Source organism: Amborella trichopoda, chromosome 9 (genome assembly GCF_054954075.1).
Source record: "Amborella trichopoda isolate Santa Cruz 75 chromosome 9, AtrichopodaSantaCruz75HAP2 v2.0, whole genome shotgun sequence".
NCBI lineage: Eukaryota > Viridiplantae > Streptophyta > Magnoliopsida > Amborellales > Amborellaceae > Amborella > Amborella trichopoda.
This window is the reverse complement of record NC_142344.1, coordinates 30,347,654-30,419,742: the sequence shown is the minus strand read 5'-3', so window position 1 is coordinate 30,419,742 and position 72,089 is coordinate 30,347,654. Positions and strand designations below refer to the sequence as shown.

The window sequence follows — 72,089 nt, the reverse complement described above, 5'->3', positions numbered from 1 at the left end:
AGTGGATTTCTTCTGACACCTTATTTGCCTGTTGGATGTCAACACATCTCAAAAGAATACCGTCAAATGACCATTTAAAGAGAATATCACCTTCGAGGATGGTATACTTGGTGTACATTAGACGTATATTGTTGCATTCGGCACAATCTTTAGGGAGCCTGCCATGTTTTAGGAAACTAGTAATGGGGTCTCTCCAATCTTCGACCTACTCAATTTCTGCGCATATTGGGTCAAAGAATTGTGGTTCTTGATTTCGACCCTTAGCACCTCAACTTTGTGTTATTTCTTGTTCGGTCTTGATTACTTCTTTGGCCGATAGAAGTGCTCCGAATGGATAAGGAGGACACTCGGGGAAGATATTTCTCTCGTCATCTGCATCGACTTCAGTTCTCAGCTCAATGTGTCTCCATTCCGCCACCTAAACAAGCGTGGGTCTTGATGAGGACAACTAAATTGTAGCGCCGAGTTTCACAAGTGCATCAACCTACGAATTTAGCCTCCTGGGGATGTGACTCAGGGATACATCTTCAAATTGGGCCATATACAATTTTGCAGTATCGTGATAAGGCTTGAGGGTGTCTTTTCTTACGTCATAAATCCTTTTGAGTTGTTGGATAACCAACTCAGAGTCATCATAGATCTTGAGCTGCTCCAAGTCGAGATCGAAAGCTATCTCGATTCTGATTATAAGGGCCTGATATTCTGCTTCATTATGAGAACCGGCTTGAGCGAGAGAGAAAGAAAGTGGCAGTATTCCTCCTGTAGGAGTCAAGAATACTACTCTGGTGCCTCCTCGTTCTGATTGGAAGGCTTCGTCGAAGTATAATTCCCACATAAGAGCAAGGTCGGCACAGAATACTTCTTCATCAGGGAGGTTGCTTGATAAAGGAGATTCAATTGGCACAGGGTTTGTTGTTAGAAAGTCAGCCAAGGCCTGGCCCTTGATGGCCTTTTGCGGGACATATGTGACGTCAAACTCCATCAGCAATAATGCCCACTTGGCAAGGTGTCCTGACAAACATGGGGGTGTCATGAGAAATTTTACAGGATCAGTTGTTGATATAAGTTTCACTTCATCACCAAGCAAGTAATGGCCGAGTTTTTGTACTACAAAGAGCCAGACACATTTTCTCAATAGGGGGATAGTTCCTCTCGGCTTCTTGCATCCTACGGATGAGGTAATATAACATAGTCTCCTTTCCCTCTTCATTGTTTTGTACTAACAATGCTCAGAGTGACTCATCTAGAGCAATCACATACAGAATGAGGGGTTTCCCTAATACTGGTGTAGAGAGCACTGGAGGCTTGAGCAAATAATGCTTGATGTTGTCAAGGGCTGCCTGACATGCTTCATCCCAAATGAATGGGGTATCTTTCTTTAGCAGATGTGCAAAGGGCTTACAACATCCTGAGAGGTTTGAGATGAACCTACGAATGTATGCTAGTTGCCCTTGAAGAGAGCGCAGTTCTCGAAGTATAGTGGGTGACGACATTTCTTGGATTGCCTTGATCTTAACCGGCTCAACTTCAAGCACTCGATGTCTGACGATGAACCCCAAGAATTTTCTGGAGCGCACGTCAAAAGCGCATTTCAGCGGGTTCATTTTAAGTTGATGAAGACGTAGTCGTTCAAATACTTTTTCAAGGTCCTTCATGTGAGCATCCTTCTCTTTAGATTTTACCACCAAGTCATCTACATAACACTCCACCTCTTTGTGTATCATGTCTTTGAAAATGGTCATCATTGCTCTCTGATATGTGGCCCCAGCATTCTTTAATCCAAAAGGCATCATTGTGTAACAGAAGGCCCCTTTTGGAGTTAAGAATGCGGTGGCCTCTTCATCTTCGGGTGCCATCCTTATTTGATTATACCCGGAGTATGCGTCTATGAAGGAAAAGATCTGACAGTGAGTTGTAGAGTCGATGAGCATCTCGATGAATGGCAAAGGGAAGTCATCTTTTGGACAGGCAGTGTTCAAATCGTGAAAGTCAATACGCACTCTGATTTGACCATTCTTTTTCTTGATTGGAACCATATTAGGTAGCCATTTCAGGTATTTGACTTCACATATGAAACCTGCTTGTCTGAGCCTGGTTATCTCGGCATCTATCTACATCTCGAGATCATGCATGAACCTTCTCGACTTCTATTAGATTGGTTTGATAATTGGATCGATGCCGAGATGGTGAACTACTACTTGAGAGCATAACCCAGGCATCTCATGATAGTGTCAAGCAAAGACATCTTCGTTTGCTTTTAAGAAGGTGGTGAAATCTTCTTTTTCTCCTCGAGGCATATTCGCTGAAATGAAAGTTGGTCTGGGATCCACTTCGTCTCCAAGATTTGTTTCCTCAAGTTCGTCAGTTGTGGCTTGACCACCTTCTTCCCATTCTTCTGAAGCCTCTTATAGTTCTTCATCATCATTCTCAGAGATTTTTTGATCAACCTCAAGTGTAGAGACCCATGATCCTGACATTTCTACCTCTGATAGAGGTCCAGAGTAGGTCATAATTTCTGCACCTTCCTTGAATCGAGTGACGGAAAGGTCAACCTCAAACGTGGTGAACACATCAGGTTGGAGAGGCTTAATTTGAATGTTAGAGGGGAATTGAGTTTCAGTGATGATTATGTGAAGAGTGTCTTCGTACGAACCATACGGTATTTGTACGAATGCCTGAAGTGTTTGCTAAAAGCCAGCCGGTTCTTCACAGACTTGTATCATGTGGCAAACCTTCTGAGAATAGAAGCGTTATCCTCTTGATTCTCTCAATCTCTGCTCAAAGTCAAGCTCAAGGGGCCACTAGGGCTTCTTTGGCTTCGACTTCTTGCGCTTCTTTAATGAAGGTGGCTCTGCCTTGGCTTTTGCTGCCAGGGCATCAGCAACTATTAAGAAACCTATTGCCTGTACCAGGGTCTTTCTCAATCGCTTCCGCTGCGTCCTGCTTATATTGATTCCTTCGAATTCCCGGTCGAGAGCCTCAAAGTCTAGGCACATCAAGGTCATATCTACAAAAGACCTAAGAGAATGAGAAGCAGGAGAAGAAGGTGGAGAAGGGTTGGAAAGTGGGGGACTTTTAAAGTCGTTCCCCTCATCAGACCGATCTGAGCAGCTTTTTATGCGATCACCAGGATCGGACGTGTGCAGGGGATCTTTTAGGTCTTTTCCTTGTTTAGATCATTGGGGAGTGCTTTTAGCGTCATCACCCTCATCGGACGTTTGCTGAGTGGAAGATTTCACAAGAACGTCTTCTTGACAGGATGAGGAAAGAAAAAGGATCGTGTCGTGGATGAAGTCCTGCAAAGTTGGCAACAGAGGAAGGGGCCTGAGAAATTCCTGCTTGATTATTGGTTGAGAGATCTTGTTTCTTTGGCGAGTAGCCCTTGGTGCCAGTCTTTATCTGATTTTTTAAGGTAATGTGTGATTCGTCTTGCTGGGCTGACAAACTGCTTCTTGCTTCAAAGACTGAGTCTGCTTCGACCATGATAGATCATCCATGGCTGGGAAGTTGAGGGTTCCGTAGGGTCTGAGTCATTGATGGGAAGGTCTTACCTTGTGAGATCTTCTTGCCCCAATGAGGAAGTAATTTGAGGATCACTTACGGGAAGATTGTAGAATTCTTGATACTCCCGCATCTTCTTTACGAATATGTCAAGGAAAGTTGTGCATTCTGGGAAGTAATGACCTCTTATCTGATGATATGGACATCAATGATCTTCAATCCCCTTAACAAGGTGAAGGGGTCGCCTTGCCTCTTTTGGCATGATTATGCCTTCTTGAAGCATTATAATGAAGAAGGTGTAGAGAATTCTAGGCACTTCATCCTCCTCCTGGATGGTTACAACATGGGAGACCTCAGCTGCCCTGAAGGCCTTCTTTAGGTCTTCAAGCTTTATCTGACCTCAATGATGTCCTTCAGCATGTAGCAGTCATCCGTAGGATGATTAATCCATTGATGGTAAGCACAAAAATTCGCCTGATCGTCAAGGCCAGATTGCTCGGGGAACTTGATTTCTAGAAGCTGGATAATATTATGCTCCAATAATAACTGGAACAACGCAGGATAAACCTTATTCCTATGCCTGGAGAGATAATCCTTCTGATTACAGTTGGTTGGTGGAGGTACCATATTGTACGACGGTTGTTGCTTGCCAGCCTGGGGTGTTACTGTTGCTGCGGTTACCCCTTTAAAGAGGTCCAAGGTTTGAGGGGAAGCCTTCTTTGAATCAGTGACCATGACGGCTGCACTGATTACCCCTTTCCGTCGGTTGCCCCGTGTGTTATTTCGAGAGCTACCATTGCCTCGGTTACTCGTTAAACTTATAGATGGTTGTCGTGTCACACCATGATGGCATGACAAACTTTCTATGCGAACTGATTTAGATATCAACTCTAACATGGAGGTCAAATTGGAGGCCTTGACATGTAGAGCGATTTCAGGTTGCATATTCCGCACGCAAGTTTGAACTGCTTCCTTCTTAGGCATAGGATTAGGATGGCAGGAACCAAAGTTTCTCCATCTTGATATGAACTGATCTACAAGCTCATCGGGGTCTTGAGTCAAGGTGAGAAGGTCAATGGTTTAACCCTCTCTCTCGAACTCATAGAAGCATTGATAGAATAGTTTTTCCATCTCCTTCCATGTATGCACCGAGTTTGGAGGAAGTCGAGCATACCATTGAAATGTCAAGCCATCAAGGGTCTCGACGAACTGGTGGAGAAGAAGTCTCCCATCAGCTGCCGTTTCTCGATATGCCACCTAAGTGGGCGATATGCTAGTTTGGGGAAGTGGTTCCACTAAATAGAGGACACTTCCCTTTCTTATAATCTGAGGGGAACGTGACTTGATCAAATAGGAGGGGTATGGACTTTGATAAGGCGTCACCCCCTGTATGCCTGGAATTTGTCTGTTCTTTAGGCTATGGGTGACCATAGCGTCAATATCAAACTGAGAGACCGGATGAAGGGCAGAATTGTCCTGCGAGGTACATGAAGAAGGCTGACAGTGGAGGTATACCATCAGAGTGATGGGAATTGACCTCATGGCTAGCCAGCTGGCGTGCAGCGTCAATACAATCAATCTTTTCCATCATCGTGCGCCCTATATCGTCAAACTTGTTCATGTGATCCTCCTGCACATCACTGGGCTCGCTTACGACCATTATGCTAACTGTTTCTCTAAGGAGGTCAATGTTAGTGGCGATAGAAGGTTTGCGAGCTTGACGGGTCGGACATGGTAAGTTAGTCATTAAGGGGTCAGCATGCCCCGACTAAACTCAACTTTTGTACGTAGATCACGTTTGGACTGGTTCTCGACCGTCTTGACACCGTGGCTGTGGGGCCGGTTCACGACGATCTTGGGACCGTGGTTGTTGAGTGGCTGGGTCTTCTTCTGCGATAGTAACCACAGCACAGGGCTCATAGAGCTCTTCTTCAGGCTCCATTGTCTGAAGGGGGTAGAAGGGATTCTGTTGAAGAGGGTCGTCAAAATTGGTTGTTTTGACTGCCTTGGTCACCTCCCTAGTCAAAATTTGCAGACCTCTATCGTGTTTAGCCTTGAGGTTTTGATGGACCTCTTGCCAAAACTGTGATCTAGGTCGTGGTTGGTCATCTCTTCTTGCACAAGAGAGAGCCGTCTCCATCAGGTGTGGCAAAGGATGAGGGCCAAGAACTGGAGTCATCTTGGGCCAGGGAGGATGAAGGACTCGATCTTCTGTGAAATCCATGCCCCAAGCTCGCTTATGAGCTCCAGATACATGACCAAAGTGTTAGGGCTGGTTCAGGATGGTACTCTTGGGGAAACCTTCTAGTATCAAAGGTGAAGGTGCTTGCTCGATGAAGAAGGAGTGAGAGAGAGTAGGCTAGACTCATGAGGAGGCTTGAGTCAAGGACAAGGGAAGGCCTGGGATGGCGACATATGTGCGCCCCTTGAAGAAGGATCTTGAGGGACCTGGGGCTCCATCCAAGCTCGTGCAGGTGAGCTGGCCTTAAGAGGCTGAGAACTACAAGTAGGTGTCTGTAAGAGAATAGGTGCAGGCCTGCCCCTTACAGGGTCCACTTGTGTGTGCATAGGAGGAGAATCAGGAGGTCGTCTCTTGTGTACTCTGGTTGACACAATAATGGCTTTGCCCCGAGTAGTGAGATGCACATGAGTGGCATGTGGAGGATCTAGCTTGAGAAGGTTTGATCCTGGACATGGACTTGAGGTAACAAAAGGGTTGCCCCGAAGTGTGCCTCGAGTGGGTGACCCACGAGTCTTATGGTGTGGGGTGGAGACCATGGGGTTTCCGCCTCCCTATGTTAAGCCTCTAAGGATAGAGACCCTTGGTGTAGGAATATGGGGGGTAGCCTTATGGCAACCCACAAAAGCAATGGCAACTCGCTTGCCTTTTGTAGAAAGGGAATGGGCAACCTTCCGACGTACCTCAGAAGCATGATCTGTAAGTGACTTGCCGGTGGCTGGGTGCATGTTGTGTGGGGCAACATAAGTGCCACCCATGCAAGGCGCCATGGTGGAATTTCCACCAAAGCGAAGAGATGAGGAGTGAGGGACCTTCAAGCCCCTCCTCACACCGATCCAGGTTAAGACCTGGGAGCTAGACAAGGGGTCTTTGCTTAAGAGGATGGTCGGGAACGACGTTTCCCTAGGGACACCCTCAAATAAGGGATAATAAAATCCCCGATCTAGATGAATGGGTTATAGAACCCAGCAGCCACAAGTGAATGTGAAAAGATGATGAAAGCAGATAAAGAAGAAACTAACCAAACAAGAACGATCCGACTAAGGGGTAGTAAGTCCCCAGAGGAGTCACCAAGCTAGTTATGTACCTCGATCTCGCCCTCCGGATCCCTGGGGGATTGGGCGGCTCTCTTCTCGGGTTTCGGGGAAGACCTGGGATGTTTGTGAGATCGCTCTCTCGGGAACCTCGTTCGAAAATGGAGGCAGGTGTTACCAACCGATGAGAGAGGAATTTAAAAGGTGGGTTCAGGACTTGCTCGGGCTAACTCGCGTGAGCGCCCTCTTAGATCCGAAGAAAGCCCCTCAGTAATGAAACTGGTTCGGAAATGCCTCCCTTGGCTAGTATTCTTCTTATTTTCTACTTTTCGCAATCACACACATATATGGCAAGGTTATGGGACAAGTGGGTCAGGCCTCACCCTTTTCCTCTTTTATGATCATATGCAAGCATACGTATTCGAAAAGAAGGAAGAAAAACAGGGGGAGGGAAAGATTCTACCAAGCGAGAAGGTCAGGGCAGGGACTAGGCTGGTGGATAATTGACATGACGTGGTGGCGAAACGGGCTCGATAACTGAGATCGGCTCATGGGATCACTACTAGACGTTATTGCTGATATCGACTAGCTAGGCACGATTGTCGGTCTGTCGTGACAGTAAAGCGGGCCAAGCAAACCTGATGAAATAACATTACGGCTAGACAATAGGACTGTCATGAGATGCAAACCTCAATCCCTCTTGGTCGAATGAGAGAGTGGCAAAGAAATGGTTAAAGAGGATAAGGGGATAGACGGAAGGAGAGAGAAGAAGGAAGAGGAGACGTAATCAGTGCTAGACATCACCGACTGTTTAGGAGATGAGAAAGAGAGGAAGCAATAGGCGCTAGGCTTCACCGACTGTGTTAGATGAGAAGAGAGGAAGGGAGCCAATAGGCACTTAGTCTCGCCAACTGACAAAAGAAGAGAAGGAAAACCAATTGGCATTAGGTCTCGCCAACTATAAAAGAAGAAGGGGAAGACCAACCGGTGCTAGGCCTTGACGATTGGTAGAGAGAGAGAAAAGACAATCGGCATTAGGCCTCACCGACTAATAGAAGAATAGAGAAGACCAACCGGCGGCCTCATCAACTGATAGAGAGAGAAAAGACAATCGGCACAAGGCCTCACCGACTGGTAGAAGAAGAGAGAAAAAATCAACCGGAGCTAGGTCTCACTAATTGATAGACGAAGAGAGAGAAGACAAATTGGCATTAGGTCTTGCTAATTGATAGACGAAGAGAGAGGAGACCAACCGGCGTTAGGTCTCGCCAACTAATAGAGGAAGAGAAAAGGGGCCAACCAGCACTAGGTCTCGCCGACTGATAGAGAAAGAGAGAGAAAACCAATCGACACTTGGTCTCGCCGACTGGTAGACGAAGAGGGAGAAGACCAACCAGCGCTAGGTCTCGCCGACTGATAGACGAAGAGGGAGAAGACCAACCTGCGCTAGGTCTTGCCGACTGATAGATGAAGAGGGAGAAAACCAACCGGCGCTAGTCTTGCCGACTGATAGACGAACAGGGAGAAGTCCAACCGGTGCTAGGTCTCACCAACTAGTAGACGAAGAGGAAGAAGAAGAGAGAGAAAGAGAGGGGAGGAGAGAGACAGTTGTCTGCCCAAAGGGTACCAGTCCTTTTCTTATCTCTCCTCTCTCTCTCCAAGATGTACTCACATGCTCAAGCAAGGAATCGAAATTTCTATTCAATCTTCTCAAAAATCAACTGAAGGTCGGCGTTCTTTGTGGGGTTCGACGTGTCTCTTTACAATAAGGCAGTGCCTGTTTATATAGTGCCCAAACAAGGGCGGATTGATCAAAATATGACCTAATTGTTGAAAATTAAGATATAATTGAATTAAAAGAAATTCTAAAAATGGGTGCAAAAAGACATTTTGCCCCTACCTAACAATGTATTGAATTTCAAAATAGTCCCTGTGACCGCTTGAGAACTTGTGTGATCTTTCGTGGCTTACTCGGGGTTGTTTTGATGCCGTTTGATCGAAAGATTATTATTTTCTTGTAGGGCTCAAAATGGCGATTGTTTTGATACCAACTTCGAGTCATGAATCATGTTTTTGAGTCATGATCACGAGACTTGAAATTTGTTTGAATCTTGGAAACTTCGGATCGGTCTTTCCTTAATGTTTGTCTATGATTTCTTCATCGTAACACACTAAGCATGTCATCACGGTCGCGTGGCAACAATCAGAACATGATTTGGAGCCCGAACAAAGATTTCGCAACTTTTGCGTTTTGGCCGGAATCGAGAATTCGATGGCCGAAATTTCAATAACTTCATCAGCTTTGTGCATGAAATCTGTCATCCATCATGTACGTGGTTTGGTCCATTGATAGCCCTAAACCTTATGCACACAATGGAATTTGTTTTACGTCGATCCGTTGTGCAAGCGTCGTGATTTGGTTCATCGAGCGAGGCGTGTTGCTGTTGAATTTTCTGCAACTTCTTCACGGATCGGTAACTTCTCTTTAGCTTTTCTCCCTGCTCGGATATCATCTCGAGGCATGCCACATATCGAATTGTTCATCATGATGAGACGAATACGGTCACCAAATTTGGGAGCGATCTGACTTGGAACGAGTGAGTTATGGGCTTTGAAAGTGACTCCTCGTGACTGTAAAAACAACCACCTTTAATGGTGTTTTGGTGCAATGAGGTCATACGGGAATAGTGTGCGGCCTCTCCTATTTCAATGTTTTGCTCATATCTTAGTTTTGAAACTTCTGATCAAGCCTAAACTTGGCTCATAGTTTCAACCGTGTTGGATCCAATGGCGGTGGTCCCATAGTGATTTGAGACATTGAAATGTAGCTCCAGTTGTAGGGTACATTTCAAGGTGTTATTGGCCAATTTTTTGAAAACTGTTTCTTTGTGTTTACTGCCTTAGACATGTTTGATCATGATGAAACTTGGCAGGTGGTCTTTTGAAGTGCTGATGACAATCTTGAGCAATTCTAGGGCCATTCTGAGACTGTCGAGAATTTTCCACTGCTTTGTAGGCTTTATTGACCTGCTTCCTACTGGGGACCAAGGTGATGAAAAATACATTCAAACAGCCGGTTCTGATACAGGCGAGTCCTTGAAGGCTCGGGAGTCCCGGGCCATCCCACTTGGTTCGTTATTGTTTCCTTCCCTTTTCTTTCTTCTCCTTTTATTGTTTTATTTTATTTTGATCTATACATTGCTTTAAAATCGTGTTTTGATGTTTTGGATCATGCTGGCTTTGCCACATATTTGAGAGCAAATCTGCTCATTTCTGAGCAGATTTGAACTCATATCTGAATTCGATTTGTCTCATTTTCTCTACCACTTTATTTTATTAGTTTAAGGTGTTAAGATCCGAGAGAACTTTGTCGAAGATCTGTCAGATTTGCATCGTAAATAGGAGTTGACCAGAAAAGTCGGGGCACCCAACCCCCAAGTCTTCTTGAGAATCCTTTCTACCCTCTTCAAGTCACAGAGCCCAAAGTGGAGGTGCGAGAGTCCTGCATAGTGGTTAATGTCATAGAAGATGACCCGACCACCCAGCAGCCACTGTCCCAAGACCGTCGAGAACTGGTCCTCATGGGGTCGGCGTACAAGACTCGAGTCCAGTCAGGGCATGCTAAGCCCTTGCTGACCGATTTACCGCGCACGACCTGCCAAGCTCAAAAGTCCTCAACTACGCCCAAGCCTAACCTCCCTGGAGAAACGGTCAGTGTTATGGTTGTGAACTAACCTAGGAACTCTCACGAAGAATGCATGAATAGATTTGAAGACATGGTGCGCACAATGATGAAGAAGATTGATCGTATGGAAACCGCGCAACACTCTGCTAACCATGAGGCAAACTCCCATTACTCCGATGATGCAACTCCAAGGCAGCCTTCTCCTCTTGCTGTACGGGACAATTTTATCCCTCGCGCCATCTCACAGGCAGACATCGATGCTTTGGTGACTCACAGACTGAAAACCAGACAAATCCCTGGTATATAGGGTACAACACTTTACCAGAAACCGTACCCCTCTTACATTGATCAGGTCTTGTTTCCCTCAGACTACAAGAAAGGGAAATTTACCCTGTCCAATGGTACAACATCCCCACACCAGCATATCACACATTTCTAGGTGGCATATCGAGAGACAGCGGTTGATGGGAGACTTCTTCTCCATCAATTCGTTGAAACCCTGGATGGCCCAGCCTTTCAGTGGTATGCTCGGCTTCCCCCAAATTCAATACATACTTGGGAGGAAATGCAGAAACTATTCTACCGACGCTTCTATGAGGTCGAGAGAAGTCCAACCCATCGAGCTTCTCACCTTGACTCAAGAGCCTGACGAACCCGTGGACCAATTCATAGCAAGGTGGAGAGATTTAGTTGCTCGCCACCCTAATCTCATGCCTGAGAAGGAAGTTGTCCAGACCTGCGTGTGAAACATGCAACCTGAGATCGCTCTACATGTTGAGGCCTCCAATCCGACCTCCATGTTAGAGCTGATCTCTAAATAAGTTCGCATAGAGAGTTTGTCACGCCACCATAACGGGTCACAACCGGGGCAATGGCAATTCTCGAATCAATCCCCCGCAACAATCAGTAGAAATGAGTAATCAGTGCGGCTATCATTGTAAGCGATCCGAAGATGGCGGCCTCTCAGACTTTGGACCTCTCCAAAGGGGTAGGCACAATAAAGACAAAACCTCAGGCAGGCAAGCAGCAGCATTCCTACAACCGGATACCCCCACCTACGAACCTTAATCGAGATGATTATTGCGTCAGGCATAAGAATAAGGTTTACCTTTTTGAAAAGGAATGGGTTCTCGCACTACTACGATTGTTACTAGAGCAGAACATGATTGAGTTGCCTGAGACCAAGTTTCCTAAGCAAGCTGGTCTCGAAACCCATGCAAATTATTATGCTTACCATCGGAGGATCAACTACCCCACAGAGGAATTCTACATGCTCAAAGACATCATCGAGGCTCTGTTTTAAAAGGGTCAGATAAAACTCGAAGAGCTTAAGCAAGCATTCGGGGCAGCAGAAGCTTCTCACGCAGTGATAGTCCAAGAAAAAGAAGAAGCGTCCAATCTCCTTCGCGCCTTGTTCGCCATGATGCTTCAAGAAGGTCTCATCACACCAAGGCAGCTCCGACGCCTTGCTTGGGGAACTGAGAACCATTGGTGCCCGTACCATCATATATGGGGCCACAACCTGAGCGAGTGCTCCAGTTTCCACGACATAATCACGAAGAAAATACAAGGATGCCAAGAAGATTGTAATGTTCTAGAAGGAGATCCCCAAACCACTGCTCCACCGGTGCGAGAGGGCCTCCCGATACAAGACCCTAATAATGATAATTCAGGTCCTGTTGAACCCTCAACTTCCCAACCATGGCGAGTCTATCACAAGTAGAGCATACTCAAATCCTTAAAGCGAGAGGCAGTCTGTCAAGCTAGGGTTGTTCACAAACCTAGCAAGATGGATCAAACACCTCTTAAGGAAACCAGGAGGAGATGGGCCCAAGGGCTGCTCGACGAAGGAACAAGCCTCCTTAACTACCAGTCGAGCAAGAATTCCTTGGGCCGCTTCCCCCATTGCCGACTTTATAGAACTTCATCCCCGGCATAATCATCCTTCCTTCCTCATCTCATCAAGCGGATATCCCTGAACCACCTTCTACTCGGGGCACGTCCAATGATGGTGACGACATTAAAAGTACCCCCCAAAGGTCTAAGCAAGGGAGAGACCTAAAAGACTCCTTGCACATGTCCAACTCTAGTGATGACGTTAAAAGCTGCTCAGATCAGTCTGAGGAGGGGAATGACCTTCAAGGTCCCTCACCTACTAACCCTTCTTCTTCTTCTTCTTCTTCTTATTCTTTTTCCCCTTCCTCTTCTATGTCTCCTACAGGTGCAATTTTGAAATGACCAGACTTCGAGGCCTTCGACAAAGAACTCGAAGGAAACAATATAAATAGGACACATCAGAGGAAGCTAAGAAAGATGCTAGCCCAGACGACTAGATTCTTGACAGTCGTTGATGCCTTGGCAGCTCGAGCCAAGTCAGAGCCATCGTTTTCTACTGAGAAACACAACCGAAGAAACCCCAGTGACCTCCTGGACCTGAGTTTGAGCAGAGGCTGAGAGAGTAAAGAGGGCAGAGCTTCTATTCTCGGGAAGTCTGTCACATGGTGCAAATCTTAGAAGCGTCACCCAGCACGAGACAAACACTACTGATACCCATGCAAAGACTGTGTGATTCCTGTGAGGGTGTCTCTGGCCCCACAATTCCTGAATCTCAACTTCCTTGTAACGTTCAAATGAAACTCCTGCAGCCTGATATGTTGTCCATGTTTGAGGTCGAACCTTCTGTTCCTCGATACGAGAAAAGTGCAGAAATCACGTCCTACACTGGAGCTCTATTGAAAGTAGAGATATCAGGATCTTGGGTCTCTGCATTTGATGTTAATGAAAAGACCGCTGAAGCCGATGATGAGGAGTTGTCAGAGGCCCCATAAGAATGGAAAGAAGGCTGTCAAGCTACAGCCGATGAACTTGAAGAGATAAGTCTAAGGGATGAAGGCGACCCCATACCTACTTTCATCTTGGCAAATATGTCGTCGAAAGAAAAAGGAGAATTGTATCACCTTCTTGTAAACAAATCGGGACATCTTTGCCTGGCATTACCATGCGATGCCTAGTTTGGATGCCCAAGTCGCAGTCCACCGCATCAGCCTAGATCCATCTACCAGACCTGTCAAGCAGAAATCAGAGAGCTTCAGGCATAACCTCGAAATGCAGATATATGCTGAGGTGACTAAGTTCCCGTAAGCAGGCTTCATTCATGAGGTCAAGTACCCAAAATGGCTAGCAAACATTGTACCAATCAAGAAGAAAACGACAAAATCAGGGTCTGCATTGATTTTGTGACATGAATGCTGCCTGCCCAAAAGATGACTTTCTGTTGCTGTTTACGAAGATGCTTATTGACTCCATAGCTCACTGTTAGATCTTTTCCTTCATGGATGGATACTCCGGCTACAATCAAATACGGATGGCACCAGAAGACGAAGAGGCCACCGCGTTCTTAACTCCAAAAGGTGTCTTTTGCTACACAATGATGCCTTTCGGGTTGCAGAATGCTTGTGCCACGTATCAAAGAGCGATGACAACCATCTTTAAAGATATGATGCACAAGGAGGTCGAATGTTATGTGGATGACTTGGTTGTGAAATCCGAGAAGAAAGAAACTCATATGTGCAATCTCGAAAAGTGTTTGAAAGATTACGCCTTCATCATCTCAAGATGAACCTACTGAAATGCGCATTGGGCGTGCACTCAGGAAAATTCTTGGGGTTCATTATCAGATATCGAGGGCCCAAAGTTGAGCCAGTCAATATCAAGGCAATTCAGGAAATGCCGCCACCAAATACATTGCGAGAGCTACTCTCCCTTCAAGGGCAGCTAACTTATATTCACAGGTTCATCTTGAACCTCTCAGGTCCAGTAAACCCTTTACGCACCTGTTAAAGAAAGATACTACATTCGTATGGGATGAAGCACAACAACCAGGGCTTGATGACATCAAACGATACTTACTCAACCCTATAGTACTCTCGACACCGGTGTTAGGAAAATCGCTCATCCTGTACGTCACCACTCTGGATGAGTCTCTCGGGGCACTATTGGCACAAAACAACGATGAAGGGAAAGAGACTACATTATATTATCTTACCAGCAGGATGCAAGGAGCTGAGAAGAATTATCCCCCAATCGAGAAAATGTGTCTGGCCCTAATCTTTGCGGTACAAAAGCTCCGCCACTAATTTCTCGATCATGAAGTAAAACTCATATCAAAAGCTGACCCTATAAAGTTTCTTATGACACGCCCATATTTGTCGGGACGCCTTACTAAATGGGCATTATTGCAAATGGAATTCAACATCACATATATACCACAAAAGGCCATCAAGGGTCAAGCCGTGGCTGATTTTCTCGCAGCACATCCTGACGAAGAGGAGGTGATGCCTCCTATCAATGGGTGATAGCTAAAGAAGTACTAGCTTTGATATGCTCAAAAGACCAAATACAAAGTGAAAAAGGAAGTACGAATAAAAAAAGAAAGCAAAAAGAAGCAAGACAGTACGAGTAAAAATTAAACTCCTTTATTACATTAGAAGGGGTTACAAGCCAAAAAGCCCATTATTAAGGAGGTTACATTGCTCTTGCATCTGAGGGAAAGAACATGGTTAACTTCAAGCATTGCTCTTGCATCTGAAGAAAAGAGAACTGTTGACCTCAGCGCTGCTCTTGCATCTGAGGAAGAGATGACGGTTACAGACCAAAAAGTTGCTCCCGCTTTAGAAGGGTAGAAGGGTTTTAGATCGAGTATATCAGATATACAAAGCAGACCCTTCTGGCAAGGAACTGGCCTATGATGGAGAGTACGCCCTCTTCATAATGAGCACCCTTCCGCAAAGCAACATGGAGTTCACAGTTGTGCTGGAGGACTTGGCTTCCAACAGGCTTCATAAGTCAGGCCTTATCATTGGCCAACACCTTTTGCCTACCCAAGTCATCGTCATGCGTGACCATTATTTGCCGCATGCAACTGGTTAGGTGTCTCGATCTCGCCCTTAGGGTCAGGTTGACCTGGTGGCTTGGTTCCAGTTCAAGATGGACCCGGGACCTGAGATCGCTCTCTCGGGAACACGTAAGAAGATGTGGCAGGAGTACCTACTGGTGAGAGAGGAATTTGTGGTCGTGAGTCGGAACTTACCTCACAAGGGTTCGTGACACACTCGGGCTGACTTGCGTGGGTGCCCTCGTAGATCACGTTGGAAAGCCCCCTTGGCCGATGGCCTGTTTTGAATGGCCTTCCTTGACCTGTTTCTCCTTTCCTGCAAACACACACGCACAATTAAAAGTATAGACAAGTGGGGCATCGGTCTCCACCTTGTTACAGGGTGAAGTGAAAGTGAGAGAAGAAGTTTGATCGGGCGGCTAGGCTTGCACAATGACTATAGCAGTACGGTGACTAACTTGACATGGTAGCAAGACGAGCAAGGTAACTCAGACCGGCACGATGGTAATACTACTCGACAAAAGAATCAACACCGACCAGCCTGGCATAGTGACTAGTCTGATGTGGCAGCAAGATGGGTACGGTAACTCAGATCAGCACGGTGGCAATATTGCTCGACGACAGAACTGGCACAACGGCTAGTTTGGCACAATGACTAGTCTAATGTGGTAGCAAGACGGGAACGGTAACTCAAATCGACATGGCGACAATACTGCTCGATGACAAGACTGGCACGACGGCTCAAGGTTCAGCTTGCCCTCTGGTCAAGCAAGTAAATACGAGAAAGAGGAGAGGTGAAGACTAGCTTGACTCACGCTAGATCTTCCAAAAGAGGCGAAGGTGAAATAAATTTTATTAAGCAAGTGAAGGGTCTTGTGTACAATGGTAGTACGTGAAACCAGTTCCATCTATGTTTCTTTCACTTTTCTCTCTCCTGTCATGGACAATGGAAGCTCATCATTGTTCATGTTTCTTCCTCTTCTCTCTCTTCTATAATGGATGACGGAAGCCCGTCGCCATCCATGTTTCTCATCTCCCTTCTTTCTCTTCTTTCTCTCTCTTATTTCTCTTCTTTCTTTCTGTGTCTTTCCCTCTCTTCCCTCATCTTTTTCTCGTCTTCTTCTCTCTTCTCCCTTCTTCCACTCCGTCCCTCCCTGCTTCTTCTTCTTTCCTTTTCACTCTCTCTTTCTTTTCTTCTCTCTCCATACTCATTCTTCTCTTTTCTTCTCCTTCTCTCTTCTTCTATTTTCCCTTTTCCCTCTCTTTATTTTCTCCCTTCTTTCTTCTTCCTCTCTCATTTGACCAAGGGAGGTTAAGATTAGCACTGTCATGGTAGTCTTGTCATCTAACAGTAATGTCGTCATGCCGGTTTGAGTTACCGTGCCCGTCTTACTGCCATGACAGGCTAGCCATCGTGTCAGGCTGGTTAGTGTTGGTTTTGTCGTCTAGTAGCATTACCGTGATGCCGGTCTGAGTTACCGTGCCTACCATGCTACCACGCCGAGTCAATCACCTACTATTCTATCCATTGTGTCAGTCTAGCTGCTTAGTCAAATTCTCCTCTCCTCTTTTGTTATTCTATCTCTTTCTTTTCCTTTTCCTCACCTCAATCTCTATTCTCTTATTCTTCCCTTCTTCTTTTAGATGTGCATGCATGTGTACATTCGCCCAAAGATAAGGTAGGGTCCCTTGACCCACTTATCTTGTAAAATTAACCATGTGTGTGTGATTGTAGAAACATGAGAGTACAGGTCAATGGAGGCTATTTCGAACTAGTTGTAGAACTGAGGGGCTTTTTTTGTGATCTAAGAGGGCGCTCACGCGAGCCAGCCCGAGTAAGTCCCGGACTCAGGTGAAGTGTGTTCCGCCTCACACTAAATTTCTCGCTCACCGGTTGGTGTACCTGCACTTGTTCTTTAACAAGGATCTCGAGAGAGCGATCTCAAGTCTCGGGTTTTCCTTGAAACCTGAGACACATGTCGTCAGGTCATCCCGACCCAGAGGGCGAGATCGAGGCATCTAACTAATGCTGGAGATTGCTGGGATGAAGGTTGTGGTCAGGGAGACAGATGCAGTTCGTGAGCTCGTGATTGATGATGCATCTTTCTTTGCTCGTGAGAGGCCTTTCCATAGTGGTCGTCCCTTCGACAATATTTTTATCGATTCTTTTGGCCTCGCTCTCAATAAGGCAGTTACCGAGACAAAGAGGCCATTTACCTCACGAGCGTTCGGGGTTGCATCCTTCCATTCAGGGGAGTCTGGTGCAGGAAGTTGGAGGGTTACTTCCCTCACTGTTTTGCGCGATAACATGGTCTGGATCGAGGTTGTTGCATCACCATTTCTTTCTCAAAGAAATATGGGAAGAAGGTGGCATTGCACGATCATGAGGCCCCTGGCGTAAGTCACAAGATCTGGACTGAACTCGACATGCGGATGGCTTGAGAGACTTGTCTTCTTCTCCCTAGGAGAAGCACGTTTGTGGTTCCCCATTATGGCTGTGTGAGTCCCGTGAACGCTGGTTAACGGCGGTGGTGGGATTTCTTTAATGCTGAATATTGAAGAGCAGCTCACCCATGGCAAGCCGTCAGTGGCCCTAGACGCAACGGCAGGGCCGGAAGGCGCTTCGTCCCTCCTCCTTTCTCCGTTATCTTTGATTTGGTTCATTACCTTACCAACTTGCAGGAACTAGCCAAGCCTCGTTCATCAAGAGGGGATGAGGACGGGATGAGGTTGCTTTCGTTGACGAGAAAGACACAGTCTTTCTTTGACAACCTAGAGGTGACTTTTAGTCGCAGAGAAAGCAGTGTGGACCATCCCTTGAAGAAGAGCTTGCCCTGGCTCGGCCTGTTCAGGTTGATGATGAACACCGTTCCGGCTCATCTAGACGAGCTAGTCGTGGTCTGAGGGCTCTTGCTTCCGTTAAGCCCAAGAGCGCTCCTCCCAAGGAGAGGGAAGATTGGGGGAGAGAGAGAGAGAGAGAGAGAGAGAGAGAGAGAAAGCAAGAAAAAGTGGGAGAGAGTCCTCGCCAGTCCCCTCTTCTCAAGAAATCGGGAGACATTTGAATAAGGAATACTTGCCTTCAGGAACAGTGTCTTTAATGCCATCCCATGTGAGGCGGGCTCGGTCAGGAGCTCGTAGGGATCCAGACTCTCCTGCTGTTGTATCGCCTTCAACTCCTACAGCAATATTGTGACCGGCTGATAGTTGGCCTGGGTGGTCGAGCGCATCCTTAAATGGTTCAGGGGGTGGTTCGAGAAATCCCACGTCAAGGGTTGAGGTCGGCGTGACTTCTGCCTCTAGCAGCCGTGTTACATCTCCCACACACCCCACGACGTCCGCTCTACCTGCTCCATAAGCTACATAGGAAGAAGTGGCCACCTTGAGGGCTTGTCCTTCTAGTTTGCTGACGGTGCAGTCCTCGGATTCACTTGCCTCGGGAGGGCCTCAGGGAAGTAATCCTCTTGGGCTTCGCCCTGCTTCGAAAGTTATGACACCCCTTGCCTTTAGAGGCCTTGTGCTTGACGTGCCTCCCCTTGACGTGATTGGCTTTTCTGCTGCTCTGTAGCCGTTTTCAAGCTCCAAAGCATTCATAGTGAGGAGAATGTTGTGTTTAGGTCTTCAAGGGTTAAAGAGGTGTTCTCTATCAGACCTTGGTGAAAGGATGGAGGCTTTCAAGGCTTGTGTAGCCAGCTTGAGGGGTGCGTGGCCTGACGGAGAAATCTTCGACCACCTCGATGGGCTACTGTAGGATCTCAGTGACTGAGGAACCGAAGCCCTTTCATGTGAGGATGTGGCACATGCGTCTTTCAAGAGGAGCTTGGATGCCTTGGAGAAGGATCTGGCTAACTAGCAAGGCCTTGTGCAGTAGCGCACACTTGAGCAGCCTCGGCTTGTTTCGGAACGGGACTCCTTGTCGGAGGAGGTTGCGAGCCTTTCTGGGGAGCTCGAGACCGTGAAGGTCAAGATGGAGGAGTTGCAAACTCTAGCGGCTTTGCTAAGCTCCCGTCAAGACTCCAGCTGAGAGGCGTTACAGCAGCGGTCACGCGAGCTCGAGCAGCTGGATTCTGATTCCGCGGCAGTTGCCAACTTGGCCAATTCGACTGCTCAGGAGATCTCTCACCTTCAGGAAGAGAAGCGAGTCATGCTTCGGCGCGTAGAGGAGCTAAAAGAAATGATCGAGGAATCTCTTGATCATTTTTTAAAGCAAGGCGCTTTCGTTACTTCTCCTCTTCTTATTTTATGGGCCTTTTGAGCTTTCACCCGATCCTTTTGTAATCTTTTGACTAAAATGAATGAAGAGCTATTTTGTTTGATGGTGATGATGATCCTTTTTTTTTTTTCTTTTGAAAGGCGATTTTAATGTCCTGCCTTCGGGACCAATTGAGCATTAGGTCTTCAGGCCTTCCGCTCGTAAAGAGAGGGTATTGAGTCGAGTGGGACTCTTCCTGGTTTTCTTGCGGTGGTGGAGGCAGTTCATCCATTAGGACTATTTGACCAATTTGGATGTAGTTTTTCAAGATAGAGTAGAATTTCCTACAATTGGCCGAGCCATGGCCTTTTCGCTGAGGGTATCGACACCAAGGGTTTTCGCCTTTTTGCACGCTCACTCCTAGTTTTTTAGGAGCATAAGGCATTATCATCTCGTGTTGGGCCATCATGTCGAATATGGTAGAAAATAGTTCGAGAGGCAATTTAGTTGCAGGAGAGTCGCTAGTCGACTCCTCTTAGATCGTGACCATGTGCGAGGCTTCTGGGGCCTTAAAAGCTTTCTTGAGGCTTACTAGGTCGATCTATCCCTTTCGGATCAGGGCTTCGATGTGCTCTTTCAACAGGATGCAATCTTGGACTGGGTGTCCTAACATCCGATGGTAAGCATAATACTTGGAGTTATCAACGAGTTCGGTTTGTTCTGGCTTCTTGACAATGGGGAGTACCACCACCTCCTGTCCGAGAAGCATTTTCAAAAGGGTCGGGACCCACTCTCTATTGAAGTTGTACTTTTGATTCAGTCTACGCAATAATTCCTCATTCTGGTGATATTTTTGAGGTGGCGGCACGTTATTATAGTTTTGCTTTTGAGGGGCTTGTTGTTGTGAGTCTGTCTGGGTTTGAGCCGGCATCCCTCGTGACATGTCTAGGGTTGGAAGAGGGGCAGCATTAGTTTCACATTTAGCATCAAGAGGCACGGTTGTGACGACCGCATTGATTACATTCTTCGGTTGGTTGGTGCGGGATTCGGCCTTTTACCCCCATTGTTGCGAGCTTCGCTGATGCCCGAGCTTTGGGCTCAGTCTCCTCCATGGTGCTTTAATAAAATTTCAATCGTATCAGCTTGGTGATCATGTCGGAGAAGGTGGTGGGGTTAGAAGCCTCGACATGTAAGGTGATTTCTCGTTTCATGTTCCTTACACATGTTTGCATCGCCTCCATTTCACTCATGGGGTTGCTCAAGCACATGGCGAGCTCACGCCATCTCTGGATATATTTTCCCACCAACTCATATGGTTCTTGCGTCATGGTGAGGAGTTCTATAGTTTGGATTTCCAACTCGGCTTCGAAGAAGTGTTTGTAGAAGAGTCGTTCCATCTCCTCCCAAGAGTGGACTGAATTTGGTGGTAGTTGTGCATACCATTTGAATGTGGGCCCCTCGAGTGTTTCGACAAGCTATCGTAAGAGTAGTCTGGTGTCCACGGCTGATTCTTGGCATGCGAACGTGAAGTGGGCTATGTGTTGTTGCGGTGATCCCGTGTCATTGAAGACTGGCAACTTCCCTTTCTGGTATCCAGTGTGGAAGGGGACCTGGTAAATTGAAAGCAGGTAAGGCTTCTTGTATTGGGGGCTCTCAAGTGTTTTTGAAACCTGGAGGCCTTGGATGCTCTTAATGATCATCATTTGAACATCTTCTTGAGTGAAGGTTGTAGATGCGACCTGGGAGGCTACGTTATGCTGATCTGTGCGTGGGCCACATTATGTTGATGCCTAGCTCATGAGAGGTGGTTGTGGCCTCTCTCTTTCATCATATTGGAGTCCGCGAGGAGAATTCACTTCCTAGTAGGGAGGCACCATAGTACGAGTGTCCTCCAGTCTTTTGATCCTGTCAAGGATATCTTTTAAGATACTTTCGATGCTTTTAGGTGCATTTTCCTGTTTCCCTTCTTCGTGGCTTATCACCATTACTTCGACCTATTTGTCGGGACTCAACGACTCAATTGGAGGGGTGATCCAGGGCATCTTAGTACCTCGGTTCGGGATACTAGTCAGAAGTGGCTGAGCCTGTTCTATCTAGGCCTGATATGTCTAGCAGCCCATGTGAGTACGGGCTCCGGGTGGTCTGGAGGACGAGACTTCATCAAGCACGGTGTTTGGAGCCCTTGGGGCCATTGCTCAACTTGGATGGGCGTTGGACAGCCTTGAGGCCATATCTCTTTAACTTGCTCAAGTCCACCCGGGTTTTGTGAATCAGGTGGGTTGAACTCGTCCTCACGTACCTCAACGATGCGACATTCAATGATGTCATCCATCGTGAACTCTCCCTCGTCTTGGAGTAGGTAGAATTGGTTTTCCTTTAGCAAACCTTCCATGGTCAAAGGTTCTGGTTGTTCTCCTCGTGAGGAGGTCTGCACTCGCCTCACTTGCTTGTGTTGAGGGACTGAGTTAGTTTTCAAGAGGGACGGCCATGTAATCGTCTTTGGCGGCCCGGGCTTCCTCGATTGAGGGGCTGACAGACCAGTCATCTTCGGGCATGGCCTGCCCCGAGACCTGCCCTAAGGGGGATCTTACATGTATAGCGTGGATGGAGTCGAAAGAATCATGCTCATAGGGAACTTCTTTGAGAGCCAAACGGTGGGCGGTCCGCCAGCTTGGATCTTCAGTGTGTCCTCCCTCCCGTTGGTGGGGCGCCTGATCCTGCACATGTGTGTGTGGTTTGGTGGGCCTTATGGCCTTCGACATGCATGTGTAGGGGTTTTCGTGACCTTTGGTTGATCTGAAGGTCGTGTGCTCGACTAGGTCTACCCTTTGGGTTGCCCCAAGCAATGAGTTCATTATGTGGCATGCAGGTGGTTGGCGGACCGCATGTGGTGAGTTTGGGTCCGAGGTGGGTGAAGGGATCGAGATGGGCCGCCATCCATCCCAATTTGTCACAGGGATGGTCAGGCTATCGACTGTGATGTAGGTGTGTGTGGAGGAGGACGGACATGCACTGATGGTGCGTGGTATAGGCCGACCTACTTTACGGGAGCTTGTGGAGGTGGCAGCCCTGTTGGGGTCCATCAAGCGATAGGAAAGGGTGGCGGGGAGCCCTCACCTAGGTTTACGGCTAACAAGGTGTCAGTCGTGAGGACGTGGGGGAGTGGTTGTGACGCAGCCCTTGGAGTTAACCTTAGTGGGCTCTCTCTGTATATGGGTGGAGGAAGGAACGGGGGCATGAATGCCCACATTCCGAGCCATCTTAAGTTGGACTAGGATAGCAGGACCAGCTAACCCACTCGTGGAAGAGTGAGTCGTTGATATGGGGATGAGAAAGTCCCCGATTTGGAGGAGAGAAGAAGAGTGGGAATTCATTGAAATTTTAGAAAGAGAGGAGAAGAGGGTTTTCGTCTAAAAACAGTCCGAGCCAACTACAGGGTGGTGTGTCCCCAGTGGAGTCGCCAATTGGTCAGGGCCTAATTTTCTCTTGGTCCCTTGCATGGGGCGCGAGGAGGAAATCCTCTCTCAAACAACCACAGAAGGCTCACACGCGTGACACATTGGGTGATGCAAGTGCATGTGCTTTCTCCAGCGCAAATAGGCTACCAACAAAGAGAGAGATATTATGACGAGAGAAGGTCAATTTACTCACCTCATCGCTACGGGTTTATGGGACAAGTCCGAGAGGCTCGCCCTCTTAGATTAGTCACAAAAGCCCTCCGGCTGTTCACTAGCAGACTCTCTTCAGATGCTATCGACCCTTTTCTTCTCTATTAAGACTAAAGTTCAATGGATGTCTCAGCTCTTCTCTTCTATGTTGGCTCTCTTCCAGCGATGTCTCTTCAGAGGGTCGGATAGGCAAGCGGGGGAGTTTCCTTGGTTCGATTAAGCTATCCAAAAAAAAAGGGGGACAGACACGATTGCACGGTTTTGCACGTATTTGGGATTACGTGTTTAGAGGGGAAGGGAGAAAGTTCTTGTGATGTTAGATGTCTTCAAGAGAAGAGAGGTGTGTACCCCGTGGTCGGGGGTATTTCCCTCTCTTGCAAAAATTTTCTCTCTCCTCTCTTTGGGATGCTAGGGTTAAGAGAAAAGACAAGCAAAAGCAAGTGTAATGCCTCTTCTTTATTGAGTTGTAATCCCCCTTTTTACAATTGACTTAACCTTGTTTATATAGAGTTTCTATCAAATAAGGGTAGATACTCAAAAACTTAGCCTAAATACATTTAAAAGTAATTAAAATAAAGTCCCGAAATTGGTTAATATGACAAAAATGCCCTTAAACTCTTTTGTGCAAATGATAGACTTGTCATTTCCTGATGAGGCTGCCGCCATTGTCAAACTTCGAGAGCTCTTTACGGGTACTTGCAGCATGAGTTCAGTTGATGTATTGTTATATTTTTTATATTCGTTTTCTTGTGATTGTTTTGATCTCTTTTGATCATGCTGCATCAATCTATTTCATGAGGGAAGGAGTCTGGTTAGTTTTATGAACTTTTTGATGGTTTCTTTCCTGATCTGCAATTTTTTTGTGTTGATCGCAAACCTGGAGAAGGTCTTCTCAGTGTTTTGCAACGAGTCTTAGTTTGCTTTTTGGTCTTTGCTCTATGATATTCTTCAGGTTTTCAAGAGATCACCAGAAAAGGGATTCTGGCGACTAGGGATTTTGTTTTCTTCTGTAACCTTGGGTTTCGTGCCATTTTCTATTTTGCTTTGAATGTCATTTGTCATGCTGACTTGGGTTGCTTTCTGGAAGTGTTCTTTTGGTCTTAGTTTTCATGTGATCGAGTTTTTTGTGAGGGCCAAGATGTCCTTTTGAAGATTCCGGTGTCAGTGAATTCAAGCCATCTGTCTCCCTTCGCAAGGCAGACTTGTTTTCACATTTGGGCATTAAGAGGATGGTGTCGTTGAGGCTTCGCTGGAGTCTGAGGCTTCGGCCACTCTTCTGTTGGAGTGGAGGAGACGCGAGCTCGTCAAGGAGTGGCCGGAAATCTCCACAGCCGTCGACTGGTTTGGTGAAGCCATATGACGAAAGCGTGCCTCTACCCTATTTCGTGATGGGTCGGGCTTAGCACTGCTGGTTGACCCGATTGAGCTTAGGCCCACTTCTTTTGGAAGACGACGATAGCAGCTGTTTGGTGTATCTATCTGGTTCCTATGTACATGTGGCAGCATAGGACTTTGTCTCTTGTACATGCAGGCATTTTTCCCTTGGTCATCCTTATTCGAGGCTTATTCTCGGATATTGTTCCCGTGGGGCTGTGTTTTGCGTGCCGTTGTGACTAGGTTGTAGCTGGCTCTCTCCTTGATTTACTTGAGGAACTAAGGTACGTCAAAAATGACATATAACATAGACAAGAAAATATATAATTCGAAATGAATTCTTTCAGAAAATTTAGGTGTAACACTAATACATGCTAAGATAGGAGAGAGTAGACTTAGGTGGGCTGACCATGTGTGGTGCAGACCCAGAACAATACTTGTTAGGAGATGAGAGTTAGTTCAAGTAGAAGGCTCGAAAAAGGTAAAAGGTAGTTTCAAAAAGACATGGTTGAAAGTAATCTAAAAAGATATGAGGACAAATGGCCTAATAGAGCAGAATGGTGAACCATGATTCGTGTAGCTGACCCTTATTAGTTTGAAAAAGGCTATGATGATGATTTATATATATATATATATATGATACAACGTCTTTTATTTTAAAATATTTTTTATTTATATAATAAGTGTTTATAATACAATATAATATAAAATTTTATATTAATACAAAAATATAATGGCACCAGAACTAATATTGTTTCCAATTATACAATATAACATATTTTATCTTATAGTACTTTTCTTATTTATGTAATAAATATTTACAATACAATATATGTGTCTAATATTTTATATCAGTATAAAAACAATATTAAAATAATATTGAATATATTGGTTTAAATATTTAATATATAATGTTTTAATAAAATATCATTTAAATAAGTGTAATCATATATTTTTAGTTATGATATTTAAATACTCCATGTATAGATTTAATGTATTTACAAAATATATTTAAATACTAAACAACCTAACATACAATGCTTTTTAAATGTATTAATAAATATGGTAAAAAAATTACAAAATTTTTATATATGTAAATATTTATTTTGAAAAATATTTACGCATCGACCAAAATGTGCCCTAAGGGAAGCCCGAAATAGAAAAAAGCAAGTTGCAAGAACAAAAAGGAGAAGGCATAAAGTGTGGTATGTAAAAAAGAGGGAATCTCAAGGGAGGCACACAACACTTGGGTGTCGGAAGTGAAGCACATTGTTGAAGAGAGAAAGGAGAGAGGGAGAGGCACACCGACCCTCCTCACTCTCAAGTAGGGCTGGCAATAGACCTAGGACTCGGTGGATATACCCGAACCAGGTCTGGGTATGGGTCCAAATTTGGACCCGCGGGTAAGGGTCCGAGTCCAACACTCCTTATCTAAAAATTTTCAGGTACGGGTACAAGTATGAGAGGACCCGTCCAGTACCTGACCTGGACCTATTTTAAAAAAATATAGATATATATATTTAGTATATTAAGTTATTAACTTATTAAGACATTGCTTTGGTATTGGGTATCTCATAATCCAAACATGGAATGCTTGTTTGTGGGGTTATGGCTTATGGAATGCTTGTTTTGTCTCTTCTATGCATACAATGCATGCTAAACAATGAATATGTTTATTATTATTATGGTGTTTATTCTAGGATAATCTTAGTTTATTCATTTGTACTTAAACAATTAGTTATGAATGTGTTGTGTATTTCGAGCTATGGATGTTTATCTAAACATAGGTCATAGGAATTTTGGAACTATTGTATTGTGACTGTTTTTTAATAATTTGCTATTGCTTTGTTAGTAAATCATGTATATTGAGGATGAAAATCAAGATATAGAAACCATAGAAATGCCATTGTCACCCCCCTCATCCCCTAAATGTAACACTTCATCTTCAGTTTGGGTAGACTTTGAAAAATTTATAGATGAAAAGTGGGAGCTAAAAGCTGTTTGTAAATATTGTAAGAGGAAGCTAACCGGGGCTAGTAAACATGGGACTAGCTACTTGAAAAACCACAAAAAATCATGTCCCCAGAGAGTGCGTGTAGGTGTAGATGCAGGTCAACAAATGCTAATGGCTTGTTTTGAGAAAATAGATGGTGGTTTAAGCAATTTCAAATTTGATCAAGACAGAAGTAGAAGCGATCTAGTAAAGATGTTTGTCTTATATGAGCGCTTTTTCAATTGTGGAGCGCCATGATTTTAGAACTTTTATAAGAAATCTACAACCATTATTTAAAATGGCCAGTCGCAACACCATAAAATTTGACATCTTGAAAATGTATAGGAATGAAAAAAGATAAATTGCATGAGGTTTTATAAAAGATCCCTAGTCGCATTTGCCTCACCATAGACATATGGTGATCATGTTGTAACCAAGGTTACTTATGCTTGTTTGGCCATTATATTAATGATGCATGGCTTTTGCAAAAAAATAATCATTAGTTTTGTGTATGTGCCATCTCCTCATGCTGGAGATGCCATTGCTGATGTTTGATGGATTTATTAATGGATTGGAAGATTGAAAACAACTTGTTTATTATTACTTGGGACAATGCATCTTACAATGATGTAGTTGCATCATCTCTAGTTATTCAATTATCTCGAAAGTTCGCACTCTTACTTGATGGTAAGATGTTCCGTGTACATTGTTGTGCTCATATTTTAAATCTTATTGTGCAACATGGGATAAGAGAAATAAAAGAGATAATTGCCAAGATCAGAGACATTATCAAGTTCATTAAACGATCCCGAGAAACGCAATAAAGATTTAATGGGGGAATCTAGGTTCTTAGAATTGAAAGCAAAAAAATATATATGCCTTTGATGGTCGCCTTCGAGCTAAAAGAGACAAGTTTTCGATTTGCTCAACGGGAATCAATGTCAAATTTGATTCCATCTAAGGCTGAATGGGAGAGAGCAAGTCAGATTTGAGAATGTTTGAAAAACATTTATGATGCTACAAATGTTTTTTCGGGATCCAAGTATCTCACTTCTAATATGTATTTCCCCGAAGTATGCAAGATTCATTTGTGTTTGAAAGAATGGTGTTCGAGCTCTATTGAGTATATTAGTTCTATGGCCACCAAATTGAAAAAGAAGTTTGATAAATGTTGGAGGATATGCAATTTAACATTAGCGATTGCATGTGCCGTGGATCGTCGGTACAAACTTAAATTGATTAATTTATACTATCCTCTAATACATGGTGATGAGGCGACACAAGCAATTACGATGGTTCGAGAAGGGGTTTATAACCTATTTAAATAATATGAATCAAAAGAATCATCTAATTTCAATATTAATATTGGAAGTAGTGTAGTTGGAGTACAGTCTTCTTCCTACAATGTCAATGAATCTCGCATAGAGAGAAAGATGCAATATAAAAAATACATTCAACAAGATTCTACTAGTATTTTAAGAAGGTCATAATTGGACTATATGGACAAAGCTGTCTATCCAGAGGATATAGAAAATTTCAGTATCTTAATTTGGTGGCGAGCCAATGCACCCAGGTTCCCCATTCTTTCAAAAATGGTTAGAGATATTTTGGTGATTCATGTATCCACAGTAGCATCTGAGTCCGCATTTAGTACTAATGGAAGAGTTTTAGACCAGTTTCACAGTTCCTTGTATCCATCAACCGTGCAAGCGTTGATGCGTACCCAAAATTGGCTACAGAATGATAAAGAAGGTAAAACAATTTCAATTTTTGAATTGTTGGTAGTTGATTAGTTTCTATAATTGTTGCTTTCTAAACCCTTAAAATTTCTCATTCTATTTGTGTTTCAGTCTTAGGGGATGCATGTGCACCATCAACTAGCACTCTCGCTTCTACTGTTGATGTGGAAGTTGACGAATGCGATTGGTGACTCAGGTATCAATTCTTAGATACTTACTAAAATAATCTACTTAGACATAGTTAATTTCTAAAACTGTATAGCTTTATGAATTGTGTTAACTATGTATTGTATATCTATGCTTAATCTTGTGATTGTGTAACTTTGGTTTGAGAATTATGACCGAGGGCATGATTTGATATAGTTGTGGTTTGATAATTGTAATTATTCTCCATTATATAAGAAGAAGCTCATTGCTAGTAATCAACTTTAGATCATTGCTAGTATTCATCTTTAGAGATCGAAATTCTCTTGATGGAGAGAAAGCCATTGCCCATGTCATACGAAAATATTTTTGGGAGATGATATGTTAACCATGTCCTTCATTTCCTGGTTCCCTTTATTTTTCTTGTTGAAAGTTAGCAGCTTTACTTATTCACACATGTACATAGAGAGAGAAAGAGAGAGGCTTTTATGATTGTGTATAGTTTTTTATTGATGACTTTAGCTATATTTAAATAAACAGAAGCCACTAGATTGTTTAGAAATGCTGATATAAGGATTATTTGCTTTTTGAATAGTTTTTAATTGTTAGGTATTTTCTTGTGATCTATTTATGTTTGGGCATTGGTGCATGTTAATTGTGATATTTGATTCTACTCTTGCGTGCTGCTTATCTTCTTTTTTTTGTTTTTTTTAAAAATATGTATAAATGCTTCAAATAAACTATGTGTAAGTGGCTTATTTTAGTAACATGCATTTCTTTTCTTGGTAAATGTTAAAAAGACTTGCATTTATAGTTTTGCCTCAAGATTTCGGTGTGGTAGAGAGTAGTTGGGCAAGAATATGTTTCAATTGAAGATTTTTCACGAACTGGTTTAGAGAGAGGGAGAGTGTCAGAGAGATGTATATTGATGAGAGATGATGAGCAAACAATTTATTTATTTATTGTTAGCTGTGTGACTGTGTGAGCTTTTTTTTGGTAGCCTTAAGAGTCAGAGAGATGTATATATTTTTTATTATTTTATTGATGTTGAATGAATAATGATGCATTTTTTTTTTTTCTGGTTTTATTTGAGAGTGCAAATGAAAGAACATTTTTCATTTTTTGTCATATGATGGAATGAAGATTTTTCATTTTTTTGGTTGACTGTTATATTGTTGATGTTGAATGATGTATGTTTGTGAATTTGTTATATTTTTTATATTATTTTGTTGATGAATAATGTATTATTTTATTTGAGAGTGAAAATGAATGAAGAATTTTTTAAAATTTTTTTTACCATAAAAAAAAAAATTTAAACATTGTTTGGGTATTTTTTATTCTCGGGCCAGGTTTCTGGTCGGGTCAACACTCGCAAAAGTAGTTTAATAGGTCAGGGTACGGGTACAAAACAATTGGACCCATCGGGTATGGGTCTAAGTCTAGGTACAAATAGGCTATCTCGCGTACGGGGGTACGGGTCTAGCTAGACCCGACCCAATCTATATATATATATATATATATATATATATATATATATATATATATATATATATATAGGAAAATGTTTATATAAGGATGCTACCTTAAAATGTAGAGCTACGTATGCCCCTCAAAAATCCATCGGAAAAGGTAGTTTTAATGTTGAAAAACCCTTTGATTGATCATCTTGACATCAAGATGTATGACTATGAAAAATAAAAATATTTTATGTCTCAGAAATAGTGCATTTTAGAACATATTATCTACACTGTCCATTTTCAAGATTTTAATATGTTTATAGATCTACTTAATTTTAGCCATTTTTTAAATTTAAAATTTTATAATTAGATATAAAAATAAATTTTAAGATAATCTTAATAACATTTTACATCAAAATTATATACCATGATAAAATTTGAAGGGCACCATACCTCTACACCTACAGAGGTGTCCGTATGGAAACTGCACCCATATATATATATATATATATATATATATATATATATATATATATATATATATATATATATATATATATATATATGGAAAATCTTCTCAATACCTATAGGCAAAAATGAACAGTGATTTCGCCTACCCTTATCACCGTCCAAAGTTCATCGTACGGTCACGATTGTTTGGTAGTGTTTTATTTTTCATTTTTTTTCTATAAATCATAATGATCTAAAATTTGGATTGTATGTACATCTTAGTGAGGCGCACCTAATAAAAATATAAAAAAAATAAATACATGGGGGCGATTGACATTGACTAACTGACGAAGCTATTCAACAAGGTGTTGAGAATAAATAAAATACAGATAAATGGAGGAAAAATATCGTGATACCTATTTACAAGAACAAATGAGATATACCAAATTGTACGAACTATCAATGGATCAAGCTTATGAGCCATACTACGAAGATCTAGAAGATAATGTTTGAGCAACGACTAAAGCATGAAAAGAGTGTATGGAAAACCAGTTTGTTTTTATGCTAGCTAGGTCAACAATCGAGGCTATTTGACATAGAAGTTTAGGGCGAAGAGAAAATACTTTGACATAGTCTTCTATTGATCTAGAGAAAACATATAATAGAGTACCTCAAGATTTGATGTGGTGGGTGTTAGACAATAAAAAAGTCTTCAGAAACTATGTCGACACGGTAAGAGACATGTATGATAGAGCACTAACTAGTGTACGAGCAACTAGTAGAAAGAGGAGTACGTTTTTAGTGAAAATAGATATACAACAACAGTATTGAGTCTGTACCTCTTTGTATTAATTATGGACGACTTAACTTGGATCCTACATAATGAGGTACTGTGGTGCATGTTATTCGTAGATGACATAGTTTTTATCTATGAGACCCGAAATGACGTCAACACAAAAGTAAAACTTTGGAGAGATGCATTAGAAATTAAAGGCTTTAAAATTAGCTCGACTAAGACAAAGTATATGGAATATAAGTTTAGTAATAATTAGAGTAAATATGAGGAAATATTTAAGGTTGATGGCCATGAAATACCAAAAAACCTGTACTTTCAATATCTTGGATCGATAATCCAAGAAAATGAAGAGGTTGAGGAAGATGTCGGACATAAAATTAGAAATGGGTGGGTGAGATGGAGATGTGCAATTAGAGTTTTATGTAATTGTCACATACCAATGAAGCTGAGGGGCAAGTTCTATACTACAACTTTGAGAATAGCTTTACTTTATGGGGGTAGAAAGTTGGGCAGACGAAAAGCAACATACCCATAAAATAAGTATAACTAAGATGAGAATGTTGAGATGGATGAGTGTCAAGAAATATATGGATATAATTTGAAATTAGAGAGAAAGAGCAGACTTGGGTGGGCTAGCCATGTGTGGTACAGACCCAGGACAATACTTGTTAGGAGATGTGAGTTAGTTTATGTAAAAGGCTCGAAAAGGATAAAAGGTAAACCCAAAAGGATGTGGTTGGAAGTAGTCCAAAAAAATACGAGGATTAATGAACTCACTAAGGGTATGATCTTTAATATATTAGAATGATGAACTAGGATTCGTATAGTCTTATTAGTCAAGAAAAGGCAATAATGATGGTGATGATGATTATGGTGATTTGTATTCTATATAATAAATAGTTATTATATATATATATATATATATATATATATAGAGAGAGAGAGAGAGAGAGAGAGAGAGAGGATATAACATATTTTATTGTAACAATTTTATATGAATACAACAATATTATGGCACCAGATTTGATATTGTTTTCATGATTTATTATATTATATAATATATAACATAAATTTTTTTATTTCTGTAATAAATATTTACAATACAATATATTTGTATAATATTTTATATCAATATAAAAATAATATTTAATATATAAGTTGAAATATTTAATACATAATGTTTTAATAAAATAGTATTTAAATAAGTATAATCGAATATTTATAGTTATGCTATTTAAACATGGAAAACGTTTATATAAGGTTGCAACCTTAAAATGTAGAATTACATATGCACCTAAAAATCCATCGGAGAATTTTTTTTTAATGTTAAAAAGTCCTCTAATGGATCATCTCGACATCAAGACGTATGAATATGAAAAAAAAAAGATTCAGAGTCCCAGAGATAGTACATCTTGCAACACAACATCAAGCTCGTCCAATTTCAAAATTTCCATATGTTTATAGATCTACTTGCTTTTAACTATTTTTGGAGTTTAAAATTTTATAATTAGGTATGAAAATAGATTTTCAGATAATTCTCATAATTTTTTACATCAAAATTGCTTGTTATAATAACATTTGGAGGTGTGCCTTAATTGGATTGTTTAAGGTGCAACCTTATAGAAACCACACCCTTTAAATATTATATGTATAGATTTAATGTATTTACAAAATATATTTTAAATACTAAACAACCAAATATACAATGCTTTTTAAATGTATTAATAAATATGGTAAAAATATTTACGCATTAACCAAAAACAAGTCGCAAGAACAAAAGATAAGGGAGCATAAAATATGGTATTAAAAATGGGAATCTGGAAGGAGGCACACAACACTTGGGCGTGGGCATTGTCGAATAGAGAGGCACAACCGACCCTCCTCACCCTCAAGTCAGAACAAATATATAAGCCCAACCAAACTGTTCACACACAAAACACCGGTGGACCGGGTAGCGTGCAACGGAAAGCGAGTCCATTTCCCCTTCATTGTTCTCCTCCTTTCCCATTTCTCCTCTGCAAAACCAACCCCCATCGATCCACAAAAGACCTACCAACGGACAAAGAAAACCCAAAGATTTGCAGTCTCAATAAACAAAACCAGGTGGAGCAATAGAGAGCTCCGATTTGTTTTTTTGCTTTTCGTTCCTCTTTGAGGCGGTTTAGGTCTAGGGTTACATTTTTCTAGAGAGAGAAAAAAAGAGGGGGAGGCATGGTAAAGGCAGGAGTCGGATCAGACGGAGCTGCATCGTGATTTCCACGGCCGCCGCCTCCTCAGGCGAGGGGCTCCGGTTTGAAGGTTGTGTATGGAAACGCGGAGCCGCAAGCGGGCGGAGGCCTCCTCATCAGCCCTTTCTCACTCCACTCGTTCCTCTAAGAAACCCCGCCTCTCATCCTCCTGCACAACCACCCCTTCTCCACGCACACGCCCTCTCAATTCACGCACCACCCCTCTCAATTCACGCACCACCCCTCCTACTACTGATAAAATGGACGACTCCTCCTCAGCCTCTACCTCGCGCAAGCTCCGCAATTCCCAAAAGCAAGAAAAAGACTCTTCAGACAAAGGAAAGGAGAAAGAGCCGGAAACAAACAGACACCACACTAGTAATCTGAGCACCGATGGAGTCGCAGGGGATGACGATCACGAGAGCAGCGAGGGTGTCAGCATTTTGCATCAGAACCTGACATCGGCAAGCAGCGCCCTACAGGGGCTCTTGCGTAAATTGGGGGCGGGGCTGGATGATCTGCTGCCATCGTCGACTGGGGGGGCGATCTCCTCGCAGCAGAGTGGGAGGTTGAAGAAGCTACTCTCAGGCCTGAGGGCGGATGGCGAGGAGGGAAGGCAGGTCGAGGCATTGACACAGCTCTGTGAGCTTCTGTCCATTGGGACTGAGGATTCATTGGGGGCATTCTCGGTGGATTCATTTGTCCCGGTGCTTGTCGGCTTACTCAATCATGAATGCAACCCTGATATTATGCTGCTGGCGGCACGAGCCCTTACCCATCTCTGTGATGTGTTGCCATCATCATGTGCTGCGGTGGTGCACTACGGGGCAGTGCCATGCTTCTGTGCACGGCTTCTCACCATTGAGTACATGGACTTGGCTGAGCAGGTCAGTTTGTTCATTGCTCTCTCTCACTCATCCTTGCATGCTTAGTTAGCTACCCAGTTGTCAATACATTGCTTGAATTCCTTCTCTTGCATTTGTTTCATGCTTTACTGAGAACTCATTTTTGTTAAAATTACCTCTTTAGTTGGTCCCTTGTGCTTTATTCAGAATTCGTGACCTCTTTCCTTTTTCATTTTCTATTGCTAATGGCATTTATTTTGGTTTCTGTTTCATGTCACAGTCTTTGCAAGCCCTAGAAAAGATTTCTCATGAACACCCGACGGCTTGTTTGCGTGCGGGAGCATTGATGGCTGTGCTGTCCTATCTCGACTTCTTCTCTACTGGAGTCCAAGTAAATTCTTCTCTCTTTCACTGTCTTCTTTTGCGTGTTCATGATGTTTTCAATTGGATGCTGGACTCCCCCCTCTCTCTCTCTCTTGTTGCCTTTTGTTTGTGCTTTCATGATGATGTTCTTGATATACTGGAGTTATTTTAGGGTTTGTGATGCTCCTTACTTTTGACATTGAATTTTGTATCTGATTGACTTGCATTTCTTCCAGAGGGTTGCATTATCCACTGCTGCGAACATTTGTAAGAAATTGCCATCCGATGCAGCTGACTTTGTGATGGAGGCTGTGCCCCTACTTACCAGTCGGCTGCATGATCATGATTCAAAGGTAAAGTGTAACTTGCTCTATATCCTTTTCTTTTTTTTTTTGCTTGGTTTGTTCTCATCTAATTTTCATGGTATGATTTCATCGAGTTAAAATCGAAATCAAAGCCAATGGCTTTAAAGTAGCTTGAGACTTCCATTTGTAATACTAAGTCTTGCTAGCATGAAAGCCCCATCAGGAAATTGGATGAGGTAGCTTAGGGACTGCAGTTCATTTTTCTTCTAAAGTCTTGTAGAAAGGAATCGTTATAGTATTGAAGGCTAAACAATAACAGAAAAATGAGAATTGCTAAATTCCATGATCCTATTGGACATGAATGGAGAAGCAAGCTGATTTTACTTCTTGGAAGTTCCACCAGCATTGTCTTGTTGAATTCCATGATCCTATTGGTCGTGAATGGAGAACTCAGTTGATGTACTCCATGGAAGTTCCACATTTACTGACTAGCTGTATGAAGATTGAATTAGCAATGCTAACTATGGTGTTGTATAAGATGGGTTCTGTTTGGGAAGTTTTATGGTGCCAACTACTCCCCATGTTCTCTTTCATTTGTTTGTGCATCTTATTACTTTTTACCTTCTTAGGTTTAAGCTGTCAACATTAGATCAATGTACTCTTACTCTTTTCGCCGTCACGCTCGCATCATATATTTGAAAGTTTTAATTTAACCTTTATGATGAATATCTCTTATGTTTGTTTACAGGTACTGGACCATGCTTCTGTTTGCTTGACCCGCATTGCAGAATCATTTGCATCATCTCCTGAGAAGTTGGATGAATTGTGTAATCATGGTTTGGTTGCGCAAGCTGCTGGACTTATTTCTCTCAGTGCTTCAGGTGGTGGCCAAGCGTCACTCAGCACATCTACATACACGGTAATGCTAGAAATGGACTCCCAACCTCCCAACTTAATCGACCTTTATGGTGTGCATGATTGTGACTTTCTCATTGTGCAGGGTCTGATAAGGCTACTCTCAACATGTGCAAGTGGCTCACCTTTAGCAGCTAAAACTCTCCTCCTCCTTGGCATTAGTGGCATTCTCAAGGATATTCTTTCTGGTTCTGGTCTAGTTGCCAGCATTTCTGTTTCACCTGCTCTAACGAGGCCCCCGGAGCAGGTGCTCAAACTTTCACCATCATTACTGCTTTGCTTCATTGCTAGCTTGCATGTCTAACTGGTGATTTGCATTATTCTGAAGCTAAGCATAACTAAAAGCAGTGTTCAGTCAAGGGTTGTCTGCTAAACAAAATTTATGGAAGTGTGATTAATTAGCGATTGAGGAATTTGAATTTTGATTTTCGAGCATTGATGAATATAATTTGATCGACTTGTCATTCATTAACTTAACAACACTAAAGACATGTAAGATGTATATATAATGAATGGTCTATGGACTGCTATGCAATGTGGAAAATGGGAAGTTTGTCATATGAGTGCAAAAGGAATGGGATTTTATTAATAGTATTTAAGCAGTATGATTAAGCACTTGTTTATTATCCATTATCTGAACTTTTGGTACTGGCTTCTCATTTTGAACTTCATATCTTTTTATGAAGAAGAAAAAAACTTGCACATCTTAACTTAAGATGTAGCTTGAGATAGTGCCGATTTCAGTATGTCGTAAGCATCCATGGTTCTCTTCTCAATCATCTTTTTTTTTTTTTGAACTGACTGTCTTGTCTTCCTGCTTTGGTGGATGCATATAATAGTCCTTATTTGGCGGTTAGTGTGCAATCATTGTAGATGTCGATAAGGATAGATCCTCTCTTGTTTTGTTACTATCTCTGTCAAAAGTTCTTTACCGTCTGCCAGTTATTGAAGGGATGGGATTCTTGAATCTCTATGTTTACTTCTGGACAAGCAAATAATGTCTAACATTTGAGACTCATTAGATTGTCAAATGAATGACCTTTATGGCACCACCCTCTATGGGAAAAACTACTATGGACACTTTAGTTTCAGTAATTTTTTCTAGCTATTTACCCCATGATGCTCGTGACATATCTTAGAAATTCTATTGTTCTTTGATGACTCAACAATATCTTTTAGAAAAGAATCTACAAGTTACTTCTACTCAATACCCCAAGTTCATGCACTTCGTATAGTGTGAGAGTAGGTTGTATAATAGTTGTTGAAAATGCTTGTGATTTCGATTCCCTTTAGGAATTGGAATTGCAGAATTGTGTAAGTTAGATGATTCCTCATCTCGGAATCATCGTCCGTACAATGAAAATCATTGGAGTTGTGATTCCCAATAATTGGAATCGCGATCCAATAAAATAGGAACCATGATTCCTTTTTGTAGGAATTAGTATCCCATCATGTTGGTATCTATATTCCTACCGTTCAGGAATTGCACATGACCCCATACCATTCAATGGCTTCCGCAATCACAATCCAACGAAATCGGAATCGTGATTCCTATATTAGTGGAATCATTGTCCCCATCGGTTTGGATTCAAAATTCCCACAATTCAAGAATCTCGAACCAATCCCGTCCAATATATGAGAGAAGTATTTTACGAGAAAAGTTCAAATTTTTACACTTATTATGAGCTTGAAATCTAGAGTCCATATTTTTAGTACAGTTACCATGGGCAACCATATTATGTGGATTGACATCTTTGTTAGCACTCCCATACATTTGGGCTGCCACCCAAACATCTTACCTTGATGTAGGGCTACGACCCACCATGTGATTTATAGATTGATAAATCTGTTGGGTAGCTCGCTAGAGATTATTGTACGTGGATTCATATCAAAAGTTTATTAAGGTTTTTTGGTTCTCACAATATCACAGTCCCGAAACCCAAATCATGGGTATTTAACTTTCTACAAAAATGTAATATATGATATGAAAGGGTTCCTGGAACTCCTTCGGTAACATAGAATAGGCTCCTAGAGCTCCTCTGGCAACATACAATTTATGAACATAGTTCATTCAACATTTTCGTTTGAATCTTGATTCTGTGTCATTAGAACTTGTTTCGACGTTGATTGAAACATTGTTTAGTGTGTCTATAAACCATGCCTTTTTTATGATAGGGATCTAGCTTCCAAACGACATGGATTCGTGATTCCAAAAAAATTGGAATCAACATCTCGCACATTGAATCACATTGTTGTGCAACTATGAATCACAAATTCTGTGGTATGGAATCTAGATTACAAGCTTCCAGGAATCGAGATTCAAATAATAATCTAGAACGGGTTTCGAAAAACTTGGATACATGTTTCCTATCTTCCAGAATCGCATTTCATCGTGGGTACTGCAGAATCGATTTTGAAGCGGAATCGCGACCTTGGTACACTATTCGAGTAACTATAGGTCGTATCCTCATTGGGAAGGATCACTTCTATTTAATTCGCTTATATTTGACAATGAGTGTCATATATTCTTATTCAACTCAGGAGACTTTCATACAATCACAAAAAAGTAATGCTATGCTAGTGTATTATGTTCATATCCAGGCATCCAAACTTCTTTCACAACCTACTAATTCCACCATACTCCTTGCATTTGCTAGCTACCTTTCATTCTCACCCCAAAGGCAAACATAAACATGCACATGCACGTGCCTGAGCAAATCACACTGTCTGACGCCTCGAAAAGGAACAACCTATCTCATGAACGTTAATTGTTGATTCTACTTTGATATTGAAAATTGTGATTAATGCAATCATTTTGTGGGCAGTCTTAATTTGTGCTGCCAAACTAATGGAAGAAATACCTTGATCACCAATGTGTAATTTCTCTAACAATGATCTATGATTAGATATTCTTTAAAGGTTGAGGTCTGTGGTCTGTCTAGTCATATTTGAGAACCCCTCCTTAACACCATTACACCCTTGTTACTCCCAAATAATATCAGTTGTTTCATACGATGCCCTTGTAATGTGTTGGGTAACATCGCTGCCTAAATGCGGCTGCACTTTCATTGAAAAGAAAGTCTCTCATTTTACATTAAAAACCTACACCTTCATTCTTTCCAATGTTGGTTTGCAATCTACCACCTTTACTTCTTTTCTCAACTCCTACAAGGTTAGCCTTTTTACTCCTCTTTCATTCTCTCTTTGCCGCTAAGTCCTTTTCATGTCTCCTCCGCCCTTCGTGTAATTTACTTCTCCCCTTCTGTATCACTCATCCCCACTTCGTTCTTCCTTTCTACTCATGTTTTTAGTATTACACTTGTTAATAGGTCTATCAATAATTAGGTGGCCTTTGTGGAGAAATTTTCAATTCTTTCAGTCCATAGGGGAACTTACTTCCTCACCCAGTCATCTTCTTCTGCCTTCAGACGGCATCTTGTGGTTTACCATGGCCACAAAAGCCTCCTTGGATAATTTTTTATTCTGGTTTTTGTATATTTGTCATGTACATGGAGTTTGGCATTATTTTAATAAATCTCCTATAGTTTTGTTTGTTGCATATGAACCCTCTTTTGTATAGAGCTCCTGGCATGTTGGCGACCATTTTTGTTATATTTTATACTTTAAGTAATATAGTCAAATATTCTCTCAAAAGATCAACCACCTCCCATCTCAAGAGACTTCTTAGAGAACCCATATCACCTCAAATTGAATTCAAACTATGAAGGTTGAAAATGGACTGCTCTCTTCATTGCAGAATATCTCTACTATAAGTTGTGGGTTCCATTAGATTGAAGATTCAAAAGTGGAGATTTCTCTTTCTTTTCAACCACTGAATAGAGATATACTTGAAAAACTAGCTCCCTCATGCACCAATCTGGTTTAGCAAGGTTTATGGAGGTCAAAGATATTTGTTGGCTCATAGATGTATCAAGCTTTGAAAATGGCACAAAATTATCTTGATGTGAGGCTCCTCAAGTTTTCGCCACAAAATAACTTGGAAACACTAATCAACTGTTCCCTTTTAATGTTTGAATGAAGATGTCAAATTCCTCACCTTGTACCAATTATGTCGCTCCTCTGATTTCATCAGTTTGTTCATCTGTTGTGAATGTTTGACATGCTTTGGATTCGTATTTGTCCCATAGTTGTGGGGATCTTGATCAAGGGGTGGTGTTCCCCTCTTGGAATCTCAATCCGGCGATCTGGGAGTTGGAGCCCGAGCGTTACTCGCTTCCTCCCATAAGGGGATCTTGATCCCTATCTATTGGGATGTCGCTTCCTAATCTAAAGGGTTCTCGATCCTTGAGTGTAAAGGATCTTGATCCCTATCGATGGGGAACCACGACTCTTCAAAAGATGGGCCGTGTTCCGAATATGATGGGATCTCGGTCCCCTAGAAATCCTTTGAATTTTTTTCTCCCCATCTGTCTGTGGTGAAAATGTATAGGCTTTGCTGTCCCACTTTGTGTTTCCACTTTCCACCCTTTACTTCCTCTCTTTCATCTCTCACATAACATGAAGATAGTTCTTCAATTCCCTCTCTCACATAGCAACCCTATGTGCATATAGATCCATAGACTAGGGGGAAACCCAACAATCTCTGCATAGATTAATCATCCTTGATCTATCTACTTAAATATGAAAGCTAATCCTACTAGGAAAATATTTGCCTCTTCAAACTTGAATATCCAAAACTTCTCTCCTATAGTATAGACCTGTGGAACAAAGAATATAACAAAATCCCGCATGGCATAGCTCTCTAGATTGTAGGTGTAATTATCTCCATTTATATATTGTAATTATCTCCATTTTATATATAACACAGATTACAGAATGCTCCACAGATATTCAGTGCAACCATCAGCATCCAAAACTTGAACAAAAGATGATTAGCATAAGTAATCAACAATTCAACATTAACAAAATTTTGATGAGAAATGATAGAAGAAAACTTCCAAATATTCCAGCAATTCATGTCAAAATAACAATTATATTAGATTAAAAATAGTCAATCGAGTCCCCAGTTATCACCTAAGCAGGGCACCGACACACAGTTTATCACTTTTATCTATAGCAAGTGCATGACTAATCACGAAATCCTTCCTCCTTGATAATTATATTAGTAATTTACGGCTAGGGAACATGTAAGAATTGTTCTAGTTCAATTCTTCCAAGTTAAGAAAGAAAAGGAAAAGAAAATGTTTGCTTATGATGGAATATTAAGAAACTCCTAACTAATATCTCAAATCAAAATTCCAACCTGGCAGTGCTTATTTGACAAAGCTTGTGTAGTGCGCATCTACTAGAGATCAGTGTGCATGAGCTCATAAGCAACGCAAGTTGCAAACATCATTAAGGGACCCCCAGGAAGGGGGAGGAAGTGAGGAACTGTGTAGTTGACAACGGTTTTTATGATAAACATTGAATTCAAAGTCTCAACATGACCACCAATCTCCTTGCATAACAATCCGGTCTCACCAGCCAAAACCTGGCTTGGGGCAATCTATTGTCAATGCATGCATGCTTAGCGAACTGCATATATTGATGCACTGCTGCCTCATCCTCAAAGGCCACCAATGCCTCTCTAGCTGGCTGCTGGCACCTCATTTTCCCAGCAAAACTCTCTCAAAACCCAATCAGATCTCAGTACTCTTAACTAATCTATATCTCCCTATCTCGCAAACCTTGTACTCCCATTAGGGGTCCATGAGTCCATCCAACAAATAGAGGTCTCCAACCAGTCTCTCTCTAAAATCTCCATCAAAATCTCCATTCACGCAGCCTTCCCTTGTTGAAGGGGCACTTAAAACGGCACCTCAAGAATACCTTCTAATTTTGTAACAAGAGAAAGAGAGAGAGAAGATAGGAATCATGAGCAATAAGCAGTTTATTAAGAGAGAGAGAGAGAGAGAGAGAGAGAGAGAGAGAGAGAGAGAGAGAGAGAAGAGGGGGTTGTAAATTTCTGTGGGTATATAAACTATAGAGTATAGAGTTATAGATTATAGTGTAGACTTTAGAGAGAGCCATTTATTATATAGTTAGTTAGATGGAGATACCAAAAAATGGTTAAAAAGGGGTTTTACTTTTTCAAGGTAAAATATGAAAGAATTGATATATATACACCATGAAGTTGAAAAAATATGCATGAGCCAAAAAAGGGTCTTTTATTATCTAAAATACTTAATAGTATAGACTTTAGAGAGAGCCATAGATTATTTAGTTAGTTAGATGGAGATCCCAAAAAATGATTAAAATGGTATTTTACTTTTTCAAGGTAAAAAAAAAATTGATATATATACCATGAAGTTGAAAACATATGCATGAGCCAAAAAAGGGTATTTTATTCTCTAAAATACTTAATATTACAACAATACATTTGATAGTTTGATACTTCCATCAAAAGAAAATACATATGATCAAATCCCATTAAAAAAAACTTATCATAAAAAGAGACACATATCACGACTCTCCTTCTCAAAATTGAAGTTCTTTACTCCTCTTCTGCAGCTTGTGGTTCAACTTTAACAGGTACGTCCTCCTCTAGGACCAACCATCAAGTTTGGTAGAGAGTACCAATTTGTACTTTGGCTGGTGAGGGTGGAGGATTGGGTTGAAGGATGAAAAAAGTAGTTACGAGGAGGAAGGAAAGGATGTAGGGTTTGACAAAAAGCATTTAGTATCAGTCTTCTATCTGAGGGCATTGATACTGGGCTATCTAATTCTGAATATTGGATATCTGAGCCGTTTGGATTTGGAAGGGTGGTAGCGTAGTAGTTGTAGGAAGGGGGAATGTGAATCACAGACTCAGAGAATGTGACTCTGAGAAGACATTGAGAGCAATGGTATGGATGTGTTATATTACACATGCAGCAATACATACAAAGTCTAGCCTAAACTCTAAACCCTAACATGTTTAAGCATGTACTATATTGCTTGTGCAGCAGTACGAGTATAATCCAACCCTAAACTATAGACCTTAAACCCTAATCCCTAATTGTATTACTTGTTTGCAATCATTGTATCAAACTAGTATAGTCTATTTTAAGAACATTTTTAAGCATGTACTATATTGCTTTTGTAGCAGTACGAGTATACCGCAACCTTAAATCATAAAACCTTAAACCCTAATCCTTAATTGCATTGCTTGTTTGAAATCATACTTGTATAGTCTATTTTAAGGGCATGCATGGATGTGCTTGTTGCCACCTATGGTAAAATGTTCATAGTCCATGAGGAATCTGTTAGTAATACTGATGGCAATGAGTTTATAGTCCATGTACTCATTCAATAATGTATCATAGTCCATGAGAAATCTTATAGTACTACTTTAAACATTAATTTAATCCCACTTTGTCAATGTACTTTATCATAAAAAATACTAAATGTACGCTAATGAATATACAGTTCATGAACTCATTTCAATTATGTAGCATTGTCCATGAGAAATATTATAGTGATTATACTATAACATTAAATTAAAGTCCACTATATCAATTCACCTTCATGTACAAAATATTGAGTATATGGTGTTTTGATTATTAAGATTTCATACATTATATTTTTTTAAGCAAAATGTCTGATTGGTCTTGTGCGACAGTACGAGCATAACCCAGAGTCTAGACTTAAACCATAAACTGTAAACCCTAATCCTGGAATTGTATTGATTGTGTGTAACCGTACCAGTATAGTCTATTTTAAGGGCCTGTATGGATGTGCTTGTTGCCATTGACGGTAACAAGTTCATAGTCATTGAGAAATCTTTTTGTAATACTGATGGTAATGAGTTTGCAGTCCATGTAATCATTTCAATTATGTAGCATAGTCCATGAGAAATCTTATAGTACTACTATCAACATTAATTTAAATCAACTTTATCAATGTAGTTTAGATTATAAAATATTGAGTATATGTTAATGAGTATACAATCCATGAACTCATTTAAAAAATGTAGCTAGTCCATGAGAAATCTAAAATCTTAGAGTAATATTATCAACATTAATTTATTACCACTAAATCTATGTAGCTTAGTATAAATAATTATTAATATTTCATAATTTGTCTTTCAATTCTAAAAAATATTATTTTGTATCATGTCTAGCATTTAATGCAACTCCCATTAAATAATTATTAAATTGATTTCTTGAATTTTTTAATTACTAGGATTTCAAAAATTATATATTTTTAAAGTTGTCTAATCAATTTGTATATATTTAATCGAAATGTCAACTTTTATATTATTAAATTGTTTATGACATTAATGATAGTTTTCGTTTAATATTTTTTTTTCTCTAAAAGTCATGTCAAAATATTAAATAGTAATAAAAAATATTTTATTGGATTTCGGAACTAACTTTGTCTTTCAATACTAAAAAATATTATTTTGTGTCATGTCTAGCATTTAATGCAACTCCCATTAAATAATTATTAAATATATTTATTGATTTTTTTAATTATTAAGATTTCAAAAATTATTATTTTTTAAAGAAGTTGTCTTATCAATTTGTATATATTTAATCGAAAGGACAACTTTTATATTATTAAATTGTGTATGATATTAATTGTAGTTTCATTTAATATTTTTCATTCTCTAAAATGTCATGTCAAAATATTAAATAATAATAAACAATCTTTTATTGGATTTTGGAGCTGACTTTGTCTTTCAACTCTAAAAGTAATTATTGTGTCATGTATTGCATTTAATAAAACTCCTATTAAATACTTATTCGATTTCTTATTTTTTAATTATTAGAATTTTAAAAATTATATTTGTTTTAAAGAAGTTGTCTTAGCAATTTTTATATATTATTTCGAAATGACGGCTTTTATATTATTAAATTGTGTATGATATTAATTGTAGTTTTCATTTAGTATTTTTTATTCTCTAAAATGTCATAACAAAATATTAAATAATAAAAAAATCTTTTATTGGATTTTGGAGCTAATTTTATGTCTTTCAACACTAAAAAAATCTTATTGTGCTATTTTTAGCATTTAATGCAACTCCCATTAAATAATTACTAAATCGATTCTTTTATATTTTTGAATTATTAGCTATTTCCTAGTTAAATCTCATGCTCCAAGGCTCCAAGCTAGTGTTCCCCATGAAATTCCTCCATGAATTTCCTTAACAGCAATGGACTCTTAACTTCAGAGTGTTAAGTTTATTGTGGTGGGCTCTATGTAGCATTCAATAGACATCCACGAAATCCCTCCTTGACCTCATTGAAGCCCAAGTTCCAATCGAGTGCAAATGTTTCTTAGTCAGAATCACAGTATTGGTATTGGTTCATACTTCATAGCGTGCAAGTTTTGTGTTCGTGTATTTGTACTCATGCATTTTATTTTTGTTTCCTCATATGTTTGTTTCTTCTTGCTTCCTCAATCTTCTCAAAGTCATGAGATTCATGAAGTTGGTCCATGTTTGTGGACCACAGAGGGCATACTGTTATATCGAAATCAGCACTTAGCTTTGTGATCATGGAGTATAGCTATGTGTTTGGAACTTTGGATCACAGTTTTGTTTCGATTTTGTTTCGCATCTAGCTTCCTCAAGCACTTGGCAGCAAGACTTGTTTGTGCACCGTAGTTGTGAATTTTGTTGCTAGAGTGGTGATTGCATGAATCATGAAGTTGCAGGCATTTATGTGGAACACAATATTGCAAATTGCATATCGTTATCACAAAAATGATTGTTGTGGATCACGATAGAGTTTCTGTGATCCATAAGTTGCTTGAGTAAGGATGCTTTATGTGTACGAGATAGGAATATATTATTATAACCGAAATGAGCAGTATGGATCACATAATTGAGCTCTGTGATCAATAAATTGTTATATGTTATTTGTACGTACATTTGACTTCTATATTTATTTTCATTTGGGTCCTTGTTTCCTCGACCAACTGGGAGGAACGCTTGTTTTGCGCCATAGTTGTGAAATTATGATTCTAGAGTCGAGAAATCAAGAATCATGAAGTTGAAGACATTTATGTGGACTACAGTAGTGCATTTCACATACTGTTATCACAAAAATGATAATTGAGGATCACAAAAAAGTTGTTTGTGATCCATGAGTTGCTTGATTCATGATTCATGATGTCTACCACATAGGAGCATACTGTTTTAACTGAAATAAGCATTGTGGATCACACAATTGAGATCTGTGATCTATAAACTGCTACATTTTTTATTGAATCTAAAATCGAGCATTTGTATTGAAGTCAAGTAAGGTGATGAATTCTATGATACTTGTTATTGTTTTACTGTTAGAACATGGAAAAATCGACATCAACCCACGTTCTGCCATATTGGGTAGCAAGATCAGAGTTGCTTTTGGCCAATGCCGAGCAATATTTCTTCGAATTGACAAATGCTTTCAGCTCCTAATCAATATTTGGAAGGAATATATAAGAATGAGGTGTCGTATGGACGATCTTAGTGAAAGGTTGAATAGGATTGAGAAGCTAGTGAATAGGATTGATCAAGATATATAAGGTGTTAGATGGGGTAAATGCTTCTCGTAAGTTACCAGGTTTTGGTTAACCCCGAAAAGTTACCAGGTTTTGGTTAACACCCAAATGGTCAAATAGCATCACATCTACAATATACAGATGACACTTCACTATTTTGTGATGCAATGCCTGTAAATGAAGAATATGTGGCTATGCTTGAAGTGGTTCAAAGCCTCATCAAGTATAAAGGTGAACATTACAAAACAAAGCTTTTGGGAGGCATCTTTCAAGAACCTTGTAGGGGTTTTTGTGAGTCTAGAATCAACGATTATGACTAGGAATCTTCACAAAATCCGTTTTTGTTAAGTCTAGAATCTCGATTCCTCAGTTTAGGAATATCAATTCCAAGAATTATAAAATCTCATTTCTAGTATTTACTGATTTCCACAATTGATGAATCTCGATTCTACACTTGTTGAAACTGGTTTCTAGATTTACTAGAATTCTTCCACTCGCCCCAGACCCCCGTTATTTTTATTATTATTATTATTATTATTTTTAAGCTGTTTTCTGAGAAGTGATATTAAGAAGTTTCCAAGGCATCAAAGTACTCGAGCTAGACACTCAATATCAAGTTATAAGGGTTGTCATTTTTCTTGGCATGAAATGACTAATAGATACCAAAGTGGTGCTCCATGTTCTCGAATTAATTCTTTAAGTATGCATTGTATTGATCCAATGGAGAGATTGCAACTCCAAGATGCTAGAAATAATGTAATGCAAATAACAAAAATGTGTATTTATATCATGTCGGTCAATGAATGGCACTTAGACATGTATTGTTTGCCCCTTAGTTCCCTCTCGATTCCAAAGATGTTGGAATCTTGATTCCATAAATGAAGGAATCTCGATTCCATATTATTGATTCGAACTAGGTTGGAAACTCGATATCTAAGAGCTAGGGATCTCGATTCCATCTATTTAGGGATCTCGATTCTATTTTGGTCGAATCTCGATTCCTAAAATTAGGAATATCGTTCCCCTCGATTCCTTTTGTACAAACATTGATTCTGAAAATAGGGATCTTGCAGCCGAAGGCGATTCCGCGCTTCGGGTTCGTATATTAATTCGCTTTCCAAATTGATTCGGGTAACTATGAACCATCCTATTCACTATACGTCCTTTTTAACATTCCTCTGTCTCTGGTGAACAGGACCGAAAAGCTTATGTGAGGCTTTTTATCGAGTGGGTCACTAAAACAAAGTAAGATCACCTAGTGACATGGGACAAGGAGCATCTATACAGGAATGGGGATTAAAAAGATCAAGGAAACAAACTTGCTTTTGCTTTCTAACTGTTGGTGAAGACTATGAAATCAAAGGGACCATCTTTTGAAGCAAGTAATGCAACACAGATATCGAATGAATGAAATAGGGTGGATGGTCAAGGCTGTGAAAAATACAAAAATAAAGAAACCATCTGGGCCATGGTGGATTTGAAAGATGCCAAGAAAGCTTCATTCAATACACCGAGAAACCTCCATACTGTGTATTTGGTTTATTCCAAGAAAACTTCCTAGAAAAGAAGTTTGGCCATCAAGATTACAAAACATTGTTGAAGAGATTCTTGCTCGAACAAACTCTGTGTTTGCACTTTCCAGACCATATAGAAGGAGTCAAACCAACTAGCGAAAGAAGGAACATCTAAGTCTTCACTAGTGGTAATTTGTTTTTAACCCAAGGAGGATAATTTTCTGTATTTAGTAGAGTGGAAGTTGGTACATAGGTGAGTCCTATAGATAGACTTGTACATGATGAATACATATAAAACAAAATTTTGTTTAATGATAGTTGTTGAGACTCCTTTTTTTTTCTTTTTGTTTTTTTTTTTTTTTTTGAGCTTAGGATTCTATGGGGCCAATAGGAAACAACACTCTATTGATCCTTCGGTTTGTTGGTCCCTGACCCATATCCCAAGAAAAGAAATAAAATGATTTCATACACTCTATTTCCCTTAATAGGCATGGCTATGTATGGGGTGGTGAGGAAGGAGTTGGTGTTCTCTACATGTACATCTAGATTGGATACTCTCTCTTTGTTCAATGGGTGATTTGACAAGTATTTGGATAAAGTTTATTAGAATTTGTTTTTTTTGTTTTTTTATTTATTTTGACAATATATTTGTTAGAATAGATAATTTACAAAGCCCTCACATGGGATGCATGGGATGAGTATTAGGCATCCCACGTGCGGGTGCTTTATACAACGAACCTTATGCAGTTAAAGAAAAATAATAGTTAGCAACCTAGACGTTGGGTGCTCAACTTGAGGACAACAAAAGAAGGTTAGGGAGGGGTGAGGGCAATGTTGAATAGTTGCAAGTACGTGTTGGTGTAGGACATGGGTGTAGTTGCAAGTACGTGTTGGTATAGAATATAAGTCTCAGTATAAAACATGACGTACCACAATTCTAAATTTTTTTAAAAAAGGAATTGCACAAAATGTACGGTAGATCATATATGCTTTTGATTCAATAACAAAATTGGAACCCTATTTTTTTTGCTCACCATGCCATTGGGTTCCCGAAATCACCGTATTCAGTTGGGAATCCTGAAGAATTTGTTCCGCTACGCATGTCCATACATCTCTAACATGGGTAGGGGACCCTTGTCAAGGAATCCATTTAACATAGGTTGAGGGGGAAGGAAGAGGATTAAAATAGAGTTTTCAGATGAAGGATAGAGAATTTTGGGAAGCATAAGAAGAAAGATAAGAAAGACATTGAGGGGAAGGAGAAGGAGAGAAGTAGCAGTTGTAGTGCAAAATCTCAGCATTAATTAACACCGGTAGATCCCCAATAGAAAGAAATGTAACTTGTGTTGGAACCGAGCAAATAAAAACGGTTGAGTAAGATATGTAAGCTTAGACAGAAAAGGAGAGAGATGTGGTGACAAGAGCTACAATAGAGAGGTAGATAGGGAGAAGAGGCGAATATGTTAAGCGTGTGGAGAAAGGGGCTGGGAGCGTGAAGAAAATCCAAAGGAAAAAAATACATGAACATGAGTAATAAAAAACCTATCTAAAGACTTCATGGTCTGGTGCCACTTGCAACAGCGCCCTCCTTAGCCAAAGCCTCTGCTGCCGTATAAGCTTCCTGCCAAATATGAAGGGAGAGAACTCGAAGAGCCTGCAAAGATGGACAACTTGGTCACAGATATGAGAAAGACACTAGGGATGTTGTATTCCCCTTTGAGCCCAATATGACATTCTTGGAGTCACCTTGAACTATTAGGTTTTGGCTCCAAATGGGATTGAACCTTTTGAGATCTTCTAAAAGAGCATTGGCCTCAGCCTAGGTGGAGTCGCCTATTGGGAGATGCCCATGGAGTCGCCTGTTCCTAGAGATGCCCCAAAGCTGCAGGGGCCTAGGGTCCCTATGGAACAACTGTCAAAATTGATTTCCATTGAACCCTCGCATGGAAAAGAGAAGAGGGACGGGGGTGGGGGGGGACCACATTGATGAACGATGAGGTTTGGGAGTTCTATGTGTGATGATGTTGCTCCTATGCAAGCGGAAGTCTGATTTAGAGAAGTGCTCGAGGTGTTTGTAGTTTGTCGCCCAGAAGATGGAGAGTTTACGACACTTCTGACTTCTATAAAAAGATCCATTCATTTCTTTCCCCACAAAATGATCAAAGAATGACGATCAAGGCCTGGGGTTTTGGAGAGATGTCAATAATGGATTGCTTCACGGGCGACCATACTCCATCCAGGACAAACTTGAGCCCAGAGGCTACAGTTTTGGTAAAGATCTTTATAGGAGTTGGGAAGACTAAGTCTTCTGAAATCACTATTATCATTAGCGACACCCAAATTTGGGAATCAAGGCAATGATGTGGAATTCATACCTCTACTAATTATACTTGTGTGGAAAAACTCACTCAGAAGGCAAGGATGTCATGAGATATCATCATCGTCAAAGACTTTTCCCAACTGATTGGGGTTGGCTAGACATCATGAGATATGGTCTTCCTCTGCTAATAATACTTGTGTGGAAAAACTCACTCAAGAAGGCAAGGATGTTCATGAGATATCATCATCGTCATAGCCTTTACCCAACTAATTGGGGTTGGCTAGACATCATGAGCTATGGCCTTCTAAAATCTAGGGAAGATGGCAGTCAGGAAACCATCTGGTCCTGGAGTCCTATCTCTTCTAAGGTCTGCAATGGCTATGGAGATCTCAGTTTGGTTAAGGGAATTTCAAGCCAATTGGCCTTATCCTGGGAAATGGAGGGGACGGAGAGGTCAGACGTAACAGAATGAGGATCAGCAAGGTTTTGGAAAAATGATATATTGGCAAAGTCATTTTGCAAGGTTTGGAGAAAGACTCTTGACCCACAAAGATTTGGTTAAAGACTTTTCCTCTGCATCTAGAACTGGCAATCTTGTGGAAAAAGGCAGTATTCCTGTCTTCCACCTGAAGCCATTTGATCTGAGAGTGCTGGAACCAAAAGATTTGTCTTTCTTAAGGAGATTCAGGAGCTGGGCTTGGCCCTCTCGTCTCCTGGTACTTTCTGAAAAGTTTAGAGCTTCTAGGGCATCAAGGTTGTTAATTCAGAGAGGAAGGACTTTGTGGTTAAAGACAACTTGATGGGGATACTGTGACTCCACGATTTGATGGTAGTTTTTGAGTAGTTGGTGCTTCTTATGAAGTGTAAGACCAGCCCAACCAAAGACCAAGAACAAGTGCCATCAAGATATAAAGAAGTTACAATAGTCCAGTTCTTTTAGCCAAGCAAGTTCGGATCTGAAAAGTTTAGGACCACAAGTAGATGGATTGGTTTAAGTCGAAGGTTTGTGGTCAGAGATAGGTTTGGAAAGAGTTAGCAAGTCGATGCCAGGGAAGAAATCCTTGCATTCCTGTGAGATCAAGAGGCGGTCCAGCTTAGTCCAAGTGGGAGAAGAGGAGTGGTTAGACGTTCTGTAGGAAGAACCAGCGAGTGGTCTTCTAAAAGATTATTCTGAGCAATGAAATTAGAGAGACCAATCATGTTGGTTGTGATTGTAGCAAGGCAATTGGTTTCATGAAGCCATCGTATAGTTTCAAAGTCCCACCAATCACTCAAGGGTTAGGAGGAGAGGAGGCAATAGCATTGAGTTCCTGCCAGAAGGCTTCCTTATGATGAGGTCTGTTGGGGCCAGAAACTGCAGTGAATTTCTAAGAAAAGTTGTCCTTGATCATGTCTAAGATTGTGGAAACAGAGTACAATGGAGACCGAGTGGATTCCAAAAGAATCATGTCTAAGATTGTGGAAAGACCGAGTGGATTCCAACAGATGACCCAAATGTCACATGAGGCACCCTGTGCCTCATGGGCAGACCATTGACTGGTGTGTCTATCCTCAAACACTACGAATATCAGCAAGAAACTTTAATTTGTTTTTTATTTTTTTGGGTTTTGGTGGTTTTGTGGTGGTTTTCTTTTTTATTTTTTTTCTGGGTGTTGGTTTTCTAGATTGCGAAAACCTCTGGGGAGGTTTGACGAGAGCAAGAGGGGGACCACCCTCTTCTTGCAAGGGTGCCCAAGCCATCTAATGTTCCAAGTAATGAAATTTGTATGGCTAAAAGACTGCTGGAATTCAGCTGCAATTTTTTACTTGAATAAATTGGATTTTGTCAAGTAGATAATTTTGATGCCATGATTATGTTATAGGGCTTCCAAATTGGCTTTTTCAATGTTATTGACCCACAAACCTCGTAATTTATTTGTGAAATGGACCATGATACTTGTAATGGGTGGGAACGTAGAATCTTCTGCTGTGTTCAATCCTAAAAGAGCACAAGATTGTAGGAGCGACATGTACCTGCCACTCTCTATGAATCTCCTAGAGGCACATAAAAAGCCTTATGGAGTGGTCTAACAAAACATAACTTTGTCATGGTAGCTTGCATACTTGTATAACTTTGTCATGGTAGCTTGCATACTTGCATACTTTTCTAGCTACCTCCCTAATGGGATGAAGACAACTCACGAGATTCACCAACTTAGCCACCTCCTCCCTTAAGCTTATTCTCTTATGCTTACCACATAAATCAACATTTCGTACCTTGTATCTGAAAAACAGTCCAGTGCCTAACCTAGATGGCTGAGAGAATCAAAATGAAAAGTAGTCCTCACAATAGATCAACCTAAACACTCACACTACTTCCCTGTAAAGTCTAATTGTGAGGAGCAATGTTCAATAAGGCGGAGGGGGCTGTCTAGGCTGTGGGGGGGCTGGGCCACCTAGGCCCAAAAAAACCAGTGATTTTTTTTTTTTTTTTTTAAAATTTGGATCCCCCACACCTCCCCCCATTTTATGATATATAAAATCGTTTGTTTTATTATTTAATAAGTAGGTTTTGTATGTAATATATTGTTAAGATGTCGGAAGCACATATCAAACCTAAACATTTACAACTTTAGATTGTAAATGAAATAATTATCACTCAAAGTGAACATTAAAAGATAAAATGAACTCGAGATGTCGTTTAAATCTCGCAAATCACAAGTCACAAAAGTTTCAAAAGTCATTAGCAAAAAGTCATATGAACGATGTCCGACTAACAAAGGCCACAAACTACAAAAAGTCTTCTTCTTGAAGTGGATTCGATTTCGGGCCAAACCGAAATGCTTGGGATCCCAAATCTCCTCTTTTACAACCCCTATAAGGCTCAAAAAGATTGGGGTTGAATATCCTTTAATATCGTGACCATTCGAGGATTTCGAAAAATTTTTCGATCTCTGAAAAGTCTTCAAATCTAGTTTTTTTCAAGTTATTTCTCTCTCTAAAGTTCACTAAATTTGTGTTTGGGGGCGAGAATGACCCCCCTAAACCTTATCCCCCCTTTTAAGGGGGTAAAATGACCTTTTTTGCCCCCACCCGAAAGTTTTTTTCCACCATACCCCTGCGCCGCCTAGGCCGGTGCCTAGTTCTGCCCTATTGACTGCCTAATCAGCCGCCCGACCGCCTAATCAGCCGCCCGACCGCCTAGGCAGACGCCTAGTTCTGGCGCCTAATTAGTCCTACCTTAAGAACGCCTAGGTGATTTTTTAAAATACCCTCCTAGGCGGTTGGGTGGCTGACTTTTTGAACATTGGTGAGGAGCTCTTGCTTAGGAGCTCTCCTGCTCAGCACATTATGGAGCTTTGGGAGAAAATGCTGGGGCATGCATTCTCTTCCTCACTAGAGCTTGTGTTGTGTTTTTAGACATGTAGATAACTGATAACTTTTGGTTTCCTTCAAAAACAAACTGATAAAAACAAACTGATAACTTGTGGTTCTTAGGAATTTCTTTTTGAAAGCCCACTCCTTCCTCTTTGAAACACGGTTTTACTTTCAAAAATAATCTTTTACCGTTAGGGGAAAAAAGGAAAAAGCTTCCATTTTAGAGAATATTGATGTCATTATTTTATTTTAAAAGAAGGCTTGTGGCCCTTAGCCTTCTACATTAAGATCAACTGGTCAAGGACCCCTGATCTGGCAAAAATGGGTATTGGGTGTGATTGTGCCCTCATTTGAACACAGGCTTTATTTTATTAATATGGGGAACAGACTTCGATTTTCTCACCCTCATTTGATTAGGAGCTGGGGGTTACACAATCATTACATATATTGTCAGTAGGGACAATTGATTAAAATATCGATGACTTGGGCTTAGACTCACTTGAGTCACTTGGACCTGGCAGGGTGTCAGGTCCTGATGAAAAACAATGACACTTAGGCGAGTCTTATTGAGTCTTTAGATGCTCTGTGTATTTTTCACATGAACTCCAGTGAGTTGGCGGGTGACTCAGGCTTGACACCTTGGCAAGTCTAAGCCTGAGTTCGGGCTTTTAATCGGTATGGACTATGAAGGCCTCCTCAAAGTGCACTGATGGAGTGCAAGGCCTTACTTATTAGTCCAAAATCTTTAGAATCATTGAGAAAGGGGGGCCGAAACGCCTATCGGAATTAATAAATGTGGAATTGGAGAATGAAACAGAAAATAAGAGTTGAAATATTAAAATCATTTTTGGCATACAAGCATTATTATATATCCACACATTCATCTATTTTGTTGCATTGTTTTCCTCTCAGCACTGTCGTTTGTGAACCTTCTAAAGGCTAATGCTTCTAGCTTTCGTTTCCTTTCATGCTCCCACTTGCCCTATGTGTAGCCCTAAATTAAAAACCTTTTTTTAACTCATGCAAGATCCTAAAAACGGCGTCCATTGATGACCTAGGCATCCTAACCGAGCTCCTACTCTTGTTCCCTGCCTTGAGAAATACTTACCCCCATGGTAACGTACCATATGTTTAGTCCATACTATTATTTAGTGCACTTACCTGGAATACCCAGTGCAATTCCTTTAACCTTCTATAGATGTGCAAGAAGGCTGGGCCTGGGCCTGGGCCTGGGCCTGGCCAAAGCCGACCCTGGCCTGTTCCTGTGCCCAAAGTGTCCTGACCAGATCTCTGGGTAGGCCTAGAACTAGTGAGTCTGGTCTGGGCTCATTTAGAAAGGTGGTAACCTGACGCGACCTGGCCTGCTCAGGATCACAAAATTTGGAGTATTTTCGCTATAAAAAGACCTTTTTCTATGTTACAATTTTACTTTGGCTTTTGAAAGCAGGTCGCGTACGATATATAATATGCAAACATGTCATCCACTCTTTATTCTCAATGATGGATGGCAGAGATTAACCGTTGCTAGCAATTGAATATATTACTTGGCTTGTGATGATTCATGAACAATCTTAGTGTGCGTTATTATTTTTGTTTATTTTGAGTGTGGAAAGATGCCAAGTATTCTGTCAAAATAAGCGGGAGAGAGAGAGAGAGAGAGAGAGAGAGAGAGAGAGAGAGAGAGAGAGAGAGAGCCATATTGTATGAGTTTGGAGAGAGAGAATAGGTTAAGATAGAAAAAGTAAGAACTGTGTAGTTAAGGTAATAGCAATAGTTAAAAGTTATAATATAATAGAATATATTTTTGCACAAAAAGTAAGAATTGTATAATAATAATAATAGATGATGAATATTATACCCTTCCTCATATGTACCTACCATGTTGTGCAAGATTAGCAATTGTAAATGGGGTTGACCTCGCATGGATCTGTGTTTGGGCCCCAGTTTTGGACTTCGTGCGTCGGTGTCCTGGTCCAGTTTGGGCCTAAGTCTATCTGAGCAGGTATATAATATACAATATTTTATTATAATATATATATATATATATATATATATATATATATATATTACATTGTAGAACGTATTATCTATTATGGAATATGTATTATTTTATCTAGTAATTATTATTTAACATAATACAGTGAGATTGTCTCTCTCTCTCTCTCTCTCTCTCATCTTGTATATTATATACTCGCCCTCTTTGGGCCATTTATTCATTATAATGAATGAATAATCTAGCTAACCATATGATATGATAACTATTGAAGGGGAAAACAAAATGTTCAAGGAGAGGGAGAGAAAGTAGCATATTATCAGAGAGTTCTCCTCATAGAGGCCGATAAAATGCCAAGGGAGAGAGACATCTAAACAATAGGGCTCCTATTTTTTTTTTTTTTTAATAACTTAAGTATTATCAAGTGAGCTTGCTATTATTTGAGATACAAATTTCTAGGTTTGAAGGTGACAATCTACTATGTGAGGGCTAGTAGTAGTTTATTATGTATGAAAATGATGCAAGGTTTGAGTGTGTTTGTCATGAATCAGAGAGTGAGGGGGAGAGAGTGAGAGATTGTCCTATGAAAAAAAGAGAGACTGTCCTCTGTGTGTGAGAGAGAGAGAGATCTAACGTAAGAGAATAGAATATTGGGTTTTAGATTGTATAAGTAGATAAGGTTTTAAACTAAAACTTTTAGTCCCACATTAGTTAAGTAAGGGATTGGGGTGGGTGGGTGATGGCATAGTTGTTGGAACTTGGAAGTGGGAGTAGGCGTGGGAGCAAGGGTTTGTCGGCTGGAAGAAGCTCCATAGTTTGGGAGAGTATAGGAGTGCCCTTACAATAAATATAAAAAATATGATATTTAAAAATTAAAATATGAACATTTTTTTATTAATTATAGTTAGATTCTCAATGGACATGTTAGGTATAGGTTTATTCTACTTACAAGTATTTATAGTAGTCAGGTCTTATCATGTAAAGTCCTGCATAGCTGTACACCATAGTTATTTATTTGATTATTATATTCTAAAATTTAATAAAAGATAACATTTTCAAAAAAAATAAAATAATGAAAGATCAAAGATATTAGTGGATTTTGGCAGAAATAGGTTCTGCCCTTTCTTCCCCTATATGTTCATTATTTATGAAAACCAAAACTATAACATAGATCATAATATCGAGTGAGATAATTGGACCCACCATCCCTCCTTTAATGCAATTATGGAACAATTGCATTTAGGACTATCGTTTTGTTTTTTAATTAATCTGGATAAAAGCATCTTTTTCCCCTTAAAAAATATATTGTACAAGGACTTTCATCAATATTTCTTCCCTTTTTTTTGGGTGGCATGCATCAAAGACTTTCCTTTTTCTAATAATATGGATTAAAGCATCTCTTTTCCCTTTGGAGAATATATAGAAGATGATTTTTACACCATAATTATTATTATCTTTGATTGATATGCATTCGAAGAGTTGTTTCCTTATAAGATGTGAATTATATTGGCTAATCCCTAGGGATAGGGGTCTTGTTACCCACATATGTGAGTGACATCCACCCAAGATCCCACTCTGGGTGCGTGGGATCACCATCAAGTTTGGAAATCCTGATAAATAAAGGTGAGACTATAAATGTGTTTGTGTGTGAATCCACCCTTCTTGAAACCTAGTAGGCTAGACAACTCCCCTACATATCCATCCCGATTACCCCTACGAACTGGAACCCTAGGTTTTCTCTAATTCAACTTGCCCTTCTTACCACCTTCAATCCACACAGAACTAAGAAATTTCAGCAATCTTTAATCCCTTTGAGAACCTTAAAGCCATAATAAACCTTCACTGTAACCCCAGTTTGATTTCATGTAGACCTATTTTCTAATTCTACCCTAACTAATAGAACTTTTTAAGGCCCAAAATCCTGCTGTCCTAATCTTTGTAGGAACCTTAAACCCTTTAAAATTCCTAACCCTAACCTAATTAGAATTCCCAATTGTACATAAACCTTTTCTTTCTATGCGCCCACTTAAGGTGTCACACTCATATAAGAGCCAAGCTCCAATTGTTCAGCATCAAGCCCCATCCCTACCCATATTTAAGCAAAAATCTCCTAGCGCTTCTGAGGGACATGATACTGAAGGAAGAGGCATTGTAAGTGACAACGCTACCAAAGGCAACAATCCCTTCAATTGCTTTACTTGTAGCTGGGTCATGTTGCTTTTTATTTTTTCCAGTCAGGGCATTAAACTTGGTATAAGATGCATCCATAGCGAATGATAATCACTTACGAGAAAAAAGAATCATTGAGCATGTGAGAGGTAAAGTCCTTGCAGTCCAATCCTCTCGTCAGAAAAATGATCCTGGGGATTGCCGAAAAACTAATGTCTTTCGGACATGAGTCAAGTGTGAACAAAAGATAACCACCTCCTGAATGATGGGGGAAGCATTACCAACTTCGTCTTCTAGAGCTGGTTGACAAGTTAAATTTTAAGATAGAAAGGCATCCATAACCATGTAAGGTTGTCTTGGAGAAAAGGATACCACCTTTCATGTTACCACCCAATGTCTTATAGCACTCTGGATGAGTGGTTCCAAGATGAGATTAGATTTGGTGCGATGTCATTCCCTAGACTGATAGTCATATCATATTGGGATAACCGTGTTCTTTGGATAATATAGTGAAGCATGATCATGGGGCTGACACCTTCTCTGTCAAGGATAAAAACATTATTTTGAAACCTTTGGGATAGACAGAGCCAAGCCAGATCTTTCCTGGAAGCAAGTCAAGTACACTAAGCAAGTGAAGCTTTTGTTGAAAGAGAAGTCAAGCCAACCGGCAACCGGCTAAACGAATATCCTCATAGGTCCAAAATATTCTCTGAGATTCTCAAGTTTTATCCTAGATGAGCTCCCTAACAAGTTGCCATCCATGAGAGATGTTCAACTTGCTGCATGAGTCCCATATGGCATGCTGAGCTTTGTTGGCAAGTTGACAAGTTGCTGGCCCATGGATTTATTTGTGAGAGCATGGGCATGTATGCAGTATGTGTACTTCTTACTCCTAAGAAAGGCGGCACATGGCATATGTGCATAAACATTAATATTGGAAAACAAAATGAAGTGGATGTATTCCTCTTGATTCCTCTGTTGAAATATTTTCATCCTTTTCCTGATGTGTTCTTAAAAGAGTTAATACGCTAAGAGTTAATATGCTTGTCGAATGAGGGACATCCAACTTGAGGAGTACCAAAGAAAACGATTGGAGAGTGGATATAAAGTAGGAGCGATTGAAGCTCTTGCTAAAGCTTGAGGATGAGTTTTCTCCGTCTGGGAGAGAATGTTCATGCGGGGTGGTCCAAATTTGAAATTGAAGATCTCTTCATTATTTACAAACCTATATGGTTTTTCATAATTTGGATGTTTCATCTTCCAGTGGCGGTTGAAAGCCTGCTGAGAAATTTACGGGGACACAATTTACTTTCGTAGTGCTAGTTTGGATGTGTTCTGATTTGAGATTTTTATTTTATTTTATTATTATTATTTTTTTAACTTAGAAGAAAGAAACACTCCCATTCTATATGGTTTGGCAGTTTGGTTGTCCCAGTGTATTTTTCTTCCACATTGGAAAAACTTCCTCTTCAAGCCTAAAAATCTCATTAAAAAAAAAATCAACTTTAAGTTGAACTTTTCTGAACGGTAAGATATTTTGCTTAAAAAGGACAGGGCCTTTTCCCACATGTCCCACTTCCTCCCTCCTCTTCTGACGTGTCCCAACCTTCCTCTTTGCAACTCTCAAAAGTATCATCTCACGTAGCTCCACCTCTTGGCATGGGTACACCCATCTCTCTCTCGCCCTCCCTAACCCCCAATCCACCCTGCTCAAAATGTGTCCAAAACCCCAAGCTTGATCCAGTTCCTCAAATCCAAATTTTTCCTGTATGCCATCAATGGCTTGCAATCAACAAAGGAGCCAGCCATGGAAGCAGAAACTCCTCAAAATCCTACAGAAAAGCCTCCAAAGACCCCTAGTTTGGAAAAGTTGGATTATTGACAATATGATTTGAGATGAATTTCATAGTGATGCTATATGATTTGAGTTGAGTTCCATAGCACAAATTGTAATTTTTTTTTAATGATAAACAAGAAAGAAATCTACCAAGTCAAAGTTCATTATAAAGCAGAACATCTAGCAAGTCTACTTCAATATTTTCACAGACATCCAAACAATCTACGAGCATAATGAAATAAAATGACAATATTTTTCAATTCAGGGTTGAAAAGGGTCCAATTGTTTTCCATGTGAATGTCTGTTTATTTGACATCCAAACTGGCCATTAGTTTGTAAGAATTTCTAAGCTTTAGTTTTGGGTTTAGAGATCATACCATCTTTAAGATTGCTGGTAGAGGTATCCTGATTCTGTGTTATGTGTGGAGCTTAAGCATCTTTTGATGAAAAGGAATCCTTTGTTAGTGCTGATGTCTGGTGGTGCCTGGTCATTACTAGGAGAGTTGAAAGAATTGGAGTTACATTTTAATCACTCTTGGTGTATTGTTGCTGTTTCGCATTGTCGATGTCTTCTTTTTTGCCTTATCTTGTCGAGAGACCTCTTAAATTGCTGTTAGTTATTTTTGTTTTTTAATCAGTAGTTGCTTGGCAGCTTTTGCATGAGAATTTACTTGTGTGCCAACTGCATGTTATTATTGGCAATTATTTTTTTTGATAAATCATGTCAATGATAGTAGTGTGATTGGGCTAAAATATTGTTTCTAGAATATTTCTCTTGGATGCTAGATTCTGATCTTCACCATGTAATTGAGGCAAGCATATGCACATGCGTGTATGTTTTTTGATAAATCATGTCAGTGATAGTAATGTGATTGGGCTAAAATGTTGTTTCTAGAATATTTCTCTTGCATGCTAGATACTGATCTCCACCTTGTAATTGAGGCAAGCATATGCACATGCATGTATGCGTGTGCTTGTTTTCCAAACCAATCCAATTAGAAGAATTTGTGATTGACTTATCTCTTATATTTTGTTCCATGACTAGATTCTTGAGATTGTGAATCTTGCAAATGAGCTTCTTCCTCCACTCCCACAAGGTACAATTTCCCTCCCAACCTGCTCTAATACCCCTGGAAAAGGATCAGTTGGAAAACGCTCAAGCAGTTCTGGAAAGCAAGAAGATGCTAATGGAGCTGTTTCTGAGGTTTCTTCCCGGGAAATGTTATTGCGTGACCAACCAGAGCTTCTTCAGCAGTTTGGGATGGATCTCCTCCCTATTCTTGTACAGGTTAGTACTTAAATAAATTTTTTGATGTGCATTGCTTTGATGATCTTTGTCATTTCTTTCTACTTTTTTTTCCTCTAAAAATTTCATCTTAGCTGTTTCTTTATGTTTGGTTTGTCAAAGCAGATCTATGGGTCCAGTGTCAATGGGCAAGTTCGCCACAAATGTCTCTCTGTTATCAGCAAGTTGATGTATTTTAGCACCCCGAATATGATTCAATCTTTACTTGGGGAAACTAACATATCAAGGTGATGACCCTCGGATAAACTTAATTCAGTAAAGGATTTTTTGGTTCCTTGAATGATATAGAAGCAGGACTTCTGATCACATTGGTTGTTAATTTCTGCAGTTTCCTAGCTGGAGTTCTAGCTTGGAAAGACCCACAAGTGTTGGTTCCTACCCTTCAGATTGCGGAAATTCTCATGGAAAAGCTTCCGGATACTTTCTCTAAGATGTTTGTGAGGGAAGGCGTTGTTCATGCTGTAGATGTCCTTATATCCTCTAGCTCTTCTAGTCCTGCTCCTGCTCAAGCATCTTCTGCCGAGAAAGAAAGTGAAATTTTGCATGGAACATCTTTGCGTTCTCGACGTTATCGGCGTCGTAGTGGAGGTTCAACCCCTGATCCCAATTCTGTGGAAGAATCAAAAGTTTCTTCTATGGGAAATATGGGTTCACCTCCAACTTCAGTAGAGATGGCCTCTGGTACTTCTGGTTTACGTGCAGCTGTTAGTGCTTATGCTCGAAGCTTTAAAGATAGGTACTTTCCTTCCGATCCTGGAGCTGCCGAAGTTGGAGTAACAGATGATCTTTTAAAACTGAAAGAACTATGCACGAAGCTGAATGCCGGTGTTGTGGATCTCAAGGGAAAAGGCAAAGGGAAGTCTAAGGCATCTGGGCCTGCCTTGGCTGAAATAACTGCTAATGCTGAAGTTCAGTTGATAGCTACTGTATCTGAGATTTTTGCTGAATTATGCAAAGAGGATGGGGTGTCCACATTTGAGTTCATTGGATGTGGAGTTGTTGCAGCATTACTGAATTATCTATCCTGTGGAACCTTTTCCAAGGAGAATACAAATACCTCAGAAGCCAATTTGCTCAAGCTTCGTTCACAGGCGCTTGTGAGATTTAAGCTGTTTATTGCAATTGCCCTTCCTGCTGGTGTGGCTGGTGATAATCAATCTCCTATGTCAATCTTAGTTCAGAAACTGCAAAATGCTTTGTCTTCCTTGGAGAGGTTTCCAGTCATACTATGTCATGCATCGAGGTCTTCTGGAGGAAGTATGCGCCTCTCTTCAGGGTTAAGTGCATTGTCTCAGCCCTTTAAGTTGCGTCTGTGTAGATCACAAGGTGATAAATCTCTTCGGGATTATTCATCAAATGTTGTGCTCATTGACCCTCTGGCCAGTTTATCAGCTGTTGAAGAATTCTTGTGGCCTAGAGTTCAAAGAAGTGAGTCAGCGCAGAAGCCTACTGTGTCTTTAGGGAACTCTGAAGCTGGTTTGACCCCCAATGTTACTGGTGCTTCCTCCTTGTCAGTGTCAGCTCCTGCTGCCCCTGGTCGACACAATTCAAGCAGGTCTAGGTCATCTGCAACAGCAGGAACTGTTGCTAAAAAGGATAACCCTGATGGGAATGCAAGCTCGTCTTCCAAAGGAAAGGGTAAAGCTGTTTTGAAATCTGTCCCGGATGTTGAAACAAGAGGACCACAAACCAGAAATGCAACACGGAGGAGAGCAGCTTCTGATAGAGACTCACAGATGAAACTGGCAAATAATGATTCTAGCTCAGAGGTATCATCATGTTATATCATCATATATGTCTTATATGCTACAGCATGTAGATGCTCATGAAATAAGATATATCTCATATGCTACATGTTGCTCATGGCATATTTGTGAAACTAAGTTGCATAAATGCGTCGTACTTCATGTTGCTTGTACTTTTTTCAGGATGATGACTTGGATGTTTCTCCTGTTGAGATTGATGATGCTTTAGTGATCGAGGAGGATGTTTCTGATGATGAAGATGATGATCATGAAGAGGTATGCAGAGTGACTGTTTATTCTTTGAATGCTGTCTTTGTTTTGGTTATAAGAAATTACTTCAATTTGAGCAAGTTAAAAGCAAATGAAAATCTTAGTGACAGTATCCATTTTTTGGTATAAAAATAATCTAAAATTCCTTCCCCCACGCTACAGAGCCCAAAATTTCAGTTGCTGGCTTATCTCTCCTTTATGAAACAAATGCTTCGTTTAATGATACTTTGTGGTATTGCACCTATTTATAAAATTTCCCTCTGCTACTAAAGAAGCAAGTTCCAGGAATTTTAAATTTTTATATACGAATACAGTTTTTGCATGTTTTTGTTTGGGTTTTTCATATTCCTGTAGTTTGTACCTCATCGATATTCCTTGATATTTTCCTGAGAATAAAGGAAAAAATTGGAATATCACCTAAGGAATTCCTGAGAATGAGATTCTCCCACAACTGTGAGTTGTTTTTGGGTTTAACTTGGTCAAAGCGCATGAGATTTCCTCCATATTCTAAATCAAATTGTTGTATTTATGTGATAACTTTTGATGGGAGTATTCGATAAAAGAGATATTATTGTGGAAAACTATGCTGCTGGCAATGGATTTAGGATGTGGTCTAAAATTTGAGGACTGTTGCTATGCTGTTCATAAACTTGTCATGTTTTGCAGGTGCTCAGAGATGACACACTTCCTGTTTGCCTACCAGAAAAGGTGCATGATGTGAAACTTGGGGATTCACCTGATGATGGAACAGTTGCTTCTGCAACAAGCGAAAGCCATTCAAATCCGTCGTCTGCTTCAAATAATAGAGCTCCAGTTAAGGGTGTGGAGTCTGCTGAGTTCAGGAGTGGGAGCTCATTTGTTTCAAGAGGGGGGATGTCCTTTGCTGCTGCTGCAATGGCTGGGCTTGCATCTGCAAGCGGTAAAGGCATTAGGGGTAGCAGAGATCGTCGTGCATTACCAACAACAAGTAGTCCAAGTGACCCTCCAAAATTAATTTTTTCAAGTGGTGGAAAGCAACTTAGCCGGCATCTAACAATCTATCAAGCTATTCAACGCCAACTTGTGCTAGATGAGGATGATGATGAAAGGTGTACTGGCTCTGAGTTTTTGTCTACTGATGGACACAGATTATGGAATGATGTGTATACCATCACATACCAGAGGGCCGATGCCCAAGCTGAGAGGACTTCTGCTAGGACTTCGGCTTCTACTTCTCTGTCAAGGTCTTCTAAAGCTAGTGCTGCTTCCATTTCTGGCTCTAACACTTCTTGGCAACAAATATCACTTCTGGATAGCATTTTGCAAGGGGAGCTTCCATGTGATATGGAGAAATTGGGTCCCACTTACAGCATTCTTTTGTTGCTGCGTGTTTTGGAGGGTTTGAATCAGTTGGCTCCTCGCTTGAGAGTCCAAGCAGTCTCTGATGCTTTTTCAAAGGGGAAATTATCTACCTTGGATGAGCTAAACATGGTGAGCGTCAGAGTTCCACCAGAAGAATTTATTAACAGCAAGCTGACCCCAAAACTCGCTCGACAAATCCAGGATGCTCTTGCTCTGTGTAGTGGTGGCCTTCCTTCTTGGTGTTACCAATTGACTAAAGCATGTCCCTTCTTGTTTCCCTTTGAGACTAGGAGGCAATACTTCTATTCAACGGCTTTTGGATTATCTCGTGCGCTTCACCGTCTTCAACAGCAACAGAGTGCTGAAAACTTGAGTTCAACAAGCGAAAGAGAGGTTCGTGTTGGCCGGTTACAGCGACAGAAGGTTCGTGTATCTAGAAATCGCATCCTTGATTCAGCAGCCAAAGTCATGGAAATGTACTCTAGCCAGAAGGCTGTCCTGGAAGTTGAATATTTTGGTGAGGTTGGCACTGGCTTGGGTCCAACATTAGAGTTCTATACTCTCCTTAGTCATGACCTGCAAAAGATTTGCTTGGAGATGTGGAGGTCAAGTTCTTCACCAGAGAAAAGTGTCATGGAAATTGATGGGCAGGATCAAACAGTTGAAAATATGGATGATGTGACTGCCACAAAAAAGCTTGTTTTAGATCCTGTTGGTGGAGAGCTTGTACAAGCACCTCTTGGTCTGTTTCCTCGTCCATGGCCTCCTAATGCTGACACATCTGAGGGTAGCAAATTCTCTAAGGTTGTTGAGTACTTCCGCCTGGTTGGGCGAGTGATGGCAAAGGCTCTACAAGATGGGCGCCTGTTAGACCTCCCACTATCTCCCGCATTTTTTAAGCTTGTGTTGGGTTATGTAAGCTCTTTCATTTGCTTGATTGATTATTTTAAAGTGTTTTGCCTAATTGCCTTGTTCCGGTTATGTTTCAAGGCCTGATTCTTGTTCGTGTACTTGCAGGAGCTTGATTTGCATGATATTTTATCATTTGATGCTGATTTTGGAAAGATTTTGCAAGAAATGCAAGTCCTTGTTCACAAGAAGGAGTATTTAGAATCTATGCCTGGGGATCATCGGGAGCTTATATCTGATTTACGTTTCCGAGGTGCTCCCATTGAAGATCTTTGTCTTGATTTTACACTTCCTGGGTATTCAGATTATATTCTCAAAGAAGGGGCAGAAAGCACAATGGTATACATCTAATAACATGATATTTTACGTGCTTTATTTCGGCATATTGACATGAAGTCTTATGATAAGCTCTTTCTGGTCATTGTTTCAGGTCGATATCCATAATCTGGACGAATATATCACTTTGGTAGTTGATGCAACTGTCAGAACAGGAATAATGCGACAAATGGAGGCCTTCAGAGCAGGGTTCAATCAGGTAACTTTATGCCTTTGGCTTCTAGCCTGTGAGATGCGTTGTTTTTTATTTTGTTTGGTTTCTTCCATGGGTCCGTGTACTATTCACGTTGCATGTATATATCGTATGGTCTGCAGACTGGTGATCCACCATTTTCCTCACCAATGGATGGTGGAGAATGAATAGATGTTCTGCTTGCTAATGATGGATGGCAAGTCTCGACCATATATTATGAATGCAAGGTGTATGATGTGTTTTCCCTTCGTCCATGTGGCAATTATCAAATAACTTGGCATATATTTAGGCTACATTTTAATATTATTTTACTTCTCTATGTAACTGTGTTTAGCTAGTTGTATGTGGTGGCGTTATGCGGATTCTTGAGAGATTTGGTTCATTAATTGCTTTGCAAAATTCTTCTATTTGTGGTTTGCGTTTTCGTCTTAAGTTCAAGGTTTGAATTAGTGTGATAGCAAAATATCTTACCCATTTGTTTTGTTTAGGTCTTTGACATTACATCCCTTCAAATCTTTACACCAACTGAGCTGGACTACCTGCTATGTGGTCGCCGGGAGCTTTGGGAGGTAATGTCTTATGTTTCGGTTTACTTCATTTTTTTCATGGCCCTTATGGAGTTTGCAGAATGGTAGTGAGTTTAGATTTGGTGGACTTCATGCAGCCAGAGACACTTGCTGATCATATAAAATTTGATCATGGGTACACAGCAAAGAGCCCTGCAATTACAAATGTATGTATTTTATCAATATTTTGTTATTAGTTTCGGCTCGTTTGTTATGAAGGGAAGTTTTCTTTGTTTGAATTTTTATTTTATTGGCTACGGGACTCAAATTACTTGGTTTATGGTGTTGTTAGTTGCTGGAAATTATGGGTGAGTTTACACCAGAGCAGCAGCGTGCATTCTGTCAGTTTGTCACTGGTGCTCCTAGGCTTCCTCCTGGAGGTCTGGCAGTCCTTAACCCCAAGCTCACCATTGTGAGAAAGGTATGTTCCGGGAGAAGGCAAAAATATCCCTTTCTTGTTCTTTATTCCATTGATTGATAAACAAATCCAACTTCCCACTTCTTGGAACAATGTGCGTGTTGGTGTGTGCCTCGAGTTCTTTGTCCTTTTGGATGACAATATTAACTCTGGTGCAGCATTCATCTTCCTCCACAAACATTTCATCCAATGGAACGGGTGTTACAGAATCAGCTGATGAGGACTTGCCCAGTGTCATGACTTGTGCTAATTACCTCAAGCTTCCTCCCTATTCTACCAAGGTTTTCCTTGTGATGTCTTGAATACATTGCAGTTCAAATATTTATCCTTGGTGGTTGTTTGCTTATAGTTGCTTGGCTTCCTATTGCAGGAAATCATGCTCAAGAAACTGCTCTATGCTGTCAGTGAAGGGCAAGGTTCATTTGACCTCTCGTGATACACAAATACAACATGATGTATACCATGTGGTCACTGACCTCTATACGTCCTTGTTTCTCCAATGCCTGCTGCTATTAAAGTGATCCCAGGAGCAGGCCATTTACATCTAACTGGTTGTCAAAGGGTGATCTCGGGCTCATACTTCCCGCTCTATTTTGCAGTCATGGCTGGCCTCTTCTGTCATGCCTGTTTCCATCATCATCTGTATATACGTCATTTACTTTCACAAGATTCCGGTCTTGTCTTTGCATTTTATTTCTGCAATAATATAAATCCATTACTGTGTTGCCCTCAAAAGATGCATGCGCTGATTGGGAGAGCCTTGTTTGCGAAAGAGAGTGCAAAGATTTGTGTTGCCATTGTTTATTTATGAATAAAAGGGTAGACCCTTTGTTATTCATTGAGGGTTACGGTTTACAATTTGGTGTAAAACTGTATAACCTCGAACAATCATAGGCGCACCCCAAATTCTGTGAGTAAATGCGGTTTCTGGGTCATAAATCTTTGTAATGGTCTGAAAGTCTGTTTTCATCACCAATATGTAAAACACAGTTTGGCAGGGGAAATTGGCCATTCTGGACACCGGTTTGTATAATGCAATCCGATGACTCTCTTGGGTGAGATAGTTAATAAATTTTTTGTGAAGATTTGGATGCTTTTGCTGGAACTATTTATCCATAAATAGTATTACCCATGAGATGGCAATCCATTGATGATAGGGATCCATCTAGCAAAAAGGAAAATGTACATCCTTATGCCACTAGATTAGATTAGAAAGTGTACATGTTTATCCAATTAAATTAGAAAGTGTACACCAATATAAAAAATTCGAAATTCAAGATTTAAATTTCAATTTAAAACTTGTGGCAATCCCTACACTCTCCCTCAAGTTGGCATAAACATTGAGGACGTCCAAAATTCGTGAGAAATTGAAATTTGTCTTTCCCAATGGCTTTTGTGAATATATCGGCTCGTTGAACTAGTTGGAACATGAGCAGTACAAAATAGATTTTATTAAATTCTCTTAAACTAGATGGCAATGAAGTTTAATATGTTTTGTTTCGTTTAGGGAAGATTGGATTGGCAGCAATATGTAGGGTTTTGATTTATTGTCACACTAAAGCATCATTAGGCCATTATGAGGAATGCTAAGATCTAACGAGGTATTTTAGCTTAGTAAGTTTACAAGATGCAACTGCCATAGAATGATATTCCGTTAATGCATATGATTGTGAAACTGTTTGGAGAACCTCAATGCCAAAAAAGTATGTCAAATGACTTAAATCTTTGATATGAAATCACCTACTGAGAAAGGTCTTGAGAGTATTAATGCATTTATGTTGTTGCCAGTGATCATGATATCATCTACATAGATCAAGACATGATCTATTTGCAACGTCTTTTGTCTACGGGGGGTGTTGTTCAATCAATGACCATGTATTATTTGCTTCTAATGCAGTGATTTTTGTACTCATTGCTTCTATCCAATTAGGATAAGTGGATACTTGTTTAAAAGAAGTTAGTTCAGTTGTGCAACAAATGGAGCAAAAGTTCTACAAGAGGCAGAAGTTAGTCTAGGAGATGACAACACTTAATGGATAATGAACGCCTTGAACCAATTGAAGAGAAAGCAGGTTGAGAATGCACAATGATGTAACAATGGAAATCTTGTAAATATTTTGGAGGTTGAGAGTGAAAACTTTGGAAGCAAAAGTAGTTAGATCATCAACCAAAGAAAAAAAAAAAAAATGAAATTCAAGATTTGAATTTCAATTTAAAAATTCAAGTAATCCCAACATCTTTTTTAAAAACAGAGAAATAATTTAAAGCATATAAATTGTGGGAATCGGGAAAATTCGAATTGTGTGGTTCCGTGACAAAAATAGCTTGTTCCCTCAGGGAATGGAATGATTATTGGGGAATCGGCCTGACTCCTGGTTTTTTCTAAAATTATATATATATATATATATATATATATATATATATATATATATATATATATATATATATATATATATATATATATATATATATATATATATATGAAAATGCTGAGATTAGCCCACTAGCTTATATGAACATATGAGCCCAATGGCCCAGATTGAATCTGGGCCGATTTGATAGTCACGACCTCATTCTGTGTTTGAATTTTAATTGCTTTTCCAAAAATTCAAATAACTTAAAATTTTAGGCATCCATTATTCTTACCAAGGTCAACCTAATAAAAATATTTAAAAAATAATTTGTGATAAATAAATTGACCAAAATACCCTCAAAACTTTTCAGGGGTATTTTGATCATTTTATTTCATGTAAATGATTTTTTTGATATTTTTATTAGATTATCCTTTTTTTGAAAAACACACGCCTAAAATTTTAAGTTATTTGGATTTGTAGAAAAAAAATAAAATTCAAATACGAAATGAGGTTGTGACCGTCAGAACGGCCCAAATTCAATCTGAGCCATTGGGCTCATATGATCTCATATGTTCATATGAGCTAGTGCTGAGATTACATATATATTGGGCTCATATGATCTCATTTGTTCATACGAGCTAGTGCTGAGATTATATATATATATATATATATATATATATATATATATATATATATATATATATATATATATATATATATATATATATATATATATATATATATATATATATATATATATATATATATATATATGCTGAGATTAGCCCCCTAGCTCATATGAACATATGTGTTCATATGAGTCCAACGGTCCAGATTGAATCTGGACCGATCTGACAAGCATGACATCATTTCGTATTTGAATTTTAATATTTTTTTTACAAATCCAAATGATTTAAAATTTTAGGCGTGTATTCTTAAAAAATAAGAGAATCTAATAAAAATATCAAAAAAATAATTTGTAAGAAATAAATTGATCAAAATACCCTTGAAATATTTTAGGGGTATTTTGGTCAATTTAGTTTTACGAATTATTTTTAAAATATTTTTATTAGGTGAACCTTTATGAGAAGAATGGACGCCTAAAATTTCAATTTATTTGGATTTGTAGAAAAAACATAAGGTTTCTGATTCCAAAACCACATCTAGACAAAATTTAGTAGTGTGCCTTAATGCTATAATATAAAAAAGAGCATCTTATACAAACCTCACCCTATTCATAGGGATAATTTAACTTGAGCATAAATGGAATGTGGAGTGGATTTACTTGATTTACAATTGAGTCTTATTAACGTTACTTCTTATGAGTAGTATCATGAGAAACAAGTAAAACTTTTTATCATTAAGGCCCCTTTTTGTTTCTTGGAAATGGAAATCCAGGAGACTCTTTTCCATGGATACCAGTTCCTGCGTTTTCGAGGACGTGATTCCTGTTTTTACCTGGATATTGGTATCCACTTTTTGAGCCCATCATGTGGAAAGGCCAATTCCAACAAAATTTATGGTATTAATATTTTTGGAATATGGGAATGACTCCATGGAGGCGACATTACTACCTTTGATAGTTTGAATTGAGGTTTGCACAAAAAAACTTGCATCGAACTTCTCTCTCTGTGTCTCTCTCTTTTCTATAACACCTCTCTCACCCCTCTCTCTCATTAGCTCTTCTCTCTCTCTCCATAACCTCTCTCCCTCTACTCTCTTGTAAACTTTCTCTCTATCTCTCTCTCTAATCTCTATCTTCTTATGTAATCTATTTTGTTTCTTTCTGTTAATCCTCTATCTCACTCTTTCCGCTCTTTATTTCTGCGAGTTTTCTCATTCTTTGTCAACTTGCTCCCTCTCTCTCCTCTCTTTCTCTTTGTATTTGTAATCTCTCATCCCTTTCTCTCTCTTTCTCTCCACCCACAATCTCTCTCTATCGTTTCCATTCTCTCTCTAACTATCTTTCTTACTTAGCAATTTTAAAATGTCACCATTTGTTTCTCACTTGTAAAATACTACAAAAAGTATATTACAAAAATTCTACCCCCAACAATAGGAACTAAAAAATCTTGAGAACGATAGAACTTAAAAAAACAAAACAAAAAGAACAAGGATATAATAAAAGTTTTGAATTTATGATAGACATACCTTCTAGACAATCCAAATTGTTGATAGGCATCTTTCAATTCTCTTACTGAATGCTAAGAGATACCAATTTAGGGAGATACTGGGGTATATTTTATTTGAATTACCATCCCTGGCTTCCCTAAAAAATGTGCTTCCTTTAGAGTTGGAATCACATACCTTGGCATTGATATTGTTCAAAATTTCGTTTTGTTTTTTTAAATTGAAAAGGAGGAGATGTGAACTTATTGCATGAATGTTTGGAAGAAAAAAAGGAGTGTTCGGGGAGATATTTGCCTTGATTCATGCAACCGGTTGTTGGACGATTTATGAGGCTTGTGCGTATGCCACTTAGACTTTAGAAATGCTCAAACACTCAACCTTGTCAGGTGATTAGGCTTGACAAAGTTGTTTGGGTATATTTTGTGAGACTTTTGAGGAATTTCGCCACCGTGTTTGTGAGTCAGGAAGATGGTGAGCGGTAAAAGTAGTTTTGGGGATGATGGTGTCAGAAAGGAGGAAGATGGGGAGAATGGGATCCCCTTTTGTAGCCTTTGATATGAAGTTTCTTTCAGATTCTTCAAAAAATGCTACAAAAGTTGTTATTAGGTTATTTCTTCTCCTTTAGATGATGTTTTCGGGGGGTTGTTGTCTCCTCCTTTAGACGATGTTATCGGGTTAGGTGATTGGGTAAGCAGGGCCTGGGGATTGTCCCACATTCCACATGTGAAAGCTTTGGGGGCATCTCGTGTAGCTTTTTGCCTAAGCTGTGAAGAGGACACAAAAAGGGTGATTCGTCAAAGACTTTTCACAGTTTGTGAGAGAACACTAACTCTGGATATCTGGCATCCAAGTGTGTATGTTTCACATGTTCTGATGAAAGAGACTTGGATTCGTTTGTAGAGCATACCTTTTCATGCTTGGAATCTTGGTGTGATTTAGAAACTTGCAAACTTACGTGGGATCTTTTATAAGGTGGACTGGGATCTGTTAAAGAGAGAGGAGATGAGGATTCTCAGAGTTAAGGTTTTTCTTAATAGATTTT

General features: G+C 40.2%; 1 protein-coding gene across 1 annotated transcript; it reads left to right on the top strand.

Annotated features, from left to right (window-relative positions):
- Positions 1–32,982: 32,982 nt before the first annotated feature.
- Positions 32,983–67,298, top strand: KAK (HECT ubiquitin protein ligase family protein KAK). The gene is made up of 17 exons (XM_011622972.3): positions 32,983–34,278; positions 34,517–34,627; positions 34,836–34,952; positions 35,653–35,823; positions 35,905–36,066; positions 60,525–60,767; positions 60,891–61,012; positions 61,114–62,554; positions 62,714–62,806; positions 63,467–65,056; positions 65,159–65,389; positions 65,481–65,585; positions 66,068–66,148; positions 66,244–66,312; positions 66,438–66,566; positions 66,722–66,844; positions 66,934–67,298. Exons 1-17 carry the CDS (start codon positions 33,469–33,471, stop codon positions 66,997–66,999), a joined length of 5,664 nt encoding a protein of 1,887 aa, XP_011621274.2. The 5' UTR covers positions 32,983–33,468; the 3' UTR covers positions 67,000–67,298.
- The last annotated feature ends 4,791 nt before the right edge of the window (positions 67,299–72,089 follow it).

What these genes read in the sequence shown, in the direction of transcription:
- KAK (XM_011622972.3), top strand. Translation starts at nt 33,469, where the DNA reads ATGGAAACGCGGAGCCGCAAGCGGGCGGAGGCCTCCTCATCAGCCCTT. An exon ending in TCAGCACATCTACATACACG is followed by an intron (nt 35,824 to 35,904) that starts GTAATGCTAGAA and finishes CTCATTGTGCAG; the next exon opens with GGTCTGATAAGGCTACTCTC. An exon ending in TCAGAGCAGGGTTCAATCAG is followed by an intron (nt 65,586 to 66,067) that starts GTAACTTTATGC and finishes TGTTTTGTTTAG; the next exon opens with GTCTTTGACATTACATCCCT.